Below are 72,089 nucleotides of genomic sequence, written 5' to 3'. Positions count from 1 at the left end.
TTGGACATCTACCCATTGTGAATTGCCACCGATTAGAACGATCACTGTTTTATCCTCTTTAATTGCAGACTGTATGTTCTCATATGAGGCAACATTCAAGGCTATTTTGACATACTGTTGTGCATTCTGTGAACAATCAGTCATTTTTAACTTTATATTCCATGTACACTGCTTACAATGGCATCTGCTCCTGTGTCCCAGGCACAGCAATGAAACCACGATCAACAACATTACAAATGATGATTCTCTCCATAATTGTTTTAAATGAATATGGTGGCGTTTGATTACATTGTAATTAACTTACTCAGGCAACCGAGAATCAGCAGCAGAATCGCCATCTCACCGGGGGATATTCTGGGAAGGAAAACACAGAATTAGCATTGTGGAGAGTTAATAGAAAAGGGAAAGGGAGGGAATTGTATTAGAGAGTTGGACAGTGGAATAGTGAGAATATCGAGTTATAATGGGTGAACTGTACACTCACTGCGACCCAAACACACAGAGTGAGCTGAATCTGCTTCCCTCACTGTCACCCCCACCGACAGAGGTGAATTCCACTTCCTTAAATTTTCCTAACAAACACCCATAGCTTTAGTTCAATCCTTCCCTCTTTCCTTGTTCAACTCCTCAAAAATATAAACTCGATGTATTCCTGACGTTCCTGCTCTATTCTCTGGTTCCTCCTCCAGCCCCGTTGTGTAGGCACCGTGCTAATATTCGAACACCGTTCCATTACTGAGCCCGGTAGGCGGACAGGACAAGCAGCACACGCCCCACCGAAGCAAGACCTAGAAAATGACAAATTCCTGACCTTATTATACTGGCCACATCATAGCCGAATGCTTACCAGAGTCTCCAGATAAGATGTCACTGTGCGCGATGCAGTTGTGGTCCCGTTGATTTGCTGCCTCTTCACTCTCCGGTCCAATCTGCTGTGAGTGGCATCAGTCACCGTGACAATATATCCAACGCCGCCCATCACATGGGTTTCACATCTGACCATTGGCAATGCTGCTTGGCTGATACGTTATCATTTGTCAATGAGTTACATTGTGGTAACATTTGTGCAAATTAAAGATTACTAATGAAATAAGCTGCGATAACAAAACAAGGAAACATGTCACCTGATATTTGGAGCAGTTCTTTTTCCCTTACATCATAACCTGCCTCCAGTTGCCCATCAGGAAGAGTGTAGGGGAATTGAAATTGGCACCAGGCCTGAGCATTTAATGGTCAACATTGTACAATGGTCCGGGTAAATTTTTTCATTCCTTTTTGGGATGTGGGCATTGCTGGCCAAGACAGCATTTATTGCCCATCCCTAATTGCCCCTTGAGAAGGTGGTGGTGAGGTGACTTCTTCAATCACTGCTGTGCATGTGGTGTAGGTACACCCACAGTGCTGTTTAGGAGGGAGTTTGAATATTTTGAACCAGCGACAGTGAAGGAACGGACAATGTATTTCCAAGTCAGGACGGTGCATGGCTTGGAGGAGACCTACCAGGCGGTGGTGCTCCCATCTATCTGCTGCCCTTGTTCTTCAAGATGGTAGCGGCTGTGGATATGGAAGGTGCTGTCCAAGAGCCTTGGCGAGTTGCGGGTTGGAATTTTAATAGTAACAGTTTTAGAGAGACAATGTTCACTGTAAAATCCCTACAACATTCGCAAAATGTCAGAGGCTTTTACTGATTCTGGCTGTTTGTATACAGGGTTGTTTTAAACTCAAAATCTCAAATCCCAGGGGTGCAATTGGAAGTAACACTCTCTGGATTAGTAACTCTGTGACGTACGGAATTTCCATCACACTCCCAAACCCTCCCATTGGCCATCACCTGTTCCCCAATAATCTTCATCAATCCCCATTCTCACCAAATGTACGAAATACATCAATGTCTGAATGAGGGGACGGAGTGTCCTTTGTCTATGCTTGGTCACAACACCAAGATAGATACTAAATTATCCTCATCTTCTGCTGTACCTCGATTCGAGGATGATGACTCGAGGATGATGGGCACTTCCAGTCGTGGGTGTTCATGTGGATAAACCGGCCGAATCTCCAGCCGCATAGCTTCGGAGACATTGGGCATGAAGTCCCACCAGGTAGCGGTTCGGAGAGCAGGATTTCCTTCCCTTCCTTCCCTTCTCTGCGGCCGACCTGCCTCATCATTAAGACATGGAGACTCAAAGCATGTTGCTGAATGATGGATACGATGTCTCCATTTTGGCCATTTGACAGCGAGTTCTTCCCAGTCATTAACGTCGATGCTGCCACACGTCAGGGAGAGTTTCACAGTGTTCCCCTGGACTGTTGGCCATTGGAGAGTTGAGAAACCAGGACCTGGCGGCGAGAGACACGTTTCCACCATCCTGACACTGTGTCCAGACCATCAAACTCCTATGCTAGAGTTTTGTCTGAGTTCTCGTGCAGCTAGCTTCAAGAAGGGCAGCAGCCTTTGTTAGATAGTCCTCCCAGTGAATCCGGCGGTGTCACTGCTGGTGGAAATATCTCTACCCCGCTTATCAGCATCAGAGTAAAGCTGTGAGGAAGACACAAAGAACTGGAAAGAGATATCGGCAGTTTGAGTCAGCAGGCAATATGGTGGCAGGTCGAGCATAATGTGGAGGAACGTGCGATTATCCACTTTGTCAGGAAGAATAGAAGAGCACTAACTCCCTCGCTCTCGCACTCTCTCTCACACTAACAGGCACGGCCCTGCATTACTCTTCCACTGAACCCAGTCTCCCCACGGGCCCCACTCTCCCGCATTCAATACCGCTCTCGCCCCGGCCCTGCGCACTCCCTGCCCTCAATCTATCCTCCCATCCCCGCTCTCAACGCCCCCCTACATTCCCATACCTCCCCTGAGCCCGACCCTCACCCCACTCTTCCTCCTGGCAGCCCCGCTCCCCACTCTCACATCACATAAACGAATACATGAGAATTCCAGGTTGATGAATTAAATGGAAATTCCATGATGTGAATTGAACCCCTGACCCCAGAACATTCTCCTGAGCCTCGGGATCGGTCGACCAATGACAGCCCCGCTCTGTCACCATCTCTCTCATCCGACAGCAGAGCAGGTTCACGGGGAAGGGAGTTTCGTTGAATTTTAGTCGGATTTAGTGGGCTTGCTACACTTGGACATGTTGTTACTAACATGAGAAGAGAGAAGCCATGCTAAGTTGCAAACCTTTCTCAACAAGCTCACTCCATACTAACTCCTCACTGACAAGCAACTCTATTAGAAGATCGTACCTGAATTACCCTGGACCTGAGGGATAAGTCATCACACATCAAATAGCCGATAAAAGTCAGAATCCTGTATTTTACTATTAATGTTCCTCTGCTAGGATTACATACGAACTTGCGAATTTGGAGCAGGAGTGGGCCACTCGCCCCCTCCAGCCTACTCCCCCGTTCAATAAGATCACGTTTCATCTGATTGTGACCTCAACACTACATTCCCGCTCCTAACATCAGACCCCCACCCCCCCGCACACACACACCGGCCGATATCCTCTCACCCCCTTGTTCACAGAGAATCTCTCTCGCTCGTTTATAAAAATATTCAAAGACTCTTCTTCCACCGCCTTTTGAGGAAGAGAGCCCCAAAGACTTACGGCCCCCTGAGAGAAAACATATCTCCTCATCTCTGTCTGAAATGGGCGACCCCTCATTTTAACATCGTGACCCCCCATCGTTAGAGATTCTCCCACAAAGGGGAACATCACCCCACACACCCTCCCTGTCAAGGACCGCTCAGAATCTTAAAGTTCTCAGAATCTCAAGTCGATCAAGTCGCCTCGTTCTCTTCTAAACTCCATCGGATACAAGCCTCGCCAGTCCGACCCTTCACCATAAGACAACCCGCCCGTTCCTGGTATTAGCCTGGTGAACATTCTCTGAACAGCTTCCCACACATCTACCTTCACCCTATGGAAGACGGGAGTCTGGAACATTAAAGAAAATGTGGCCGCAGAAGATGTGAGAAAGGAACCTACACTCCCGGAAAACAATGCCCCGGTCTTACATTTCTGTGCCCAACGAATGGGATAGTCGTAAGGTAATAAAAATAGGGAATGAATCTTGAAGCAATCCATTGTCTTGGGTTGAAGCCAAAATGAGCAATAAGTTGGAAGCACTAACGATAGGCCCTGGCAACATGAGTGACCACTGAGCCATTTGGAACTTCACGGCCGAAGGTGGTTCTACAACCCTCTGGTGTGTGAAACACACAAACGCCTCATGGACACGAAACAAAGGGTAACCGCTTCAGACCCTCGGGGTCAGAAAGGGGCATTTCTGTCAGGGCGGAGATGGTGGGTGTGGTGCTGAGCCGAAGGTCAGACAGAGGATACTTCCCATCAGTGTGGACCCCAGGGTGGAGATAACAACATCCCCCGAGTTCCTCATGTTAGTGTCCTCGGCACAACCACCTTCAGCTGCTCCCTCAATGATCTACCTTCCATCATAATGTCAGAAGTGGCGATGTTCGCTGATGCTTGCACAATTTGCAGCACCATTCGTGACTACTCAGACACTGAAGCAGCTCATGCCGAAATGCACCGATGCCTGGGCAATATCAAGACTTGGGCTGAAAGGTCGCAAGTTACATTTACGCCACATAAGTGTTCAATGGCATTACCATCAATGAATCCCCCACTATCTATAATCTGTGGTTTCCCATTGACAAGAAACTGAACTGGACTAGCCAGATAAATATTTTGGCGACAAGGGCAGTTCAGGGGTTGGGAATCCTGCTGCGAGTAACACTCCACCTGAGTCCCCAAAACCTGCCCAGGAAGTATAAGGCACAGAGAAAGAGTGCGGTGGGAAGAGACTCACTTGGCTGGATGCGTTGCAGCTCCCACAACACTCAGGAAGCTCGATACCGTCCAGAGAAAACAGCCCCACTTGATCGGCACCCTATCCAAAAATATTCACTCCCTGCAACACCGAAGCACTGTATACCATCTACAATATGCACTGCAGAAACTCTCAAATCTCCTTTGACAGCACCTTCCAAACCCATGGCCTCCACCATCTAGAAGGGCAAGGGCAGTGGAAAAATTGGGAATAACACCAACTGGAAGCTCCCCTCCAAGCCACTCATCATCCTGACATTGAAATGTCTCGTCCGCTCCTTCAATGTCGCTGGGTCAAAATCCTGGAACTTTATCCCTACCAGCACTATGGCTGTACCTACACCACCTGAACAACAGTGGTTCAAGAAGGACGCTCACCACCATCTTCTCATGGGGAAAATAGGCATGTGCAATAAATGCTGTTCCAGCCAGCGATTCCTACATCCCCTCCATGAATACAAATAACATATGGTGAGTGTGGCACTAGGCCCAGGGGGCAGACAGAGGAGAAAATCTGTCAGTGGGGACCCCAGGATGGTCCTGAGTCCTTTGGTAAACAGCTGTCAGCGCGGGGGGAGTGGCGTGGTGGGGCTGGGTGGGATGGTGTTGTGTTGGTTGAGTGTGTCATCCTCTTCTGAAATATTGGGAGTCAATTTGAAAGTGTGACTCCTGTACGCATTCCTCTCAACACACGTATGTTTTCCACTTTGTCTCCCCTAATTTCCTATTGGTGAAGTTTCATTTCATTGAACAAGTTGCTTGATGAGTCTTTGGCTCTATGATAAGTGCTTGATTTTGATTCTGTTAAATAAACGTCAGTATTATTCGCTAATTCAGTGTCTGAGACTCTGTCTGATGGTTCTGACTCTGTCAAACTAAGTCAGTTTGAAGGGTTAATTCAGGATCTATTGATTACCCAGTTCACTGCTGAATTAATTCAAGCCTAAGCTTAGCAAAACAAACAGCCCTTTTTAAATGTACAGTGTGAGATTAAAGTACTTTTGCTCCTATTTCTAATGTTCTTCAATGGCCGGTTCAGTGAGGTAACTCCAGGGTGCAGGGTAGATTTTAATCTCCCCCACCCCCACTATGGGGCCTTTGTCAATGCTGAGGTTGTGTGATGGAGACTGGCTCTGTGCTGAGCAGATTTGCATGCTGCACACCGTGTATCAGGTGCAAGACAAGGTCATCCTATAAATATTTGTGAGTTTACGGTGTTTCACAGCGACCGTTCACAACAGAGGTGGAGATAAGATCTCTCAGAAACCACAAATTGAGGAATACGTACAAACAGGAGCAAGGGGAACAGAGAGCTTATTTAAATATGAGAACAGGTGAAGGTAAGGCACTCCTTTAGCCTTGTTGCAGTATTCATGGGGTCTATAGCACATCTGTATTATTACAGCAGTGAACCAGATTGCACACAGAACCTTAAATATCCTCACTTAAATAAGGCACATCAATGTATTTCTTGACATTCCCAATTGACAGACTAAATGGCTTTCCACTGGCCCGTGTGTGTATTGTGTGATTCCTGACATTACTCCTTATTGTCCCAAATCCAATTTTAAGACTATATCACTCGGAAGCAGAGCACATAGTCATCTTAATACATGGGAAGCAGACCATTGATCAATATTCCAAGCGCTGCCTCAGTACTGACCCTCTGACATTGCATCACTCCCTCAGAACTGACCCTTCGATAATCCGGCAAACCCTCACTACTGATCCTCCGAGAGTTCGGTGGTCCCTTCATACCGACCCTCCAACAATTCGGTGCACCCTCAGAACTCACTCTCCAACAGAGCGTCCCTCCCACAGAAGTGACTCTCCGACAATGCGCTGCTCCCTCAGAACGGAGCCTCCGGCAGTGTGGCATTCCTTCCGTCCAGAACTTCCGACAGTGTGGCACTCCCTCATTAATGAACATCTGACAGTGCAGCACACCAAAAGTACTGATCCTCAAACAGCTCGGCACTCCCTCAGTAATGACCCGCCAAAAGTACGGCACTCCTTCAGTAACGACCCTCCAACAGTGAGTCTCAACCTCAATACTGAAACTCTAAGTGTGGCACTCCGTCAATAATGACCCCCCAGCAGTGCGGCACTCTCTCAGTACTCACCCTCCAACTGTGCAGCATTACCTCCGTACTGACACTCCGACAGTGCGGCGTTCCCACAGCAGTGACCCCCGAGAGTGCGATACTCCATCAGTACTCACCCTCCGACAGTACGGCACACCCTCATTAATGACACTCTATCTGTGAGGCATTCCGTCAGTACTGACCATCCAACAGTATGGCACTCCATCACTAATGACCCTCCAACAATGCGGAAGAACCTCAGTTCTGACAATGCAACAGTGTGGCATAACTCCAGTACTCACCCTCCAACAGTGTGGCTGTCCCTCAGTAATGACCATCCAACATTGCGGCACTCCTCAGTAATAACCATCCGACAGTGTGGCACACCCCCAGTACTGACTCTCCAAGTGTACGGCGCTCCCTCAGTTATGACCCTCCAAAAGTGCGGCGCTCCCTCAGTAATGACCCTCCAACATTGCGGCACTCCTCAGTAATAACCATCCGACAGTGTGGCACACCCCCAGTACTGACTCTCCAAGTGTACGGCGCTCCCTCAGTTATGACCCTCCAAAAGTGCGGCGCTCCCTCAGTAATGACCCTCCAACAGTGCGGCACTCCCTCAGTAATGACCATCCGACAGTGTGGCACACACCCAGTACTGACTCTCCAACAGTATGTCGCTCCCTCAGTAATGGTCCTCCAACAGTGCGGCACTCCCTCATTAATGACCCTCTAACATTGCGGCACTCCCTCTGTATTGACCCTCCAACAGTGCGGCATTCCATTAGTAATGACACTCCGACACTGTGGCACACCCCCAATACTGACCCTCAGACAATGCGGCGCTCCCTTTGCAATGACCCTCCAAAATCCAACAGTGCGGCACTCCCTCAGTACTGACCCTCCAAGACTGCGGCACATCCCCAGTACCTACACTCCGACAGTGCGACGCTACCTCCAAATGGAGCCTCAAGCAATGCGGTGCTGATATTAAGTCAATATTAGATTTACAAGAGATGGAAGAAGATTAATTAATAATTGGATTTTAATGCATAATCTATTGTTGCAATTGATTAATAATTCGACCAATTATTTATAATATATTTTTAGAAATTAATTGATAATTAAATGATTAATTTATTATTATGTTTAGAATTTTTCCATTCATAATTGAAAGTAATAATTAGGCCGCCAATTCATAATATTCTGTTCATATTAATTAGTAATCAACTGTACTGTTTCACACTACATGTTGCAATTAATTAAGGTAATTATTGAGAATATATTGTTGAAAATGATTAATAGCTATACCTATGAACTTACCAATTCGGAACAGAGTAGGCCACTCAGCCCCTCGATCTTCCTCCGCCACTCAGTAAGATCATGGCTGATATGATTGTAACTTCTACCCCACATTCCCGCCTCCCCCAATAACGTTTCAGCCCCTTGTTAATCGAGACACCATCTCACTTGGCCATAAAAATAATTAAAGACTCTGCTTCCAACACCTCTTCAGGAAGGAAGGTCCAAAGACCCACGACGCTCTGAGAGAAAATGCTTTCCCTCATTTTGTATGAATTGTGAATGTTGAGTTGTTTAAACTGCTTATTCTGATCACATAATAAACACAACCTTGAACGCAGCTACAAAATGTTGCTCCTGGTATGAAAGGGCTCTCGCAGAATAGTGACTGCGTAGATATTGACCACAAAATTATAACGGTCCAATTATCAGAGAGAGTGTTGCATCCTCAGAGGGGCAGTACTGAGGGACTGCAGCACTCTCCGAAGGTCAGTACTAAGGGAGAACCGAATTGTTGGAGGGTCAGTACAGAGGAAGCACTGCACTGTCTGAGGGTCAGCACTGATGGAGCGCCGCTCAGTCAGAAGGTCAGCATTGCTGGAGTACAGTACTGTTGGAGGGACAGTAAAAAGGGAGAGCCGCATGGTCAGCCGGTCAGTGCTGAGGGAGCGCCGAGCTGTCTGAGGGTAAGTACTGAGGATTTGCCGCAGTGTCAGAAAGGCATTACTTATGGAGTGCAGCACTATTGAAGGGTCAGTACTGAAGGCGTACAGCACTGTTGAAGATTCAGTACTGATGGTGTATTGCACTGTTGGAAGGTCAGTACTGAGGTAATGCCGCAATTTTGGAGTATCAGTCCTGAGGGTGTACCTTCATCCTTTGGAAGACCAGAGTCTGGAACATTAAAGAAAATGTTGTCATAGAAGATGTGAGAAAGGACCCTACACTCCCGGAAAACACTGACCTGGACTTATATTTCTGGGCCTAACGAATGGTGGTGTCGTTTGGTAAGAAAAATAGGGAATAAGTCTTGAAGCAATCCATTGCCTTGGGTTGAAGGCAACGTGAGAAATAAGCTGGAACCAATGTCGATAGCCCTGGCAGCAAGAGTAACCACTGAGCCATTTGGAATGACATGGGCGAAGGTGGTGTTACAACCCTCTGGTGTGTGAAACACAGAAACGTCTCGATGTGGACACCAAATCACGGGAAACTGCTTCAGAACATTGGGGTCAGAGGTGGGTTCCTGTCAGAGTGGAGATGGTGGGTGTGGCGCTGAGCCGAAGGTCAGACAGAGGAGATTTCCCGTCAGTGTGGACCCCAGGGTTGAGATGACACCGCCGCTGGAGTTCCTCAGGGTAGTGTCCTCGGCCCAACCATCTTCAGCTGCTGCATCAATGACCTCCCTTCCATCATAAGGTCAGAAGTGGGGATGTTCGCTGATGGCGCAGAATGTTCATCAACATTCGTGACTCCTCAGAAACTGAAGCAGCTCATGTCGTAATGCAGCGAGGCGTGAACAATATCCAGGTTTGGGCTGAAAAGTGGCAAGTTACATCCATGCCACATAAGTGTTCAATGGCATTACCATCAATGAATCCCCCACTCTCTATATCCTGGGGTTTCCCACTGACCAGAAACTGAACTGGACTAGCCAGATAAATACTTTGGGGACAAGGGCAGTTCAGAGGCTGGGTATCCTGCAGCGAGTACCTCTCCACCTGACTCCCCAAAGCCTGTCCAGGAAATGTAAGGCAGAAGCCAGAAGTGTGATGGGATACTGCCCACTTGGCTGGATGCGTTGCAGCTCCCATAACACTCAGGAAGCTCGAAACCATCCAGGAGAAAATAGCCCCTCTTGATCGGCACCCAATCCACAAACAGTCCTTCCCTGCATCACCATTGCAGTGTATACCATTTACAATATGCTCTGCAGAAACTCACCAAAGCTCCTTTGACAGCACCTTCCAACCCCATGGCCTCTACCATCTAGAAGGACAAGGGCAGCAGGCACATTTGAAATAACACCGACTGGAAGTTCTCCTCCAAGCCACTCATCATCCTGACATTGAAATTTCTCGTCCGCTCCTTCAATGTCGCTGGGTCAAAATCCTGGAAATTTATCCCTAACAGCACTGTGGCTGTACCTACACCATGTGGTTAACAGCGGTTCAAGAAGGACGCTCAACACCATCATCCTATGGGGCAAATAAGCATGTGCAATAAATGCTGTTCCAGCCAATAATTCCTACATCCCCTGAATGAATACAAATAACAGATGGTGAGTGTGGCACTAGGCCCAGGGGGCAGACAGAGGAGAATTTCTGTCAGTGGGGACCCCAGGAAGGTTCTGAGTCCTTCGGTAAACTGCTGTCAGCGCGGGAGGAGTGGCGAGGTGGGGAGGTGGGTGGGTGGTATGGTGTTGTAGTGGTTGAGTTTGTCATCCTCTTCTTAAAGATTGGGAGTCAATTTGAAAATGTGACTCCTGTAGGCTTTTGTTGACACATCTATTTTCCACTTTGTCTCCCCTAATTTTCTATTGGAGAAGTTTTATTTCATTGAACAAGTTGCTTGATGAGTCTTTGGCTGAATGAAAAGTGCTTGATTTTGCTTCTATTCAATGAATGTCAGTATTATTCGCTAATTCAGTGTCTGAGACTCTGCCTGATGCTTCTGTCTCTGTCGAAGTCCCAAGTTAATTGAGGATTATTCATTACCCCGTTCACTGCTGAATTAATTCAAGCCGAAGCTTATCAAAAGAAACAGCACTTTTTAAATGTACAGGGTGAGATTAAAGTCCTTTTGCTCCTTTTGCTAATATTATTCAATGGCCGGTTCAGTGAGCTATGGCGGATTTTCAGCTCCTCCCACCCTCACTATGGGGCCTTTGTCAATGCCGATGTTGTGTGATGGAGACAGGCTCTGTGCTGAGCAGATTTGAATGCTGCACACCGCGTATCAGGAGCAAGGAAAGGTCAGCCTGTAAATAATTATGAGTTTACTGTGTTTGACAGCGACTGCTCACAACAGAGGTGCAGATAAGATATCTCAGAAACCACAAATTGAGGAACATGTACAAACAGGAGCAAGGGAACGGAGAGCTGATTTAAATATGAGAACACCTGAAGGTCATGCACTTCCTTAGCCTTGTTCCAGTATTCAGGGGGTCTATAGCACATCTGTGTTATTACAACAGTGACCCAGCTTGCACCCAGAACCTTAAATATCCTCAGGTAAATAAGGCACATGAATGTATTTCTTGACATTCCCAATTGACACAGCAAATAGTTTTCCACAGTCCTGTGTGTGATTGTGTCATTCCTGAAATTATTCCTTAATGGCCCACAACTAATTTTAAGACTATATCACTTGGAAGCAGACCACACAGTAATCTCAGTACATGGGAAACAGATCATTCCTCTATATTGCAATAGCTGCCTCAGTTCTGACCCTCTGACGGTGCCTCAGTCCCTCAGAACTGACCCTCCGACAATGCGGCACTCACTCAGTAGTGACCCTCCGAGAGTGCAGCACTCCCTCCATACTGACTCTCCGACAATTCGGTGCTCCATCAGCACTCACCTTCCAAAAGAGCGTCCTTCTCTCAGAACTGACCCTCTGTCAATGCGCTGCTCCCTCAGAACTGAGCCTCCAGCAGTGTGGCACTCCTTCCATCCTTACCTTCCGACAGTGCGGCACTCCCTTATTAATGAACCTCCGACAGTGCGGCACACCACAAGTACTGACCCTCCTGCAGCACGTCGCTCATTCAATAATGACCCGCCAACAGTACGGCACGCCCTCTGTAATGACCCTCCAACAATGCGGCACAGCCTCAATACTGACCCTCTAAGTGCGGCACTCCCTAAATAATGACCGTCCAGCAGTGCGGCACTCCCTCAGTGCACACCCTCCAACAGTGCGGCGTTCACTCAAAATGGACCACCGACATTGCGACACTCCCTCGGTACTGACCGTCCGACAGTATTGCACTCCCTCATTAAAGACCCTATATCAGTGGGGTATTCCCTCAGGAACGACCATCCAACAGTGCGGCACTCCCTCAGTAATGAACCTCCAACCGTGCTGCCTCTCTGAGTAATGAACGTCCAACAGTGCGGCTCTGCCTCAGTACTGAGGCTCTGACAGCGCGGCGCTCCCTCAGTACTGAACCCCCGAAAAAGCAGCACACCCTCAGTACTGACCATCCAACAGCGCGGCACCACCCCAGTACTGAACATCCAACAGTGCGGCGCTCCCTCAGTAATGAGTCTCCAGCAGTGCGGCACTCCCTCAGTAATGTCCATCCGGCAATGCGGCGATCCTTTAGTAATGAACCTCCGACAGTGCGGCACACCCCATGTACTGACCCTCAAGCAGTGTGGCGTTCCTTTAATAATGACCCTCCAACAGAGCGGGACACCCTCAGTAATGACCCTCCGACAGTGCGGCGCTCTCTCAGTAATGATCCTTCAACAGTGAGGTACACCCCCAGTTCTTACCCTCGACAGTGCGACCCTTCCTCCGTATGGATCCTCCGGCAATGCAACACTGATATTAAGTCAATATTAGATTTACTAGAGATGGAAGAAGGTTAAGTAACAATTGGATTTTAATGCAAAATCTGTTTATTGCAATTGATTAATTATTCGACCAAAAATTTATAATATATTTTTAGAAATTAATTGATAATTAGATGTTTAATTTATTATTAATATTTAGGCTTTTCCATTCATTATTGAAAGTAATATTTAGGCCGACAATTCATAGTAATCTGTTGAAATTAATTAATAATCAAGTGTACTGTTTCACACTACATTTTGCAATTAATTAATATTTAGACCAATCATATGTAATATGCTGTTGAATTTTGTTAATAATTAGACGTATTAACTCATAATATATTGAATTAATTAATAATTTAAGGTAATTATTGAGAATATATTGTTGAAATTGATTAACAGCTATACCTAAGAATTTACCAATTCGGATCAGGATTAGGCCACTCGGCCCATCGATCCGCCTCCGCCATTCAATAAGATCATGGGTGATCTGATTGTAACATCAACCCCACATTCCAGCCTCCCGCCGATAACCTTTCACCCCCTTATTAATCCAGACTCTATCTCGCTTGGCCTTAAAAATATTCAAGGACTGTTCTTCCACCACCTTTTGATGACAAGAGGTCTAAAGACCCACGAAGCTCTGAGAGAAAATGCTTCTCCTCATCTTTGAATGAATTGCCAATGCTGAGTTGTTTAAACTGCTTATTCTGATGACATATTAAACACAACCTTATCCGCAGATACGAAATTTTGCTGCTGGTGTGAATGGGCTCTCACAAAATAGTGACCCCTTAAATATTGACCACAAAATTACAATCCTCCAATTATTAGAGGGAGTGCCGTATTCTCAGAGGGTCAGTACTGAGGGACTGCAGTACTCTCGGAAGGTCAGTACTGAGGTAAAATCGAACTGTTGTAGGGTGAGTACAGAGGAAGCACTGCATTGTCTGAGGGTCAGCACTGAAGGAGTGCCACACTGTCAGAGGGTCAGCATTGCTGGAGTACAGCACTGTTGGAGGGACTTGAATAAGGGGAGGCCGCACTGTCAGAGGATCAGTGCTGAGGGAGCACCGAGCTGTCTAACGGTCAGTACTGAGGATTTGCCGCACTCTCAGAAAAGCATTACTTATGGAGTGCAGCACTGTTGAAGGGTCAGTAGTGAAGGCGTACAGCACTGTTGGAGGGTCAGTACTGCACTGTGCGAGGGCCAGGAATGAGGTAATACTATACAATTGGAAGGTAAGTACTGAGGGAGAGCCACACTGTCAAAGAGTCAGAAATGACTCCGCCGGAATCACTGGGAGGACTGTCGAGCAAACACTCGTGTCCTTCTTGAAACTGGCAGAATGAGCATTCAGAATAAAAACTCTAGCAATGTCCACGTTAATGGACTGGACACTGTCCAGATTGTGGAAACGTGTCTCTCGCTGCCAGGTCCTGTTTTCTCAAGTCTCCAATGGGCAACGGTCCACGGAGAAACTTTGAAGCTCTCAGCGAAATGTGGCAGCATCGACGTTAATGGCTGAGAGGAGGTCGCTGCCCATTGGCAAAATTGGCGATAATATGTCCATCATTCCGCATCTCGCTTTGAGACTCAATGTCTTAATGATGAGGCAGAGCGGCCAAAGGGAAGGGAAGAAAAGGAAGCAAATCCTGCTCTCCGGATCCTACTACATGGTGGAACGTCCTGCCCCATGTGCCCGAAGCTCTGCGGCTCGAGAATCGGCCGGTTCATCCACATGAAGACCCACGGCAGGAAGTAGCGACCCTGAGGCATCATCCTCAAATGGACGGACAGCCGAAGGAGAGGAAATTTTACTCTCAGGTTCAGTGTTGTGAAGAAGCTAGGACATGGAACATCATTAAGACATTGACATAGGTGGTAACTTTGGTGTGAATGGGGATGATGAAGATTACTGGGACCAGGCAATTGGACAATGGGCTGATTTGGGAGTGAGATGTCGCACTGTTGAAGGGTCAGTACTGAAGGAGCTCCAAGCTGTCAGAGAGTCAGTACTGAGGATATGCCACAACAATGCCTGGTCTGTAGTGAGGATTTGCTGCAGTGTGGGAGGGTCATTACTGAGGGATTGCAGCACTTTCGGAGCTTCAGTACTGATGTTGTAGTGAACTGTTGGAGGCTCAGTAAAGATCTGGTGCCTTATTGTTAGAGGGTCAGTAATCAGGAAATGCTGCACTGTCGGAGGGTCAGGGCTGAGTGGGTACCGCACTTTGAGAGTGTCAGCCCTGAGATAGTCGTGGACTGTCCGAGGGTCAGTATTGAGTGAATCCTGTACTGTCAGAGGGACTGTGCTCAGGTAATATCACACCGTCAGAGTTTGAGTCCTGAGGGATTAATGCACTGTCCAGGGGTCTGCACTGAGGGAATGCCGCACTGTTGGAGTGTCAATTCTGATGGAATTTTGCGCTGTCGGAGTGTCAGCTCTGAGCGAGTACCGCACTGTCCAAGGGTAAGTAGCGAGGGAATGTCGCACTATCGGAGGTTCAGCTGTGAAGGGGAGTCGCAGAGTCGGAAGGTCAGTTCTGAGGCTGTGCTGCACTATCGGTTCGTTTAGGACTGAGGGAGTGCTGCACTATCGGAGGGTTAGTCCCGTGGGAGTGTCGATCTGCTGCAGGGTCAGTGCTGAGGGAGTGAAACACTGTCAGTGGATGAATACAGAGGTAGTGTTGTACTGTTGGAGGGTCAATACTGAGGTACAGCTGAATGTAGGAGGCTCCTTACTGAAGGAGTGCAGCACTGTTAGAGGGTCAGAACTGATGATGCACTGCGCTGTCGGAGGTTCAGTCCTGAGGGAATGCCGATCTGTCGGTTTGTCAGCAGTGAGGGAGCGCCAAACTGTTTGCGACTCACTACTGAGGATGCGCCCCACTGTTGCATGATCTGTAGTGAGGGTGTGCTGCAGTATCGGAGGCCAATAGTGAGGGAGAGCGGCACGGTTGGAAGGTCAGTACTGACGGCGTACTGCACTGTCGGAGGGTCAGTAGGGAGGGAGTGCTGCAGTTTCAGAGTGTCAATATTGAACGAGTTCCGCATTGTCGGAGGGTCAGTACAGAGGGAGTGTCCCCCTGTGAGATATTCAGTGCTGAGAGACTTCTGCACCGTCAGAGGTCCAGTATTGTGGAACTAATGTACTGCCAGAGTGTCAGTACTGAGAGAATGCCCCACTGTCAGAGGGTCAGCTCTGAGAGAGCACAGCACTGTCAGAGGGTCAGGACTGAGAGAAAGCCCCACTATCAGAGGGTCAGCACTGAGAGAGCACAGCACAGTTAGAGGGTCGTTACTGAGGGAATGCCCCACTATCAGAGGGACAGCACTGAGAGAGCACAGCACTGTCAGAGGGTCAGTACTGAGGGAATGCCACACTGTCAGAGGGTCAGTACTGAGGGAATGCCACACTGTCTGAGGGTCAGTATAGAGGAAATGCCGCTCTTGCAGAGGGTCAGCTATGAGAGAGCACTGCACTGTCAGAGGGTAAGCACTGAGTTGGAAGCCGCACTGTCTGCGGGTGAGTTCTGATGGAAAGTCACATTGTCGGATGGTAAGTCATGAAGGTGTGTTGCACTCTCGGAGGTTCAATACTGAAGGAGTGCGTAACTGTCAGAGTATGAGCACTGAGGATGTCCGCACTGTTGCAATTATAGTTGTGAGGGACGGTCGCACTGTCAGAGGTTCAGGTTTGAGGGAGTGCCGCACTGTTGGAGGGCCATTACTGAGTACGTACCGCCCTGTAGGAGGGTGAGTACTGAGGGAGTGCCACTCTGTTCGAGGGACAGCACTGTTAGATTTCCGCACTGTCAGTCGATCAGTACTGAGCGAGTGCCACACTGTCGGAGGGTCAGCAATGAGGGCGGACTGCGCTGCCGTACTATGAGTACTGAGTGAGTGCAGCACTTTCGGAGAGGCAGTGCAGTGGGAGTGCCACAATATCAGAGGGTCAGTAGTTAGGGACTGCCGCTTTTTAGGCGTGTCAATACTGGGGGAGCGCTGCACTGTCGGCGGGCCAGCACTGAGGGGGTGCTGCACTAGCAGCAATTCTAAGATGCAATAATAATATTTTGCCAATGTTATTAGATCACTGAGTGATCTGCTCCTGAGGAACATAATCTTAATATTAGATTTGGGCCATTCAAGAGTTAATATCAGGAATCACACAATCACACACTAGCCAGTTGGAAGTTGTTGGGTGTGTCAATTGGGAATGTCAAGGCATATGTTGATGGGTATGTGTTACGTAAGGTTATTAAAGTTTCTGTGTACCAGCTGGTCGCTCTCGTAGTAATACAGAGCTGCGTTAGACCCCATGCATCCTTGAACATGGCTTAGGGGTTTTATTAACTTCTCCTGTTCTCATATTTAAAACAGTTTTTGTCCCCTTTCTCCTGTTGTACACGTTCCTCAATTTGTAGTTTTTGAGATACCTTATCTTCACCGCTTTCACGAATAGTTGTTGTCAAACAGAGCAAGCTCACAAATACTTATGGGCTGACCTTTCCTTGTTCCTGATACATGGTGTAGAGCATTCAAATCTGCTCAGCACAGAACCTGTCACCATCACACAACCTCAGTATTGACAATGGCCCCATGGACTGGGTGGGGGGAATGAAAATCTACCCTGCACCCTCGAGTTAGCTCACTGAACCGGCCATTGAAGAACATTAGAAATAGGAGCAGGAGGAGATTAATCTCACCCTGTACATATAAAAAGGGCTGTTTGTTCATTTAAAAATAGACTTGAGTAAATTTAGCAGTGAACAGGTTAATTACTGCAACCTGATTTAACCCTTCAAACTGACTTAATTCCACAGAGACAGAACTATCAGGCAGAGTCTCACACACTGACTTGGCGAATAATACTGACGTTTATTGAACAGAATAAAAATTAAACAACAATGCACTTTCCAAATAATCAAAAACTTATCAATCAACTTGTTCAATGAACTCAAACTTCTCCAAGAGTTAATAAGGGGAGACACAGTGGAAAGTATGTGTCTCAACAAAACCCTACTTTCAAATGCACGCCCAGTCTGTAAGAAGCAGCTGACAATCTTAACCGCGCCCCCGCCTCCCGCACTGACAGCTGTTCACCGAAAGATACAGAACCTTCCTGAGATCCACACTGACAGGAATTCTCAACTGTCTGCACCCTGCGCCCACTGCCGCACACTCCAACTGTTTTTATATTCATTCAGGGGATGTGGGCCTCGCAGGCTGGGAAAGCACTTATTGCCCATACCCGCCCTTGAGATGGAGGTGGTGAGCTGGCATCTTGAACGGCTAGTGTCCATGTTGTTTAGATACACCCACAGTGCTATTAAGGAGGGAGTTCAAGGATTTTGACCCAGCGACAGTGAAGGAATGGCCGATATATATTCAAGTCAGGATGGTGAGTGGCTTGGAGGCGAACTTCCAGGTGGAGCTGTTCCTATGTGTCTGCTGCCCTTGTCGTTCCAAATGGCAGAGGTAATGTGTTTGGAAGTTGCTGTCGAAGGAGCCTCGTTGATTTGCTAAGTGCACCTTGTAGATAGTACACGCTCCTGATACTGTGTTTCATTGGTGGAGGGATTGAATTTTTTTTCATGTGGTGCCAAATCAAGCGAGGCTGCTTTGTCCTTGATGTTGTCGAGTGTCTTGAGTGTTGTGGGAGATGCACTGATACAAGCAAGTGGAGAGCAATCCATCACACCCTGACTTGTACTTTGTAGATGCTGGGCAGACACTGGCGCGGTCAGGGGGTGAGTTACTTGCCGCAGGATTCCCTGATTCTGATCAGCTCTTGTCGGCACTGTATTTATTTGGCAAATCCAGTTCAGTTTCTGATATTCATGCCCTTGAATGTCAAAGGGCGATGGTTAGCGTTTCGTGATGGAGAATGTAAATGCCTGGCACTTGTATGGCGCGTATATGAATTGCCACTTGTCCGCCAAAGGCTGCGTATTGTCCAGGCCTCACTTCGACTGGACATGGCCTGCTTCAGTGTCTGAGGAGTCCCGAACGATGCTGGACATTGTGCAATCTTCAGCGAACATCACCGCTTCTGACATGATGATTGAAGGAAGGTTATTGATGCAGCCGCTGAAGATGGTTGGCCCAAGGACTCTAGCCAGAGGTATTCCGGTGGCGATATCATCTCCACCTGGGAGCCACACTGACAGGAATTCTCCTCTGACTGATCCCCCGGGCCCAGTGCCACACTCTCCATTTCCACCCTGAGAGCAATCTACCCACTGTCCCCGAGGGACAGAAGTGATTTCACTTTGCTTGGTGTCCACATCGAGGCGTTTCTGTATTTCACACCCTAGAGATTTGTCACACCACCTTCGGCCATGTCGTTCCAAATGGCTCATTGGTCACTCATGCTGCCATGGCTGACGTCATTGGTCCCAGCTAATTTCTCACGTTGTCTTCAAATGCATAGAAATTCTTCCTAAAGTCTGTTTTTCATAGTTGATGCATTGTTCCTAAGTGGCCAGATCGAAAAATAATAGTACTGACCCGTGCTCTTATTTCCGATTTTTTAATGGTGTTCCATTTTAAGCATACGAGACCTTTTCAGGTCAGTATTCTTATTTATCAGTTTTTACTGTGTTTATTTTCAAGGCATGTGCCCACATCCCCCCACAACCTCATCCAGTTCTGGAGTCTCCATCCCGGATGTAATCTCGCTGCATCTACCAACGGATCTACATCAGAAACTGAGAGCTTCAATGGAATTTGTCTTTTTGTTTGAACATCAGAGCCCCAATTTGCTCCAGATCTCTGATGAATGTACAGAACTCTCATCCTGGGAACCGACCGAGTGAACATTTGCCACGCCTTATCTAAGTCAAACACATCCTACCTCTGGTTAGAGGACTGAAACCGTTTTCCTTCAGCTGAGATCACCAAAAAAATAGGAGCACGAGTCGTCCATTCGAGCCCAAGATCCTTCACCACCATTCAATACAATGGTGCCTATTAACACTGCGTCTGGACCTCCACTTTCACTGACTTAAATCTTGTAAAATTGCATTAAGACTTCCACCTCTTGTGAAGTACAAACACACCATTTATCTTCCCACTATACCCGTGAGCTAACCTGTACTGTGTCCTGTACACGGATTCCAAATTCCCTCCGAGCATCAACCTTAAAAATGGCCTCAACATTTATTAACTATTCTGTTCTTCTATTCTTCCTGTGAAAGAGGATAACCTCACATTTCTACATTACACTCGACCTGCCACCATATTACCCGATCACTCAACCTACCGCTATATCTTTCCAGATATTTGTGTGCTCCACACAGTTTTACCGTTATGCAAGTACGCAGGGTAGAGATATTTCCACCAGCAGTGACTCCGCCGGATTCACTGGGAGGACTGTCCTTCTAGAAGCTGGCTGCACGAGCATTCAGGCAAAATTTTCACAAAATAGACGTCAATCGACAGGGTGTTGTTTCCGGATGGTGGACATGTGTCTCTTGCCGCTAGTTCCTGCTTTCTCAACTCCCCAGTGGCCAACAATCCAAGGGAACACTCTGAAACCCTCCCTGAATTGAGACAGCATGGACGTTCATGACTGGCAGGAGCTCGCTGTCATTCGGACAAAATGGCGACAAGGTGTCCATCATTCTGCATCACGCTTTGAGTCTCCATGTCTTCATGTTGAGGCGGAGCGGCTGCAGGGAAGGGAAGGAAATGAAGCAAAAACTGCTCTTCGGATCCCACTACCTGGTGGGATGTAATATGCCATGTACCCGAAGGTCTGCGGTTGGAGATTCGGCCTGCTCATCCACATGAAGACCCACGGAAGGCCGGGGCCACCCCGAGGAGACATCAGCATAGAATCGAGGGACAGCCGAATCTGATGACAATTTACTATCCAGCTTATAAAGAATAACAGACGCCCGAGAGTGAGTTATAGACTGGAATCTAATCAAAGGGTTTGTGGTGGTTTATATATAGGATAAAAGTTAACCCGGAACTGCGTTACAGGCTGGAATCTAATGGAGGAGTTCAGGGTGGTTTATATATAGGTTAACAGATACCAGGGAGTGAGTTACAGGCTGCAATCTAATCGAGTGGCTCAGGGGGCTTATATATATAGAATGTCAGATTTCCGGGAGTCAAGCACAGAATGGAATCTAATCGAGGGGTTATTGGTTGTTTATACATAGAATAACTGATAACTGAGAGTGAGTTACGGACTGGAATCTAATTAAAGGGTTTGTGATGGTTTATATATAGGATAACAGATAATCTGGAAGTGAGTTATAGGCTGGAATCTAATAGAGGAGTTCAGGTTGGTTTATATATAGGATAACAGATAATCTGGAAGTGAGTTATAGGCTGGAATCTAATAGAGGAGTTCAGGTTGGTTTATAAATAGGATAACAGATAATCTGGAAGTGAGTTATAGGCTGGAATCTAATAGAGGAGTTCAGTTTGGTTTATATATAGGATAACAGATATCAGGGAGTGAATTACAGGCTGAAATGTAATTGAGGGGTTCGGGGCGGTTTATATGAAGATACCTGGAAGTGAGTTACAGACTGGATACTAATCGAGGGGTTCGGGGGTTTATATATAGAATAAAAGATAGCGGAAGTGAGTTACAGACTGAAGTCTAATCGAGGGGTTCTGGGGTTTATATACAGGATCATAGATACCCGAGATTGAGCTGAAGACTGGAATCTAATCGAGGGGTTCGGGGTGGTTTAAATATAAATCATATATATATAATATATACGTAATAACAGATGTCTGGGTGAAAGTTGCAGACTGGAATCTAATTGAGGAGTTTGGTGTGTTTTATATATGCAATAATAGTTACCTCTGAGTGAGTTATAGACTGAAATCTAATGGAGGGTTTCGGAGTGGTTTATATACATATAACCAAATACTGTAGAGTCAGTTACAGGCTTGAATTTAATTGAGGTGTTCGGTTTATATATATATCATATGTATATAAAATATATAGAATAACAGAAGCCCGGAAATGCGTTACAGGCTGGAATCTAATCGAGGTGTTTCGGATGGTTTATATATAGAATAACAGATACCAGGGAGTGAGGTAGAGTTGACTGGAATCTAATCGAGCGTTTCGTGGTGTTTTATAAATAGAATAACAGATACCCGGGAGTGAGTTGCAGACTGGAATCTAATCGAGGGGTTCGGGGTGGAGTATATATAGAATAACAGATACCCGTGAGTGAGTTGCAGACTGGAATCTAATCGAGGGGTACGGAGTGGTTTATATATGAAGCATATGTATATATTATATATAGAACAACAGATTCCTAGGTGAAAGTTACAGACTGGAAACTAATTGATGAGTACGGTGTTTTTCATATGTGCAATAACAGTTACTTGGGAGTGAGTTATAGACTGGAATCTAATTGAGGGTTTCGGGGTGGTTTATACACAGATTCAGAAATATCCGGGATTGAGTTGCAGGCTGGAGTTTCATTCAGGTGTTCGGGGTGATTTATATATAAATCATATGTACATAATATATATAGAATAACAGAGGCCCGGGAATGCGTTACAGACTGGAATCTAATCGAGGGGTTTGGGTTGGATTATATATAGAATAACAGATACCCGGAGTGAGTTGCAGACTGGAATCTAATCGAGGGGTTCGGGGTGGATTATATATAGAATAACAGATTCCCTGGAATGAGGTACTGTCTGGAATCTAATCGAGCGGTTTTTGGTGGATTATATATAAGATATTAGACATCCTGGAATTGAGTTGCAGACTGTAATTTAATCAAGGGGTATGTGATGGTTTATATTTAGAATAACAATTACCCAGGAGTGAGTTACAGACTGGAATCTAATCGAGGGGTTCGGGGTGGAGTATATATAGAATAACAGATACCCGTGAGTGAGTTGCAGACTGGAATCTAATCGAGGGGTACGGAGTGGTTTATATATGAAGCATATGTATATATTATATATAGAACAACAGATTCCTAGGTGAAAGTTACAGACTGGAAACTAATTGATGAGTACGGTGTTTTTCATATGTGCAATAACAGTTACTTGGGAGTGAGTTATAGACTGGAATCTAATTGAGGGTTTCGGGGTGGTTTATACACAGATTCAGAAATATCCGGGATTGAGTTGCAGGCTGGAGTTTCATTCAGGTGTTCGGGGTGATTTATATATAAATCATATGTACATAATATATATAGAATAACAGAGGCCCGGGAATGCGTTACAGACTGGAATCTAATCGAGGGGTTTGGGTTGGATTATATATAGAATAACAGATACCCGGAGTGAGTTGCAGACTGGAATCTAATCGAGGGGTTCGGGGTGGATTATATATAGAATAACAGATTCCCTGGAATGAGGTACTGTCTGGAATCTAATCGAGCGGTTTTTGGTGGATTATATATAAGATATTAGACATCCTGGAATTGAGTTGCAGACTGTAATTTAATCAAGGGGTATGTGATGGTTTATATTTAGAATAACAATTACCCAGGAGTGAGTTACAGACTGGAATCTAATCGGGGGTTCAGGGTGGTTTATCTATAGGATAACAGACACCCAGGTGTGAGTTACAGACTGGAAACTAATCGGGTGTTCAGGGTGGTTTATATATATAGAATAACAGATACCCGGGAGTGAGTTACAAACTGGAATCTAATCGAGGGTTTTGGGGTGGATTATATATAGAATAACAGGTACCCGGGTGTGAGTTACAGACTGGAATCTAATCGAGGGGTTCGGGGTGGTTTATATATAGAATAACAGATACCCGGGAGTGAGTTACAGACTGGAATCTAACCGAGGGGTGCAAGGGGTTTATATATAGAATAACAGATGCCCGGGTGTGAGTTACAGACTGGAATCTAATCGAGGGGTTCAGGGGGTTTATATATAGAATAACAGATACCCGGGAGTGAGTTACAGACTGGAATCTAATCGAGGGGTTTGTGGGGTTTATATATAGAATAATAGATACCCGGGAGTGAGTTACAGACTGGAATCTAATCGAGGGATTCGGGAGGGGGGTGGGGGTGGGTTTATATATATAACAGATAACCGGGAGTGAGTTACAGACTGGAATCTAATCGAGCGGTTCAGGGGGTTTATAAATAGAATAACAGATACCCGGGAGTGAGTTACAGACTGGAATCTAATCGAGGGGTTCGGGTGGGTTTATATATAAAATAACAGATAGCCGGGAGTGAGTTACAGACTGGAATCTAATCGAGGGTTTCAGGGGGTTTATATCTAGAATAATAGATACCCGGTAGTGAGTTACAGACTGGAATCAAAGCGAGGGGTTCGGGGGGGTTTATATATAGAATAACAGATACCAGGGAGTGAGTTGCAGACTGGAATCTAATCGAGCTGTTCTGGATCGTTTACATACTGAATAAGAGATACTGGGTGCGAGTTACAGTTTTCTTTTCCCTTCTGAATCTTTTCCACTCTGTCTCTTTCCCCAGTCTGTCTCTTTCCCCACTCTGTCTCTTTCCTCATCTCCCTTTCCCCCTCTCCCTTTCTCCCTCTCTCATTTCCCCCACCTCTCTTTTCACCCCTCTGTCTGTCCCCACTCTCTCTTCCCCCTCTCTTTGTCCACCCTGTCTTTTTCCCCTCTGCCTCTTTCCCCCTCTGTCTCTTCCCCCGCCTCTCTCGTACACCCACTGACTCTTTCCCCGCTGTCTCTTTACCTCCTCTCCCTTACCCCTGTCTCTTTTCCCCCAGTCTCTTTACCCCCTCCGTCTATCTCCCCCTTTATCTTTCGCCCCCTGTCTAACCCCGCCCCCCGCAAATTACTTCCCCCCTCAAGTTTCTTCCGCCGCAAGGTTCTTCCCCAGCAAATTATTCCCCCCGCAAATTATTCCGTGCCACACATTATTCCCCCTGCAAATTATTCCCCGGGTAGATTTCCCCCTGCAAAGTTTCCCCCCTGCAAACTTCCCACCCCTGCAAATTATTCCCTGGGTAGATTTCCCCCTGCAAAGTTTTCCTCCTGCAAACTTCCCACCCCTGCAAATTATTGCCCCCCACAAATTTTCCCCCTGCAAATTATTCCCCCCAAAATTTCACACCCTCCCCCGTCGCTAATTACTCCCCCTGCAAATTATCCACCACGGCAAACTTTTCCCCACGCACATCTTACCCTCAGAAATTTTCCCTCGGCAAAATTCCCTTCCCCCCCGCCAAAAAATGTCTCTCCCCGCAATTTATTCGCACTGTAAATTGGTCACCTCCAAAATCACCCCCCAGGAAAAAAAAATTTCAGCGCCAAATTTTTCCGCCTCAAGAAATTTGCCCTCCCGAAAATTCCGTCTGCAATCCCCGCTGCAAATTGCTTCCCACATTTATTCACCTGAAAATTTTGACTCCCGCAAAATTTGCCCCACCCACAAATTTTCCTCTCCGCCTATCTCCCTTCCACCTCTCTTTGCCTGACCCTGCCTCCCCTGTCTGACTAACTCCCCTCTTCTCTCACTGTATATCTCTTCCCCCCGCAAGTCCATCTCCCCTCTGTATTTTCCCTCTCCTCTCTGTCTAGTTGCCCCCGCTCTCTGTCTGAATTCTACCCCCATTTCTCTAAACCCCTCACTAACATTCTACCTCCATTTCCCACTCTGTCTAATTTTCCCTCCCTCGCTTTACCTGCCTTCTCTCTCAATCTGATTTCCCTGTACTTACCCTCTCTGTCTAATGCTGACACTCTACGCTGTCTGATTCCTCCCTGTCAAATTTCCCCCTTTCTGTCTAATTACTCCCTCAAATTCCCCCCCTCTAACTTTCTACCTCCCCCTCTATCTCTCTAATTCCCCCTCTATCTCTCTAATGTCCCTTCTGTCTTGAATTATCCTGTATCTCCAATTACACTCTCTCTGTCTAATTCCTCTTTCTCTAATTTCCTCGCTCTGTCTAATCCTCTCTCAATAATCCCCCCTTTCACTTATGCTCACTTTCCCTGTAATTATCCCATCTCTAATCATCCACTCACTCTAATCGCCCCATTTGGCTCCAAACCTCTTTCTAATTTCGCCAACAGATCTAATTAACCCTCTGCTCTAATTCTCCTTGCCTAATTTCACCGGGCTCTCTCCAATTCCCCTACCTATCTCTATTTATATTTTCTCTCTAATTGCTGCTCTCTCTCTCTAATTACCCCCTCTCTGTAATTACTCTGTCTTTTTCCCCCTGTCTAATTCCCCAACTCTCTTTCTCTATTTTCAGCTTTTTCTAATTTCCCCCTCTCCCTAATTCTCCCCATATCTAATTGCCCCTCTTTCTCTAATTAGCCCCATGTCTAAATCGCCCCCACTCTTTATCTAATTTCCCCTTTTCCTAATTTCCCCACTCTCTCCCTATTTCTCCCTCTGAGTCTAATTCACCCTCTCTAATTCCCCCTCTGTCTAATTACCTCCCAATCTCTCGAATAACACCCATGTACCTAATTCCCCCACTCTGTCTAATTTCCTCCCACTTTCACCAATTCCGCCCCATGTATCTAATTCCTTGTCTCTGTCTAATTTCCTCCCACTCTCCCAAATTATCCCCCCCATGTGTCTAATTCCCCTTCTGTCTAATTCTCCTTCCTCTGAGCAGCCCCCCTGTATTTTAATGGAATATCTATCCCGAACCCCGGAAATTACCCCCGTGCAAATGTTCACCCCCTGCAAATATTCTTCCCCATGCAAATTTTGCACCCCTGAACTGTTACCTCCCCGCAAATATGTTCCCTCCCGCAAACCACCCACCTCCAAATTTACCCCTCCCGCAAACCTCCCCCACCCGCAAATTCCACCCTCGTAAATTTCCACCTAACGCAAAATCCCCCCATGAAAAATTTCCACTCCCGCAAATTTCACCCCGCAAATTCGCATGCAAATTTTCCCCCAATGCAATTTCCGCCCCCAAAATTTTTCCAACACCGCAAATTTTCCACCCTCAAATTTATCCCCCCTACCAATTTTTCCCCTCATGTTTCCCCCATCAAAATTTCCTCCCGCAAATCTCCACCCGCCAAGATTTCCCCCACTCAAATTCACACCCCCAAGAATTCCCCCCCTGCAAATGTTTTGCCGTGCAAATTCACACCCCCGATGAATTTCACCCTCTACAAATTATCGCTCACGAGCTTTACCCCCACATATTAACCCCCCAAAGATTCCTCTGCAATCCCCAACCGAAAATTGTCCCCCAAAATGACCCACCTGCAAAGTTTGCCTCCAGCATAATTCCCCCCTCCACAACTTTTCCTCTCTCTCTGTCTATCTCCCTCCCACCTCTCGTTGTGTGACCCTGCCTCCCGTCTATGACTAACACGCCACCTCTCTCCCTAACTACCCCAACTCTCTCCTGGTCTAATTGCCCCCTCTCTCTCCTGATCTTCCCTCTCTGTTCATCTCCCTCCTCAGTCTACCTCTGCCCTCACTGCTCCATCCGCCTCCTCTCTCTGTCTATTTGCCCCCCTCTCTGTCTGACTCCCACGCCCTCTCTATAACCCTCTCTAACTCACCCTTTCTAATTAACTCATCTCTGCCTAACTCTCTCCTCTCTGTCTAATCTTCTCTCCCGCCCCTCTAATTCCACGTCTCCATCTAATTACTCCCCTCTCTATGCCTAACTCACCTCTCTGTTCAATTCCCCCCTTTCATTACAACTCCCCCCTCTCTCTCTCTTCCTGTCTATGTCTTTATCCACCCCAGTCCATCGCCGCTTCCTTTTCCCCCGCCTCTATTTCTAATTACCAACTCTCTGTCTGACTCCCACCCCCATCTGTCTAAACCCCTTCCTACCTTTCCACCTCTAATTCCCCTTTTCTGTCTAATTTCCCCTGTCTAATTATTCTCTAAAATTTCCCCCTCTCTCAAACTCCCCCTCTATGTCTCTAACTCCCTCTCTATCTCTCTCTCTCTCTAATTCCCCCTCCCTCTCTCTCTCTATAATTCAGACAGAGAGAGAGAAAAGTATGGGCAAAGAGAGAGAGTGAGAGATGGGCAGACAGAGAGAGCAAGAGATTTTGAGTGAGAGAGAGCGAGAGATGTAGAGAGAGCGGGAGAGAGATGTAGAGACAGAGCGCGAGAGATGTAGAGAGAGAGAATGCAGCTGTGACGTAGAACAAAAGAATGATCCACATAGAGAGAGAGATGTGTAGAGAGAGAAAGATGCAGAGAGGCTGAGAGACAAACGTCAGATATAGAGAAAAGTAGAGGACAAGGAGGGGGGAGATTGGAAAGAACAGAGTGACAAAGTTTCAGAGAGTGATGCAGAGAGAGTTGTAGGAAGAGATGAAAAGGGAAAGTTTTCACAATTCTGAGAGGCCGACATACAAAGGACGCGGAGAGATGGGGATTGAAAGAAAGATGTGCGGAAGCATTTAGGAACATGGAGGGAGGAGCAGAGATACAGCCAAAGGAACAGCTGGAAGGATTGAACTCGATGGGATCATATTGGGCTCTCTGCAGCACCGTGTCTCAACCTTGATACCCCTGGGTAAAACCACCATTCCCCAACCAGCAACCCCCCACCCCCCCACCCCCCCACCCTGCCCCCGCCCCTACGCCGACACTGAACCCAATCGTGAAAATTCCGCATGTCCTTTCTCCGGGTGTAAGAATGAGTGACAAAGACACGGATACATTTTTATTATTGTTTTTCTCTCCGGTTATAGCTCTTGTCCGAGGATTCCTCGCGGCAAATCGATTCTCTCTCTGCATCTTCCGAGTTGCAGCTGCCAAATCCATTCTCCTTGGGGTGTGGGGGGGGGGGGGGGGGGGGGGGGTGGGGCGGGGAGAGCGTGGGGGGGGGTGGGTGGGGAGAGAGAGAGAGAAAAAGAAATTGATTAAAATAAAGCAGAGATTATTGAAACATAAAAAACACAGCAAGATCCACGGGCTCTTCTCACTCACATCCACAATCTCGGAGGGGCGGTGGAGTGGGTTTAGAGGCATCATTTAAAAAAAACATCCCCTTTTATTCAACAGAGAAATGTGAACAGATTTGAAATAAGATGAAGACGTAAATGTTTCGTGACCAGCCCTCTCCCTCTGTGGTTAACCTGCCAGATCCAGCTGCTTTACTGCCTGATTGTACACAACACACAAACATTGATCATTCCCCTCTCACCGTCCCTCTCCCATTCACTGTCCCCACCCCCTCTACCTGCTCACTCCAAGCCTGTTGCTGTTTGCACACTAAATATTCACATTGCACTTTCCACTTCTAACACTGTCACCTCTCCCTCTCCCTTTCTCGCTCTGTTTCTCTCCCCCTCCCTCTGTACCTCTCTGACCCACCCCACCCCTGCTCACCTTTCCATATCTCTCTCTCCCGCTTGATAATCTGTCGCTATCGCTGTTCTTTTTACCTTCCTCAGGATCGAACTAGATTGAAAGTCACTCTGAAAAGCTTCTGTCTGACCATTTTAAATAACGATGCACTGTGTTTTTTTTTTATATTTATCGATGATTTACTGAGAGAAATGGCGAGGGGTTGGATATGTGAACAATCCTCAATCAGCCCATCAGTAAACTGAACTCGGGGAGGGTAACCAGGGTTGAAGTGCAGGACAGACTGCAGGCCAGGCAAGCACTGCAAGTTCCCACAAGCAAGGTGATGTTAGCCAGGTATCCTTCCCCCCTCCTCAAGTCCAGAAAAGGCTAATCTACCTCCTTTAAAGTGGGGTCGCGTGGGATGGGGGTGGGTTGGAACTGATTGTTTTGCAAAACCATCTGCAGAAGCCTTACGATGATCACAGGTTCTGTGCGTGTATATTTTTTCTGTGTATACATGCGCTGCTCATGGAGCATCTGCACACAGTATTTCACAGTTCATGATGAATTAATGTGATGATATGAGGACACTCAATAGTTGTGGGTTTGTGTATTGTCCCCACAGGAAGGCACTGAGTTGCTGGGTCATATCCAGGGACAGCTCATTCCTACTCGGAGTCAGACAGGATGGCAGCTGGGGAAAGGGCAGTTCCGCTTCAGCGGCAAATATTTAACAAACCGAAAGCGTCCTAAAATTAGAAATATTTAACCACCTGTGTAACTCACCTCCTGATTCAGCAAAGCAAAAATATTTTTGCCGCACAAATGACAGGCAATGCCCTGGTAATCAGAGCTGGTTGGATTAATCTAGCTGCGGCCAAAGGAGGGATTGATTAATAATTGTTCAGAGTAACTTCACCTGATTTTGGACACAACACTTTTATTTTAGTATGTCAGGTAATGACCATCTCCAACAAGAGAGAATCTAACCATCGCCCTCTTGACGTTCAATGGCATTACCATCACTGAATACCACACTATCAGCATCCTGCGGGTTACCATTGAGCAGAAACTGGACCGGAATAGCCATATAAATACTGTGACTACAAGAGCCGGTCAGAGGCTGGGAATCCTGCGCTGAGTAACTCAGCTCCTGACTTCACAAAGCCTTTCCACCATCTTCCAGGCAGGATCCTGATGGAATAATTCCCATTTCCCTGGATAACTGCAGCTCCAATAACACTCAAGAAGCTTGAAACCAACCAGGATAAAGCACCACAATTGTTCGGCACCCCACTCACAAATATTCACTCCCTCCACCACCGATGCACAGTGGCAGCAGTGCGTACCATCTACAAGATGTACTGCAGCTACTCATCAAGGCTCCTTCTACAGCAACCCCCAAACCCGCGACTACTACTATCGAGAAGGGGAAGGGCACAAGGCACATGGTAACCTGTAGGTTCCCTTCCAAGCCACTCACCGTCCTGACTTGGAAGTATGTCGGCCGTTCCTTCACTGTCGCCGGGTCAAAATCCTGGAACTCCCTCCCTAACAGGACGGTGGGTGTACCTACACCACAGGGACTGCAGCGGTTCAAGAAAGCGCCTCATGACCGCCTTCTCAAGGGCAACCAGCGAATGGCAAATTACGCTGCCCTAGCCACTGAGCCCATCGCACTCAATTCAACAAAAGACATCGGTGGGAGGGATTCAGAAAGATAGCATGGGAGGAAAATGTAGAAAGAGAGCGAAGAAATAGGAAACGCACATAATGAAACAGAGTAAGTGAACGTGACCAAACAAGACAAATTAATGGAGAAGCACGTAGGGAAAGAGGGAGAAATCAAGGGTGGAGAAAGGCAGAGGGAGAGACAGAAAGAGAGAGAGAGAAAGAGAGAGGGGAGGAGAGAGAGGGAAAAGAAGGAAGGAGGAATCAATAGAGGTTGAAAGCGGGGGTGAGACAGAGTTAGATGGAGAGAAAGAGAGAGAGGGCAGAGGGACGTGACAGGAAATGCGAAGAAAATGTAAGGGAGACTGTTCAATCACACCTTTCAGAGCCGCAGGATATCCCAGGGTTTCCTCAGAGAGTGAAATAACGTTGACATTTCCCACTGTTGTGAAGAGGGGAGCATGAAAGTCAATTTGTGTACAGCAAGATCCCACAAGCATCAGTGGCATAATGGCTGGAGAACCTGGTTTGTTGATAGTGGGACGAGGGTTAAACATTGGGACATTCAGACTTTAATTTCTGTAATTCCGGCTCTGGTACATTCTGTGGATCCATTGCTTTCTGACTCATGTGAATGAAACTGGCTGCGTCGATCACCGCCTCTTGTCCGTGTCTCATTTCTCACTCGGATCGCTTTGTCACAATATTGACAGGGAGGCGAGGTCAGAAAATGGCAGGGTCACATTGACATCTTACAACTCCAATGTTGCCATGCGTGTAGAATATGGCAGGGTCTCATTGGCATCTTGTAGCTCCTGAATTGTCGTGCTATCAGAATCAGAACTTCAGAGCCAATGCCTAATGTTCGCCACCCATATTCCTGGGTTTGTCAAACCCCATTTACAGGAGCGTGGTACCAGGCTTGAGAGCATAGAGGCATACAATAGGTATGGGCCTGCACTGGGAGTGCTCATTATTGACTCCACACTCTGTGATGTCAGAAGGCACGAGGGCAAACAGGGGAATGAGAAACTTCTGCTGATTTCCACCTACCTCTCTCCGAATCAGATCAATTCTAAACAGCACATGGAAGAAGCACTGAGCGTATCAAGGGCACAGAATGTTCTCTGCTTTGGGAACTGCATGTCCATCACCAAGAGCGGCTCAGGGTCACCGTTACAGACCCAGGTGGCCGAGCCCTGAAAGGCAGAATAGGCCTGAGGCAGGTGAACCAACAAGAGGAGAAATTCTATTTGGCCTCATGACCACCAATCTACCTGCTGCAGATGCATCTGTCTCTTATGTTGTTGCTAAGAATGACCACCGCACAGTCCTTCTGACAACAGACCTCTGTCTTCACACTGAGGACACATTCCATTGTGTTGTGTGACACGCATTGCTTTCAATGGGATAGATTCACAACAGGTCACACGGCTCAAATCTCAACATCCATGAGGGGCTGTGGGCCATCAGCAGCAGAGTTTAATTCAGAAACAATCTGCAGACAATGGCCCGGCATACTCTTCATCCTACCACGACCATTGCCTTTCAAACAAGGGAACAGTAATGGTTCTCGGCCAATGGAATGAGATCTTCTGATTTTTCTACAACAATCTAGCCTTAAAATGAGCCCGTTCCTTACAACTATCAACCTCAGTCTACCCTTCTAGCCAATTGGCATTCAGTTTTGCCATCTGTTGAATGATAATGCTGGACTCTCCTGTGCCCAAAAGAAAAATGTTTCCCAATTACAAACTCAGCTTCAGAGGGCAGGAGACGATGTAAAGACCAGCAGCCGGCACAGCTGAGGATCTAACCCTGTGGGCCGTCACCCCATTCAGGCATTGCTCTATTTGCTCAGGCTTAAGTTACCAATGGCTGTTCATAACAATTGAGAAATTTAAGATCTTAATTCCTACGCACTTTCAGAATGTTGTTAAGTTGACCTATAATTGGTAACTCTTTCAATGACAATGTGCTGTAACCTAACTTTAAGGAGAAAAGGCAGCACAGAATGGAACTGAGGATGTAATTGGTAATACAATTATGTCCTTGGGCTGCGGAGAGTCTAGCGTTATCATTCACCAGAAGCCAAAAATGAATGCTGATTGGCTAGAATGGTGGACTGAGGGCAAGAATTGTAAGGAACGTGCACAAGTTAAGGCTAAATTGCTGTAGCAAAGACAGATGCTCTCGCCCCATTGGTCGAGAATGGTTAAATTGGAGTACCAGCTAAGGTTGGTATGTTGTAGCGAAGCACTCTTACCATTGGTTGAGAATCGCAAAGATTTGCAAAGGGCAGGTAAAAGATTCTGCCTTTCCATTCAAGATAACATATAGCCTAAAGAATTTTATAAATGATACACATAAAAGACGTAGAATTAGAAACATAATGGAATTGGAGTAAATAATGGGACTTTAGCTTGGCAAATCCCCAGGGTCATTTCGTTTCAATCCCAGCAATTGAAGGAAACAGCTGAGATATAGCGGACGTCTGGTCTATAATATCCTGCAGTTCCTTTCATCTGAGAATTACTCCTTGAGGCTGGGTAATTCTAAAAACCACTTTGCTGTTTAAGAATGGGATGAGAGAGAGAGAGAGAGAGAGAGAGAGATGGAGACGAAGCAATTGCCGACAAGTTACCCTAAGGTGAGTTGTCAGGCGTGGAAGGAATGCAGGATATGTTTATCAGAAATGATAGCTGGGCTACAAATGAAAATAGACTGGAGAGATTACACAAATAATGCTTGTACCCGCTGGAATTTGGAACATTCCAGAGTGGTTGGGTTGAAGGATTCAAGTTGTTAAGGGGAACAGATAAGGTTATACAGAGAAACTATGTTCACCGATGGAGGAGACACAGGCTATGGGACAGGGTCTAAAAGGTCTAGTCAGACTGTTCAGTACAATATTTAGAGAACACCGCTATACACAAGGAGCGATACACATCGGTAACTCCCTCCTTTCAACAGCAACAGATACGAGATCAAGTGTTAATATTTATCTGTAAAATGGATAAGTTCCTGTGGCCCAAGGGTATTAAGCTCCCCGGGCAATGATGCCCACAGGGATTCAGATCACACATTTCCCATAACCTTGTGGAATGCCAGCATGTGCATTTTGCACACAGGCGGCCGGGAGGCAGGTTAGACTCTGTGCTGGGCCGAATCGTTCCTGCCAGATCCTGGCGCCCATGTTCAAGGCTGTCAGATGGCACGGCAACTGGTGGCCGGTCAGTTCCGCTATTGAGGCAAATGTTTAACAGGCTTATAAGCAGCCCGAGACCAGCACTACGTGTTGCAAGGATGGCCAGAATGGTGTCCGAAATTGTTGCAGGGTGAACTCCCACAAGTATTCCGCCCCCTTCCATATCCTTCGCCTATCCATTTGTTGAATGTGTGCCGCAATTGCGAGGCCAACATGTATTGGCCATCCCTAACTGCCCATGAGAAATTGCTGGCGATCTGTTTCCCTGTACCGCTGCAGCCTATGTGTTGCCTGAACACCCACAGTGCAGGCGGAGAGTGAGATTTGCTGCGGGACATGAGGTTACAGGTTGCCTATGAGCGCAATCCTGCCTCTGCGGCAGGTGGCCCACAGTGCCTCACAGATGCCCGCTTTTGCGCTGCTGGACACACTTGGGACTGACACACAAAACGATGGAAGGTGCCCTCAGAGTGAAGAATGTACTTTGCCGCTACAAAGACTTTGTGCCGGTCCCTCCTGCCGATACCCATCATGGACAAACTCATCTGCTCAAGGGTAGATTAGTGAGGACAGGGGCCAAGCAAGTTTCCCTCCTCTTGTTGCTTCTCTCACCGCCTGGTACTGCAAGATGGAAATGAAACAAAATGGAAGGTTTTGATCGGCGCAGGCTTGGAGGGCCGAAGGACCTATTCCTGTGCTTTACTTGTCTTTATTCTTCTTCTTTGGTTTCGCTGCTGCCTGGTCACGGGGGCTTAGAAAGGCAGGTCCTCTCTCAGAAACCCACGCAAAAGCTAGAAACAGCAGGTTTGATTTGGATGCTGTTGGAGTTCAGCACCTTTTGACGATAGTTGCCAGGCAGGAACAGTCCAGAGGTGGGCTGATTGTCAGCCCAAGCTAAAGAAGGCCCCATGTAATCCAAGGGAGTGGTACAGTTGCAAGTCCCAAGCAGGCTTTCGAGCTAACGGACGGACAGGGACCTTCCTTTCCTTCCAGACTGTCTGAAATATCCTTCAACACTCAGCCAAGTCAGCCAGCAGTGTTTCTGCAGAGTCACTGTTACTTCTAGTTATTGAAGACCCCTCACACCCAGAGCACAGCCGGTGCTATCTTTGCTAATCCAGCTGAGGTTACACTTGGACAAACGTGACCCCAGTTTGAAACCCAACTTGATAGAAACAAACGTTCGTTTCTTTGTTTAGATACGTGGAGGAGGCTACCGAAGATTCACTGAAGTCAGATGAGGAACTTTTGACTAGAGAACAAAACATTTATTAAAGAAGAAAAGTTGGATCATGTTACAATATTTCTTCATCCACAACTATACCTTCACAGAAATACACAGGTTTGTATGGATATCACAAGTTACAAAAGCTATCTTACACTCCAATGCTCACAGTAAGTAAAAAGTCCAATAGGCACCATGCAATCCGATACACAACACTCTGAAATAACGTGACAGCTGCCACCTCAACCAGGTGCAATGGATAGTTCCTCAACTCCGCCCAGTCCCTTGTCACAGCGTGAGCCAGCTAGTCTCACTGAACCCCATCTTTCACGCGAGGGCTTGCAAACTCCATTCCACACCTTGGAATCCTCTCCTAAAACAATACTTTCACCCAGACGCTTTAAAACGTCAGAATGTCCCAATATTCCGTCAATATTCAAGTGACTTCATTGATTTAACTTCGGGGAGAAATTTAGCCCTTGTCAAGCTACCCTTGAGGAATACTAATTGGATAACCTGTTTGCGATTTTTAGTGGAGGGAAACATTTTTCCCAGGGCCAATCTTCATCCAGTTCTGGGCGCAGACTATTTTCCAGGCTGGGACATCTGGTGGTCAGTAGCAAGAGTGGAAATTGCAGTCGCACAATCCAAAACTTTTAACTCCTACTTAGACACAACGGTGGTGCTTGAGGACTGAAGAATTACAAATGTAACACGCGTGTTCAAAGCAGAGTACGGACATAATGCTAGCAACTACTGGTCAGTAAGATTTACTTCTAAAGTGGTGAATCTTCTAGAAAACGTAGAGTTCACGTGAATAATTGTGAGGTTATTGAGGGAAGACAGAATTCATGTATTAAAGGAAAATCGTGTTTAACTAACTTGCAGGAGTTTTTTCTTTTAGGAAGATCTAACAAGAAGGTTGATCAGGGCAATAAGGTAAAAGCAAAACTCTGGAGATGCTGGGAACCCGAATCAAAAACAGAAAAGCTGGAAAATACTCGGCAGACCTGACAACATCTGTGGAGAGAGAAACAGAGTTGACGTTTCGATCCGTGTGGCTCTGAAGCTGTTAAGAAGATTCATACGGACTCGAAATGTTAACTTTGTTTCTCTCTTCACAGATGTTCACAGATCTGCTGAGTTATTTCCAGCATATGCTGTTGTTGTGTTGGTGAGGGAAACGCTGTTCGTGTGTTGTACATTGGTTACAAAAAGACACTTGATGCAATGCTGAACAACAACACTGTGAGAAAAGGTATTGTTCATGGAATATGAGGGCAACTGTGAACAAGGATGCAACATAGGCTGATTTGGGGGAAACAATAATTTTTCTCTTCATCAGGCAGGGAGAAGGTTTGATTTAGTGCAAAATTGCAAGACCTACTGGTTGCAGCCTTTTTCTAATAAACAGATTAATGACATGCATCTCGGTGCACAGGATACAATTTTGTAATAGCACAGGTCACGAAATTTGGAAGCATTTTGAACTGTGAGAAAGATATTGCAGAGTCTCAAAACGACATAGTTAATTCCGTGGAATGGGCAGAGAGGAGACAATAATGATCAATGCGCAGAAATGTGAAGCGACTCATTTGGTAAGAGGAACATGCAGAGCCGATATAAATAATAAAGGTAGAACTCTCAAGAGGATGCAGGAGCAGAGGGACCCGGGCGTGTCCGTGACTGAGTAATTGAAGAGGGCAGAACAGGTTGAGAGATGGTTAATGCAACCTATTGTGTCCAGGGCTTCATTAATATGGACAAGTAGTACAAGAGATAAGAGCTTAGTTTGAGCTTATACAAGAAATTAGTTCGGCCTTAGCTGCAGCATTGGGTCCAGTTCTTTGTCACTGGTATCATAGTTAGGGTTCGAGTCCCAGCACGGCAGAGATGGTTGCATTTGTAGCCAATAAAATGTGGGATAAAAATTGGTCTAAAGAGGGCCATGAAAACATTGTCAGTTATATTTTTAAAAAAAAACTTGTTTCACTAATTTCCTTGAGAGAAGGAAAGTTGCTGGTGTAAAATGCATGTGACTCCAGACCCACAGTAACCTGGCTGCCTTTACAAGGCCCATCTGGAATCACCTTCTCAATGGCAACTACCGTGGGTAATAATTGATTTAACAAATAATATACAGGCCTAAAGTTCTCCTGAATGCACCTTAAGAATTCTATTCCTTCCCTTCTTTTCACACTAAAACTCCTCCCGTTACGATTGGGGTAGTTAAAATCCCCTGCTATTATATCTGCATTCCCTGGCGTTTGTCAGAGATTTTCCTATACATTGGCCATTCTATCTCCCCCTGGCTATATTCGGGTAGATGTTACACTCCCAGTAGTGCGGCTGTTATAGATATATAGTTCTATTTCTGAACTCAATCGATGTGGCGTTAGATGTTAATCTTTCTATCCCTCCTCACAGCTGTAATTACTTCTAAAACCAAAATTACAACGCCGTTCCTTTTTTCCCCCTCTCCATTAAATCTGAAGCCCCATTTGCGAGGATTGTTGAGCTCCCACCAGTCCTGTCCCTCTTTAAGCTATATTTCTGTAATAACTATGATACAATACTGCAACGTTTGTATCTGTGAACTCAGTTCATCCTCTTCATTTACTCTACTCCTTATATTGAATTTTAGGTCCCTGGACACTGACAAAATCGCGTTGATGTTTTGAATATTTGGTTTTCCCTGCCATCCAGCCTCACTCACTGATTTTCTGCCTTCCATTACCATTTCTGGCTTTTCCCCATCTGAATCTACCCTCAGGCTCTCAAGCAGCAGCAAAACTAGTTTAAACTCTTCACAGCAGCACTAGTAAACATCCTGAATGTACACATTGTCCCGCTACATCAGTTAAATCATTCCTGCCAGTGGTGCAGGACATTACCAGGGATGTTAATGGAGGAGTCCGGGAAATTGGATGTAAGGTGTGTTTATGTGAGTATTAGTATTTTGGAACTACAATGTGTCAATGTGGCTCTGCCATTTTCTGACCTGCCCTCCCAGTCAATATGGTGACACACCAACCGAATGAGAAATGAGACACTGACAAGAGACAGTTATGAATGCAGCAAGGTTTATTCAAAAAAACTCAGAAAGCAGTGGGGCAGGGGCCAGAATCCGTGCGGTCTCCACAATCAAACGAAGCCTCAATTAAAGTTAGATTCGACGACATTGGGGATAAGGTTACATATATCCACCATGTTGTAGATCATTTAACGATGCAGCAGTAATGGTTGGGTCCACACAATATAAGTTTCGACTGAGTCTGGCCTGGCGGGCAAGGGGCGTTTCGACATCTTCCACAAAAGCGCTTGCATCCCATGATGAAGGATGAAAGGTTCATAAGGATATTGCATTAGCCTATTGTTCTGGGTGGGGCATAGAATATCTGCATATTAACAAGCCGCGTATGTCAGCATTTCACTCACGCAATGGTGATCAGGAGCATATATTGCATAGAAGTACTTTTCTCACTACGGTAAAACCAGCTTCACCTTAAATAAATCAACGGTTCTTATCCCAACCCCCACTCTATGTGATCCCACGCTCCACATTCTCATCACTCTCTGGGTAAAGATTCTTTTTCTGAACACTCTATTGGATTTATCAGTGACAAACTTATACTGATGAACCCTCGATTTGGGCAGCCAATAACAATTGGAAACATCTTGCGACACCCACACAATCAAAACCTTCTATGGAATGTACAACAACAGCAACTTATATTTAAATAGCGCCATTATCATACTTAAAGCTTCCCCAAGTGCCTCACAGCCGTCTGCTCAATCCATTGTCGCCATCGGCCGACAGGGGGAGACACTGGGACGGATGACAAGGTATTCCCACGAAGTCATGGAGCGAAGTCCGGAGGTAAGGAATGTCTGGTAGAGGATTTCAGTAACAGATGAACTGAGGCCGGTAGGCACGCGGTTTGTTAAGAAGGTTGAATAGTTTGGTCATATGGGTGACATAGATTATGTGGCATGAATCACATCTTGCAATCAAATATGGCACGAAGTTAGTGAAAGGTTTCACTTTGGATATTCGCCTAGGGCGATTTTGGTGTGGGGGCTGAAACCATCCCGATATTTAATTGGAGCAAATATTTCCACATCCGGTATTGGATGGTCTATAAGCAATCTGGTTATTGAGAGGCAGTGGAGGAGTTGACAGGTGTTAGTGGTGAGGTAGGGCTTTGCGCTGTACTTGTGAATAATAATAACACTGCGTTTTCGCCTAATGGCTCCGAGGGGCTCCACTCATTGAGGTGGGGGAAGTAACGAAATTGAAGGACAGGGAAAAGCGGGAGATATGGGATAATTCAAAATAATGCAGTTAAATATTTTTTTGCAATTATACAGCAGAGAGTTTGTTGGGTCTTTTTCTTGAAAAGATGTTCAGTGTACAGAAACAAAGTGGGTAGAGGGAGGTATGGTGAAGATCAACAAAGATCCAACTCTATGTTGGAGGAGCCCCGAGGTGCAGAATATCTCCGCCTGTTCCTATCAATAGTTCATGGGTTGTATCCTGAGAGACATACTAACCTGTCAATTACGGAGGGTCATATAAGTAACCAAAAGTAAACGGTTGTATCAGCACCAAGACACCAAATGCCAAGAGCAGACTTTTCAGCATTTTCTGCCGTGTTCCTCCGAGTCACAATGAGATGATTGGAAGATGGAAGCTCTTTATATGGCCTCAGAAAGCTTCGTGTCGTTAATTATAACACAAACACACAAACTGGGGATTGGCTACCTCTTGGATATATTACCAGGGCCCGTGAACGGTGACAAAGAGTGACTGTAATCAACGATTTAACCAGATGCCAAAGCTGGTTTTTGAGTGATATCCATGAATAAGGCCGAATAATGATTAACCTTGGGACGTATTAGATAAACTAAAAATGTGTAAAATGATATACTTGTCATCTTCCAAATTAGTTCATTTTCCAATTATCTTTATTGTGTTTTTACTGGTTCCCTAACCTCCCACTCTCTGAGACAGCCCACAGCGTCTGTGGGCAGAATACTTGTCTGGGACATTTATTTCTCCGTCTGACATAACTGAAGAAGATGGCCTGGTCATTACCTCCTCAGTAGGAGCTTTCTGTACACCGATTGGCTATCACAATTTCTACATTACATCATTGGTGACACTTTAAAATTTGCTGGGGAAATCTTTGGGAATTTCTGACGCTCCGATTGATGGTATAGAAATGCAATAATTTTCCTACTTCTCTTGGCACCTCTCCATCTACCTGCGTCCTAATACTCTGCTCCCTGCCTCTCTAAGATTATGTTAAGTGTATCTTTCTTTATCTCGCTCTGCTCCTCTAACTCATCATTTGCTTCTCCTTCATCCATCCCCTAGGCCATCTTCCTCTCATGCTGTCTCTCCATTAAATATTTCTAAATCTAAGCCGTTGGTGAATGGTTAAATATTTCCCTCTGATACGGAACTGTCCCTGTCACCAGTCGCCATCCTGTCTGACACTCGTTAGCTAATAGAAAGGAATGAGCTGTATCTTAATATGAAGCAGCAGCTCACTGTCTGCCTGTGGAGAGCACACAGTCTCTTGGCTAGTGAGAGTTCAAATCCCATGACCATAATTTATTATAAAACTTTGCATTATTGTGGGTTTGATGTTGCCTGGGACGATGTATTCAGATGCAGCTTTTAATATTGTTTCAGAAGCTATATGTCTTCCCTTATCCAGAGCCAGATGCCTCGATTTCGTAAGGTGCATACTCGTTTTCCAATCCCTCCTCAGCCGGGCCCCTCTTTGTCTCCCATTTCCTCCACACCACAATTATCCGAAATCTCTGTGCCAATCCAGGCCTAGCCCTGTGATCATCTCCCGATGTCCATCGCTCAGCCATTGGTTGCTGTGCCTTCAGCTGCCTGCGGAACCCTAAAACCTCGAATTCCCTCTCCACCTCTCCTCTCCTCCAAAACTACGCTCCTTACACACCCCAAAGCATTGGGCAAATGTTTTCATCAACTGCCATTCTGACTTTTCACAATGTTCCTGTGAAGCACTTTTGGACTCTACACTAGGCTATCAACGACATATAAATATACGTTTTTGTTGTTAAGTCTAAGGAAGGTTCTGATATGATCCATCTTGGAAATGTGTTTCTGTTGTTTGTCTAGGCGGCCAAACCTAATGGCCATCAATGCAACAGATTCACTGATGAATCCAGAAAGCAACTTAGTCAAGAGGAACGATGTCTTACGGCAGCTGTACATGGGACTCTCTGAGAACACACCTGGAATATTGTTGCGCAGTTTATTCCCCCGCAGCTAAGAAAGGATATATATTGTCACAGAGGGAATTGCAGCGAAGGTTCACCGGAATGATGACTGGGGTGGCAGGATTGTCGTTTGAGCTAAGAATGGGTGGACTCGGCCTGTATTCAGTGGAGATTAGAAGAATGAGGTGTGATCTGGTTGAAGGGTATACAATTCTGAGAGATTTGGGCGGATTGGTGCGGGGGTGTGAGGGGGCACGGGGTGGATTTCCCCCTCCCCCTGGAATGGGGCGTCTGGAACCTCCGGCCCCAATCTGAGGATACGGGGTCGGGAAATTCAGGAATGAGATGATGGGGAAATTCTTTCACTCAGGTGGTTCTGAACCTGTGATAATCTCGACAACAGGATGCTGTGGGGGGCATGCCACTGAATATAGCTAAGTAGGAAATAGATAGATTTATACACACTAATGGCGTCCATGGGGATGGGGAGAGATAGAGGTAGTATGACGTTGCAATATAGGATCTGCCATGATCATTTTGAATGGAGAAGCAGAGGCTGAAAGGGCCGAATGGTCCACTCCTGCTGCTGTTATTTTCAAGTTTTTACATTTAGTGCGAAAATTAATTGAAAATTTGAAACTCGTCACCACAGGAAACAGATGCTTTGAAGAGTGTAGATTTATTCAAGGGGAAGCCAGATAAACACCTGATGGAGGAAAATAACAACAGCACCGTTCGAATCTCCCTCGGGTGAGAGTAACATTGACAGACTCGGCCTGTTTAGTCCCTGCTCTTCTCCCTACATTCCAGCACGCAGAATTATAGACTAATGAAATATTTCTTGCTGGGTTTCAGATAACACGATCCGATGTAGCAGCTATGGTAAGACCTGACAAACCGATTCCGCAGACTTGACGAGGCCCAGATCCGTCTCTGTGCTTTGTGGGCTAATAGTGTTACAAAGATAAATGACCTACAATAGGAGTGAAACATGAGACATCGCCTGAGGCTCCAACCGAGTCTCAACTTAATCGGGGATGTGTAGGAAGATGTAGAAGATGTAGAAGAATCCGATGGCCTCGAAACGTTGACCATGTCTTTCTCCCCACAGAGGCTGTCAGGCCCGCTGAGGTTTTCCAGCAGTTTTTGTTTTTGTGAAAAATGTCCCGATTGTCTCAGCCAGCGGACATCTTTGACATTTGGGCTTCACACTTGGGCGAGAGCCTCTTAGTTGTGTGGAACAAGCCATGCAAGATTCGGGCTACATATAAAGCTGAAATCGAATAGTTTATCTTACCTTTAAGCCCAGTGTATTCTAAAGAGGTTATGGAGCGGCGTGCAAAATCCAGGCCCAAATTTGCAGTCAGGACTTTATTTGCAGAACGATGCGTCTTCAGGCGGCAATGATTTGAGGCGTTGCTGAGAGAAATTGGGGTTTCTTGGCGAAACTTGGCTTTTAATTGGCCGAGCGAAGAGACTGAATGCGAGTTTGCTTTTTATTCGATTTGATTTGTTTTGACCTCAATGAAGTGTTCACATACCATATGGAATGTACACATTCAGGAATGGCGTGAAAGGAGGGGAAGTGCGGTTGAATGAGTAGCTCTTGATATAAGTTTTTATTTTTGCTCCCTATTGCACTTAATTGAAATTTGCCTTCAAATGTTCTTTCCTTTCTGAGGTTGCTAGTTTGGAGCTCAACGAAACGCATTGTGTTCATTTCAGTTGGCGCTCTCGCCGTCACATACTTGATGCTTCAACAGCATCGGGTACAGGGGGCCTTTAGCTGTGATCCTCCTCGGAACTTGTTGCCGTCAGCTAGCCCTGGATCCACAATTGTGGGCGGGCTGTGAAGTATGACGTCCTCATCGGTTATCACAATATCTGGTATGACTTGTGCCGATGTCGTTTTTAAGGCACATGGTTTTATTAAAGTGCCCTGGATACAGATGGTGATGCAAAGAACAAAGGACAAAGAACAAGGAAAAGTACAGGGCAGGAACAGGCCTTTCGGCCCTCCAAGCCTGCGCCGATCATATTGTCCGTCAACTAAAACATTTTGCACTTCCGGTGTCCGTATCGCTCTATCCCATCCTATTCATGTATTTGTCAAGCTGCGTCTTAAACACCACTATCGTACCTGCTTCCACCACCTCCTCTGGCAGCGAATTCCAGACACTCACTACCCTCTGCGTAAAAAACTTGCCTCGCACATCTTCTCTATAGTTTTCTCCTCTCACCTTAAATCTATGTCCCCTAGTAATTGACTCTTCCACACTGGGCAAAAAGCTTCTGACTATCTACTCTGTCCATGCCACTCATAATTTTGTAAAGTTCTATCAAGTCGCCCCTCAATCTCCGTCGCTCTAGTGAGAACAATCCGAGTTTTGCCAACCTCTCCTCATAGCTAGTAATCTCCAGACCAGGCAGCATCCAGGTACGGCTCCTCTGCATCCTCTCCAACGCCTCCATATCCTTCTGGTAATGAGACGACCAGAATTGAACGCCCCTATTCCAAGCGTTATATTGGGTAATTGGACAAGCAATGGGCGATGAGATCAGGGAAGCAGAGGCTACATGAGGGAAGCATGTTTTGATACAGACGTTTATGGGACAATTGGAAAGGCTAACCAGAAGGCTGTTCTCATTTCAGGCTGAATGTTAACTGCCTAAAGAGGTGTGTAAATGCGGTGAGGAGAGCCTGATTACAGCATCAGAAGCAACCAGGCCCGAGCAAAGTAGAATAATGACCGGTCTGAAGAAGGGTCCGATGGATTTGAAACGTTGACCACGTCTTTCCCTCGACAGCGGCTGTCAGGCCTGCTGGGAATTTCCGGCAGTTTATGTTGTTGTGAAAAATGTCGGATTATCTCGCCCAGCGGACATCTTTAATATCCGGGCTTCACAATTGGGATAGAGCCTCTAAGATGGATCGAGCAAATCATGCATGACTCGGGCTACATGCAAAGCTGAAACCAAATAGTTTATCTCACATTTCAGCCCAGTATATTTTAAAGAGACTGCAGAGCGGCGCTCATAACATAGACACATTTTGGCAGTCAGAGTTTTACTTGCAGGAGGCTGAGTTATCAGGCGGCAAGGATTTGAGGCGATGCTGAGAGCAATAGGAGATTCTTGGCGAGACTTTATTTTTAAACTTAACTATCTTGGCCTAGTGAAGAGACTGCATGCGAGATTGTTTTTTCTTTCGAGCTGAATTTCTATGTCCCCAAGGGAAGTGATCACATACCTTAAGCTAAGTACAAATTCAGGGATGGCGCGAAAGGAGGGGAAGTGCGATTGCATGAGTAGCTCTTTGATACAAGTTTTTATTTTTCCTATTTATTGCACGTAATGGAAATTTGCGGCTTTCGAAGGATCTTTCTTTTCTGAGTTTACCAGTTTACAGCTCACCGAAACGCATTGCGTTCATTTCAGTTGGCGCTCTGTCCATCACAGCCTTACTTAGGGATTCAACAGAATCGAGTGCCCCGAACTGGAGCTGTGATCCTGCCTGGAACTTGTTACCGTCAGTTAGCCCTGGATCCTCAATTGTGGCCGGGTTGTGAAGTAAGTCGGCCTGATCGGTTATCACAAAGTCTTGAATGACTTGTACCGATGTCGTTTCTAAAACACGTTGTTTTATTAAAGTGCCCTGGATACACATGGGGATGCGTTATATTGGGTAAACGCTGCGACGTCTAGAGGATGGAAGGGGGGGAATGGCCGTTACCCACAGGTGATTTCGAGAACCTGACGTATACAGAAAGTTTGCTCCAGGTGTATATTTGCAAACCTGCCCTCTGTCCGTATTGCTGAGTCGGTGCCCTGTCGGTCGATCAGCATGCGGAAATGAAAACGATTTGCGAATCAAAAACGTGATCACGGCCTCCACCGCGCCCAATTCGAGGAAGGACTTGTCACCCCTTGGGAGACAGCGAGATTACAATTTGCCCTGGGATTTCCATGTTAAAGCAGCAGTTCGCCAGTTTGCCTGAACAATTTAGACATTTAACTTCCAAAGGATTAAACGGGAAGCATCATCCCGTTTATCACAAAGTCTGGTATAATTTGCGCCGATGTCGGTTCTAAAGCATGTAGTTTTAGTAACGTGCCCTGGATACACATGGGGAAACGTTTAATTGGTTAAACACTGCGAAGTCTAGAGGTCGAAGGGGGGAAAGGGCCGTTACCCACAGGTGATTTCGATAACGTGACCTTTCCAGAAACTTTGCTCCTGGTATCTATTTGCTAACCTGCCTTCTGTCCGAATCGCTGAGTCATTGGCCTGCAGGTCGATCACCATGGGGAGCTGAAAACCCATTTGCGAATCAAAAGCGTGATCACGGCCTCCACCACGCGCAAATCGAACAAGGCCTTGCTCCAGCATTCTGAGCAAATATGTCCCATTTTAGTACAATGGAAACACTTAAGCCTTGTAGTTTCACTCCACCATCCGTATCTTTCTTCCTTATCTGTGAAGTTTTTAGATACATGAGGAGAATAGGCCAGACTGTCTTTGTGGAATTACTGGGATCTTCCATACACAGTATATAGAGGTTTTAGCCCTTGTTCCTTTCAGGCTACTGTCTATTTTGCTGCACTCTCCTCACAGAAAACCTGGTAAGCTGATCAGGAGCCAGTTAAAACGATGTTTCCAGGCATCACCATCGGTTTAGGGCTCCTTTAATGCACCATCCTGTCATTGATGGCACACAATGTTGCAGGACTGCAGCATTGTATGTGTCTCTCATCATGTTCCAGTGGGTATGTCTTTCACACTACAGCCATTGTCATGTTAATTCCCAGTCCAATAGAAAAAAAAGATATGTTCCATAAAATTGTCCAGCAGAAATTAAATGATATGTTTTTTTACCGTTAAAAACGTGTAATTGAAAATGTCTGTTGATGACCATGAAAACATTGTCAATTGTCGTAAAAGCCTATTCTTACCTGGTCTGGCCTGCTTATAACTGCAGTTCCACATCAATTTGGTGGGATCGTAAATGCCCTCTGAAATGGCCCAGCAAGCCATTCAGTTCTCTAGGGCATTTCGGGCAGGGCAATAAATGGTGGCCTGGCCAGTGATGCCCCCATCCCATGAAAAAGTAATAACATTTTCCTTGTTTCGTTTCCTTAGCTCCTTTCATTAAAATTTGCATGTGTGCTGCCACAATGTACATCATTGATGGATGATAATGTTTCAGCAAACCAGCACAACCAATAGTCTCAAGTGAATCTAATGTGATGGGCGGTGTTGGATGTGTTGCCACAGATACTGAAAACATTCACATCAGATTGTGCCTGAGAGTGAAGAGGAAGCAGGTGATCTCGGCTCAGTCTCATTAAGGGGCACCTCGTTGGGAGTTCTTGGTAAGCAGTTTACTATGAATGGGCCTTGAGAATAAGATGAGGAATGTTTCACTTGCTGGGTATTGTCCTGATAGGGTGTGTCCTGTTTATCTTGTCCTGCTGCAGAGATTAGTAATGAAGCTGTAATAGAATATTTAGAAGGGGGTCCGTAGAGCAGGGCTGGTGAAGGATATAGAGAAGAGAGTCGGCAGGTCGTAAATGCATAGAATGTAAATCATTGGGAGTTTGGGAGTTGAAGAAGGGAAGGGGAAGGATTGAGGTCAAGGAATTGATGTTTATGAAGAAATTTTAAGGAAGTGGAGATCACATCTGTCTACAGATGTCTCAAATTTGAGGATCGGGGTGTGGAGATGTGTGCATGGTAGATCTCACGTCTAATTGTTGAGTTCCCAGTAAAGAAGGGGGGAGGGATCAGTCTGTCTGTTGGAGTCCCAGTGAGGGAGGGAGGTAGAGGGATCTCTGTCTGAGGGATCTTACCTTCACCCACTATAAATCGATATACACAGTATTCCACTGACCCACTACCTTATTATGATTCCATCCCACTCCCTATTCTTTTAAACTGCTGATACTAATTCCGTGTTTCATTTCCCAGAATGTCACCTGTTGAGATGAGGACTCTGCTGCTGATTCTCGGTTTCCTGTGTAAGTTATTTGCATTTCAGTGATTCTCTACTCTGTTTATTCAACATGTGTATGGGGGGAAAACACGCACATCCCATAGCCCATCCCATTTGCGACGTTAATCAGGGCGTTTTCATTGTTATACCTGGGCCCGAAGAATAGGGAGCATTGTTACCAGTGTACACGGAATGTACAATTACAAAGAGGCATTGTTTAGTTCAATGAATGGACAATATTCTGTCAGATAAGTTTCCATCTTGCCAACTGGCAGCTCATTTAATTTGGATGTAAAAAAGGGTAGAACAGGGAACTTTGTAATTGTTAAAAAATCAACAAGTGTGGAGTCCAATTAGACTTGTGAATCCAGGCCCATGTCACGAACAGACTCATAAAATAACCCAAAGTCTGGTATCCTGCCCTGAGTATCTGCGGGGAAGGAGAGCAAGTTATTCGGTGTGAATCATTGTTAATGATGCAAGTGCGCTGACATTTATAGGAAATTTCCCATCATTGCATTTCTACATCACTTCCATTCAGATGTATTGAGTTTTGTTTTTGCTGAAATCGTAAGATTTTGATTTGTACATTTGAATGATCAGTTACAGGTTTTTGTGTGTTTATATTATGCCTGACCATTGAATTATGTTTCCATTAAGATCCAGTAGTTAACTGTATATCTCATAATTTCACAATTTCAATCAGCTCATTTACTATTCAGATTGTCTAATACAGGCTTTTTAAATGAGGGGCCACATTTCATTTTTTTTTTCACTGAAGCGGCCGAGAAATAAATCCAAGAAGGATACAATTTGACACAACATTAAACAAGCTTTTTTTAAATGTTAAGCTATGAAGAAAATAAAATCTGCAGAGCAAAAATAAAGAAATGTCACAGCAATAAATTGCTGATTTTCAAAAATGAATATTAAATAAAGTGACCATTAGAGTGCAGGAATGTGAGTGTCTGTGAGTCTAGCACACTCCCAGTCTCAGTATGCTTACTCACTCACCTCACCCACACACACTGTGTGAGTGCTTTTGACTATGTGTTAGTGACTGAAGGTGTGGATGATTGAGAAAATGAGAAGTGGAGTGAGTCAAAAACAGACAAACACGCAGGCACACACACACACACAAACACACACACACACACACACACACACACACACAGTTCCTCAATCTCTCTTATGCACTGACTCACTTACTTTCTCCCTTTTTCTCTTACACACACAAAAACACACACAGAGAAACACAGTAACTCATTCTATCTCTCACACACACAGTATATCACTCTCTCCCACACACACAATCATTCATTCTCTCTAGCGCACACAATCACACACACTCTATCAAATACACATACACAAACTCTCATACACACAAACATGCACTCTCACGCACACACACTCACCGCCTCTAGCACATAAATACAATCCTTCTCCCTCAAACACACACTCTCTCACACAGAAAATCCCTCGCTCACTTCATCACAAACACACACTCACTTTTGCTATCTCTCACAGACATACTCACTCTCACTCACTATCTCCCTCTCACACACTCATGCATTCTTTCTCTCACACGTACCTTAAATCTTTATCTGACTCTATCTTTCACGCAGGTTGATATTCTTGCTACCTCTCTGACAAACACACAATAATTTTCCCTCTTCCCCCAATCACACACATACTCAGTATTTCTCACACACGCTTACTCATCCCTCACTCACACATGATCACCCCTCTCTCATTCACCTTCTCACTGACACACTCAGCTACACTCTCTCTCACACAATCTCAATCATGCATTCTCTAAACACACACATGCAAAGTCACTATATCCCTGACTCACAAACAATTATGCTTTCTCTCCCTCTCTCACTCACACATACACTCACTCACCCTCTCTCTTTCACACATATACACTCACCAGTCTCTCAAACAATCACCCACTCCCTCACTCACATACAAACACTCTCTCATAGTCACTCACTTTCTCACTTTCACACACAATCCCTCACCCTCTTACACACACACCGTCACTCATTGTCTCAGATACACCAATGGATTCTATACTGCACACACTAACTCACTTTCTCTATCACACGCACTCACCCTCTCCCCCTCCCTCACGCTCTATTAAACTCGCACAGTCTCTCCCACTTACAGACTCACTCACTCCCTCCCTCACACACACTGTCGCAATCACACCACACTCCTTGTCTCACTCACACACTCCCTCACATAATCTCTCTCTCTCTCTCTCTCTGTCTCTCTCTCCCTGACACACAAACTCTCTGTCTCTCTAACACACACTCACTCGCTTGCTCACACACATCAACTTAATTTATCTTTGGCACACAATCGCCCTCTCACTCAAACACACTGGCTTTCCCATACACGCTCACTCATTCTCTCTTTCACGTACATTCTCACTCACTCATCTCTATCGCACTAAATCTCTCTCTCTCAGTCAATCACTCACTCTCTTACACAAACTCACTCAGAATTTATCTCTCACACATATATTCACTCATACTCTCTCTCTCACTCTCTCATACATGTACACTCACTCATTCACTCTATCTCATACACATTCATAATCAGCATCTAACAGTCTCACAATTGTTCTTACACAGTTTCGCTCTCTCTCTCTCCCTCTCTCTCGCTCTCTCCCTCCCCCGCTCACACAAACAACTAGACAAGCACACACACTCACTCGCGAACCCTCTCAGACATACTGCTCCACAGGCAAACTCTGTTTCTCAATCACACCGATTCACTCAGTCTCTCTCTCTCTTACACACTAATCTGCCTCTCACCCTCTCTCTCACACACACACAGTTACAGACACACACACAGCTCTTACCCCCTCGCATCCACAATTACTTCCTGTCACTCACACAGGTCCTTTCTCTCAGAGGCAAATACAGTCCCATTCCCTATCAAACAGAAACACTCTCCCACCCACTATTTCACACACACACACACACACACACACACACAGACCATCTCTCTTCCTCTCTTTCTAGCAGTCACACGTCCGCTCCCTCATGGACGCACAATCATTCTCACACACACACTCAGTCAACACTCACCCATAGCCTTTCCCTCACACACGCACTCCCTCTATCACTGACAAACATATTCACTTACAGTATCATTCACCAACCCTCTCCCCCTCTCTCATAAACTCTTCCTTTAAAACACTCACTCTCTCACTCAGGCACACGTACTCACTCTATCACATACACTCAGTCACTCCCTCACTCCCACACACTCTCTCACATATGTCCTCTCACTCACATAAAAACTCACACGCACATAACTTTGATTCTCTGTCACACACATTCACTCACTCTCTCACTCATACACAATTTCTCTCACACACACTCGCTCTCTCACACTCACTTTCACTGTCACTCTCTCAAACACACGCTCTCACACGAACACAATCTCTTTCACGCACACTCCCTCTCTGACACTGACTCACTGTCACTCCCTCTCTCGCGCACACTCTTTCTCTCGCACCAGCACACTTTCACTCACTCGCTCAAACACATATGGTCACACACACACTTCTTGCTCTCTCACACAAACAGACATTGTCTTCCTCACAAACAGTCTCTCACTCACGCACAAACACTCTCTCACACATTGACGCCATAACATACCTTACCACACACGCTCCCAATCACACTCTCGCTCATACACGGGCAAACTCACATACTCACTCACGCACACAATCTCAGTCACCATATCTCACACAAAAATCATTCACTCTCTTTCTCTCACACACTCACAGAAAATCACACTTACTCTCAGTCTTTCTTTCTCTGATCCACTTTCTCACTCTCACACACTCTCAGAAACATTTCCTCTCCCTCAATCACGCCGTCCCTCACACAGACAGACACAAATTCACTCACTCTCACATCACACACCCCACATCCTGGCACCCGGACTCCCACCCCCAAACCCGGTGAGTCAGTCTCTCACAGCCACTTCTGACATCTAGTCTCTCACCATCAACCCCAGGCACCCAGTCTCACACCTGCAAATCTGGCACTCAGTCTCTCAGCTCCATCCCGTGCAAACCAGTCTCTCACCATCAATCCCGGACTCGCATTCTCTCTCCTATCATCCCTGGCAACCAGTCTGTCACGCCCTAAACTTGGTTCCCAGACCCTTGTCCCCAATGCCTACTACACAGTTTATCGCACGCCACATCTCTCACACAATCTATCATACCAAACCCTGGGCGCAGATCATCCCGGCCTCAATGCCTGGCACACAGTCTCCTACCTCTAAACCTTGGCACCCAGGCTCTCACTGACAATTCCTAGCATCCAGTGTCTCAGCCCCACAGCTTATTACCCACTTTATGACCCTCAAACACTGGCACCCAATCTATCTGCCCTAACCACTGGCACGCAGCCCCCCACCCCCAAACCCTGACACACACTCTCCTATCCCCAAACCCTGGTACCAAGCCTCCCACTGCAATACAATGGCGCTAATCTCCCCTCCCTATTCCCTGGCACCTAGGCTCCCACTCACAGCCGCTGGCAACCAGTCTCTCACCACCAATCGCTGGCACACATTCTCAAACCACCAAATCCAGGGACCCAGTATCTCACCCCAATGCCCTAGGCCCCAGTCTCCCACCCTCAGCCAGTGGCATAAGACTCTTATTCAAAAACCCTAGCACCGAGGCTCGCACCCCCAATATCTGGTTCCCAATCTCTCATCCCCAAACCCTGGCACTCGGTCTAACACACCCACAATCCATGGAAAACTATTTATCAACCGCAACCACTGGCACACGGACTCACTTCCCCAAAATCTGACACCGAGTCTCACAGCCCCAACCCCTGCTACACAGTCTATCATCCCCCACATCCTGGCACCCGGACCCTCAACCCCAGCCTCACACACCCAGTCTCTCACCCCCAACCACTGACAGCCAGCCTGTGACGCCCAAAACATGGCACCAGGGATCCGGCCCCCAATTCCTCCTACACAATCTCTCACACGCCATCCCTTGCACACAATCTAACACTCACAACCACTGGCACCAAGTCCCTCTCCCGAAACCAAGTGAGCCAAATATTGTGAACCGCAACTCCTGGGACACATTCTCCAATGCCTGGCACCTAGATATTCACCCACAATCCCTATCACCCAGTCTCACAGCCCCACAATGTTTTGTCCAGTCTATCACCCTCAACCACTGGCACCCAGTCTTTTCACCCCCAACCACTGGCGGCCAGTCTCCCACCCTCAAATCCTGACCCCCTGTCTCCCAGGCCCAACCCCTGGTGCCAGGCCTCCAATTCCAAAATATTGGCTCAACGTATCCCAACATCTAACCTCGTACCCAGTCTCCCACCCCAACCCATGGCACCTAGTCGCTCACCCACAAACCCTTGCACACAATGTCACGCTTAAAACCTCTTGCAAACTGTCTATCACGTCCAACACCGGGCACCTCGTTACTCACCACCAACCGGTGGCACCCACTCCCAAACTCCCAAACCGAGGTACCCAGTCTCTCGCATACAACTCCTGGCACGGAGTCTCTCACCCATGACATCCTGGCACCCAGCCTTGCACACCCAGCACATGGGACCCAGTCTCTCAGCCCCAAACACTGGCAGCCACTCTCTCACCCACAAAACCTGTCACCAATCCTCTTGCACACAACCACTAGCACCGAGGCTCTCGCCCCAAATATCGGGCTCCCAGTCTACCACCTACTAACCTTGGTATATTTTCTCCCACCACCCAACCCATGGCACCCTGTCTCACCCATGACGCCTGGTATCAACTCTCTTGTTCACCACCCCTAGTACCAAGGCTCTCACATCCAACCTCTGGCTCACAGCCTCTCACCCTCGACCGCTGACACGCAGTCTCTCAAACCCCAGATCCTGGAACCCAGGCTCCCACACCCCAAATCGGACACCCAGTCTCTCACGACCAACCTCTGACAACCAGTCTCTCAGCATCAAGCTGAGGTTCCTCGTCTCTCACCTCCAACACCTGCAACCCACCCTCTCAGCCTCAGCCACTGGCAGCCAGACTCACACCCACAACTCGGGGCACACAGTCTCTCACCCCCATCCCCTGACACCAATTCTCTCACCATGAAACCCTAGTACCCAGTATGTCACCCCAACCCCTGGCACCCAGTGTTCCACGCCGAAAACTTGGCACCCGGTCCCTCGCCCCCAATGTCTATTAAAAAGTCTCTCACAAGCCACCCCTGGCATCCAATCTATCATCCCAAACCATGGGCACCAAGTCTCCCATCATCAACCCCTCACACCCAGTACCCCACCTCCAATCCCTAGCTCCCAAGCTCTCAGCCCCACACCGTTTCAACCAGTATGTCACTCTCAAGCATTGGTGCACAGTCTATCAGCCCTAACCACCGTCACGCAGCCTCACTCTGCCATACACTGACAATCACTCACCCAACCTCAAACCCTGGCACCCAGCTGCCCACTCCAAATCAATGGCCCCAAGAAACGTCTTTAGCCAGAGAGTGCTGAATCTTTGGAATCCATTGCCACAGAAGACTGTGGAGGCCACGTCATTGAGTGTAGTTAAGACCGAGATAGATAGGTTCTTGATTGGTAAGGGGATCAAATGTTACGGGGAGAAGGAAGGAGAATAGGTTTGAGAAACCTATCAGCCATGATTGAATGGCAGAGAAGACTCTATGGGCCGAATGGCATAATTTCTGCTCCTATATCTTATGGTCATATGGTCTTAAGTCATCCACCCCCATAACCTGGCACCAACTCTCCCACCTAGAACCCCTGGCACCCAGTCTCTAACCCACAACTCCTGGCGACGAATCTCTCATCCAAAATCCCTGCAACACTTTCTCCGATCACCAATTCATGGCACCCAGTTTCTGACCTCAAACCGCTGGCACCCAGCCTCACACCCACAACCTCAGGCACCCAAACTCTCACCTTCATCCCCTGGCAGACAGTCTCTCACAACTCACATCCTGGCTCCCAGACACACACCCCCAACCCCAGGCACCAGTCTTTCACCCCCAAATACTGGCAGCCAGTCTCTAAACCCGAAACCCAGGCACCGGGTCTCTCAACCTCATCTCCTGGCATTCAGACTATCATCCCGATCCCCAGACGCTTAGTCCCTCACCTTTAACCCCTGGCACCCAGTTTGTCACGCCCAAAACTTGGCACCCGGGCTTTCACTCCTATCTCCTCCTACACAGAATATCACACGCCACCCCTGGCACCCAATCTATCTCACAGAAGCACTGGCACTCAGTTTCACATGACAAAATATGAGCACTTAGTCTCCAAAACACAACTCCTGGCAACTATTCTCCAACCTCAGAACCCTGGCATCAGACACCCACCCCCAATCCCAGGCACCCTGTCCCCCAACCTCACAGCGCTCAACCCAGTGTCTCACCCTCAATTTATAGCATCCAGTCTCTCAGCTCCACACCATATTGCAATTCTGTCACCCTCAACCAAAGGCACACAATCTATCAACCCCAGCCACTGGCACCCAATATCACACCACCAGAACCAGACACACAGTCTCCCAGCCCAACCCCTGCTACCCAGCCACTCTCCCACAACCCAGCACACCCAGTCTCTCATCCACAAACCCTGGCACCAATTATCATGCTCACACCCCTAGGCACTGAGTCTCACCCGCAATCTCTGGATCCCATTCTCCCACCCTGGAGCCTTTTCCGGTCTCACAAACCCAAAAACACTGGTACTCTGCCTCCCACCACCAAGCAATGGCAGGCTTTTTCCCACCCCTGGTCCAGAATGGAAAGGAATGAGGCTGCTCTGTATGACCCTGGGATATTGAAAGGGATGCATGGTGGAGGGGCAGATGTGAACCATACTCCAGGATAGAGAGGTATGTGATGGCTTTCTATTTCCTGGAGAGCAGGATAGAGATGCATGTGGGGCCAGTTCTGATCCGCAGATCTGGATAGATATACAGGAGAAATTCGGATCTCACCCGAGACCCAGGATAAAGATACAGCGGGGGGCGGATTTGATCCCCAGTCCAGGAGGGAAAAGCATGGGGGTTGGATCTCACCCGCGGGATAGAGAGGCGTGGGGGACCGGATAAGAATTTAGGACGGGTATAAATATGGATGGGGAGGCGGATTTGCACCCATGGACCTGGATGGAGAGGCATGGGTGGCCGAATCTGATCTCCAGTCCAGGCTAGAGAGGCCGGGGTTCAGACCTTTCCCGCAGACCAGTGAAGGGTTGCTTGGGTTGGCTGAACCTGCCGCTGGGACCATGATGTTAAAGCATGGGGAGTCCAGAACTGACGCCCAGAGCAGGATAAAGAGGCATCAGGTTGCTGGATCTGTCCCAGGAAACATGGCAGAGAGACAAGTGGAACAGAGTCTGAAACCAAGGCCAAGGTATAGAAGCATAAGGGGCCGGACATGGCACTTAGACAATCATAGGTAGACACGGATTGTCGGATCTGACCAGGGGGCCAGGGAAGGAGTCATGGGGGGCCAGATCTGACCTGAGGGTCAAGGTAGAGATCCATGGGGGGGACAGATAGATAGGCAGAACCCCAAATCTGAACAAATGTGCTCTTACTCCTAACCCAGGTTAGAGAGGCGTGGGGATTCACAATAAAACATTTTCCCAGGGTAGAAAGAGCTGGGCGTCTGGATCGGCACCGCGAACCAAGGTAGAGAGGGATGGGGTGCTTGAAATGATTCAGGGACATTGATGGAAAAGCGTGGAAGACCAGATCTGACTCCAGAACAAGGTTAGGGATGTATGGAGAATTCCGCTCTGAAACAGGGACCGGGATAGAGAGGCATGGGGGCCCTATCTGACTAGGAGACAGGGCAGTGAGGCATGGGGGCCCTGGTCTGACCGGGAGACAGGGCAGTGAGGCATGGGGGACCTATCTTACCGGGAGACAGGGCGGTGAGGCATGGGCCATTTCTGATGGGGAGACAGGGCAGTGAGTCATGGGGGCACGGATCTGACCGGGAGACAGGGCAGTGAGGCATGGGGGCCCGGGTACAACCGGGAGACATGGCAGTGAGGTCCGAGGGCCCTATCATACCGGGAGACAGGGCAGTGAGGCATGGGGGCCCTATCTGACAGGGAGACAGGGCAGTGAGGCATGAGGGCCCTATCTGACCAGGAGACAGGATAGTGAGGCATGGGTGCCCGGATATGACCGGGAGACAGGATAGTGAGGCATGGGGGCCCGGATCTGACCGGGAGACAGGGCACTGAGACATGGGGGCCCTATCTGACAGGGAGACAGGGCAGTGAGGCATGGGGGCCCTATCTTACCAGGAAACATGATAGTGAGGCATGGGGCCCCGGATCTGACCGGGAGACCGGATTGTGAGGCATGGGGGCCCTGATCTGACCGGGAGACAGGATAGTGAGACATGGGGGCCGGGACGTGACCTGGAGACCGGATAGTGAGGCATGGGCCCGGATCTAACTGGGAGACAGGATAGTGAGGCATGGGGGCCCTATCTGACCGGGAGACATAATAGAGAGGCATGGGGGCCCGGATCTAACTGGGAGACAGGATAGAAAGGCATGGCGTCCCTGATCTGACCGGGAGACAGGGCAGTGAGGCATGGGGGCCCTATCTGACGGGGATACAGGGCAGTGAGGCATGGGGGCCCTATCTGAAGGGGAGACAGGGCAGTGAGGGATGGGGGCCGGGGTCTAACCGGGAGACAGGGCAGTGAGATATGGGGGCCCGGATCTGACCGCGAGACAGGGAAGTGAGGCTTGGGGGCCCTAGCTGACCGTGAGACAGGGCAGTGAGGCATGGGCGCCCGGAACTGACGGGGAGATAGGTTAGTGAGGCATGCGGGCCAGGACGTGACTGGGAGAGAGGATAGTGAGGCATGGGGGCCCGGATGTGACGGGGAGACAGGATAGAGAGGCATGGGGGCCCGGATCTGCCCGGGAGACAGGATAGTGAGACATGAGGGTATGGATCTGTCCGGGAGACAGGATTGTGAGGCTTGGGGGCCCGGATGTGACCGGGAGACAGGATTGTGAGGCATGGGGGCCCAGAACTGACCCGGAGACAGGATAGTTAGTCATGGGTCCCGGATCTAACTGGGAGAAAGGATAGTGAGGCATGGGGGCCCGGATCTGACTAGGAGACAGGATAGTGAGGCATGGGTCCCGGATCTAACTGGGAGACAGGATATTGAGGCATGGGTCCCGGATCTAACTGGGAGACAAGATAGTGAGGCATGGGTCCCGGATCGAGCTGGGAGACAGGATAGAGAAGCATGTGGGCCCGGAACTAACCAGGGGACAGGCTAGTGAGGCAGGGGGCCCCGGGTCTGTCTGGAAGACCGGATAGTGATGCATGGGGGGCCGGATCTGACCTGGAGACAGGATAGAGAGGCATGGGGGCCCGGATCTCTCCAGGAAACAGGATAGTGAGGCTAGGGGGACCGGATGTGACCGGGAGATAGGATAGTGAGGCATGGGGGCCCGGATCTGATCGGAAGACAGGATAGAGAGGCATGGGGGGCCGGATCTGTCCGGGAGACAGGATAGAGAGGCATCGGGGCCCGGATCTGATTGGGAGACAGGATAGAGAGGCATGGGGGGCCGGATCGGACCGGGAGACAGGATAGAGAGGCATGGGGGCCCGGATGTGACCGGGAGACAGGATAGAGAGGCACGGGGGGCCCGGATCTGAACCAGGCTCCAGGATGTAGAGGCAATAATGATCGGATATGACCCGGGACCAGGATAGCGACGCATAGGTGCGGTATCTGACACTGGGACAAGTATAGAGAGGCCTGGGGGGGCCGCATCTGACACCGGGACATGGATACAGAAGAATTGGTGCAGGATCTCACCCTGGGGCAAGGATAAAGAGGCATGTGGGGCCGTATCTGCCGCCGGGACAAGGATAAAGGTGCACGTTGGGCCGGATCTGAATCTCAGTCGAGGGCAGAGGGGCATTGATGATCGTTTCTGATCCGGGTCAAGAATAGGGAGGCATGGAAATCCGGGTATGACCCTCTTTATAGACCAGGGAGGGTGGACAGGGCTGGTCCTGACCACGGGAAACAGGACAGAGGGAGTGGTGTTGGAAGTTGTGAAATGGGCTCTGGAGTTGGCTGACGTCGTGGGGTTGGGTGTGGGGGATGCGGGTCTGCAAAGCCCTGCAGGACTTGAACAGCAAACTAAGGAGTCCACTGGATAATAAAATTGAAACGCAGCCCAAACTTCCATGGGTGACGGGATTAACAAAATGCCTGTTTCAAAACTGCAGCTTCTCTGCTGGGACGAAGTGAATCTGAGATCACTGCTGCTTTCTGTTAAATGGGGGCTGGGGACGGCCTGTGAGCCGTGAGTTAGAGGGGGAGGCCGAACTCGGAGACAGAGGGAAAACTGCTTTCGAGAAGGAAGAAAGATTCCAGTGTTAAATGGGTGGAATTCCTGCATGTTGGAGAGTGTGAGAATAAGGTTACTGTCTCTTCAGAGGATACCAATCTCTGTGTAATAATCACAATACTTTTTAATAACATTAAACACCTGTCTGTCACACAGTCACAGACTCTGCAGTGACTGACCCGTGTGTAAATCACACAGTCCTGGACCAGCCCTGGAGGAGCACGGATTGTACTGAGACCGGGTGCACGGGTCCGAAATGTGATGACAAACTCAACCACGGATGGTACAGATTCAAAAGGTAACAAAAGGAGCCAATTTATGGTGAACTAGGGGCTTTGGGTTGGGAATCAACTGTATAAATGATAAAAACATCAGAGGAGGAACATAAAGTGAGAGTGGCCTGATCCGTCATGCAGAACAATGATGGAAGGAAAGGATACAGGGAATGGGGCAGAGCCAGAGAGAGAGATACAGGGAAAATACAGTCAGATCCTAATGGAGTGGAATATAGAACGGGAAAAAAGGGAGACAACATTGGATAGATGGGGATATATATACAAGACAGATAGTAAAGGGGGATAACGCTAGATGTAGCGCGATTCAGAAAATTAACAGAGTGTAAAGGGAGATAAACCTGTACAGAGGGGGTAATAAGACAGGCACTTAGTCTGAAAGGGAATAACACTGAATATAGAGGATGTGTAAGTGTGCTGTGGTTGTAAAGAGAAGTTAGGGGTGACGAAGAACTGGACCAGGGTTACGCGAAGTGATTGTTCACTTCCGATTTCTGAACCTGGAGATGAAGTTGCGTTTGGCGGTGACATCAGACTGTGTAAATGGCGGCGGATGATTCATTGAAGGTGGACAATGCTGGGATGGAATGTCAAAGGGTGCGCTGAGGTTAAATGTGGGATGAAGGGGAAGATGTGAGGGCTGTAGTGGGGGCAATAGGATGGACGTGATCGATGTCCATGTCTAAGCAGTAAGAGGGTGGGGAGTCAGGGTGCAGGGAGTCAGCTGAGGGAGCAGAAAGCTATGTCAGAAATAATGCCGTGGGCGGTTGCAGTCCAGGAGCTGACACACATAATCATAGTGGAACGATGTCCTTCAGCATATCAAGTCTACACCGACATATGAGGAAAACCTGACCTACATACCTAATCCCATTTAACAGCACTTGGCCCACAGCCTTGAATGTTATGATTTCCAATTGCTCATCCAGGAAATTTTCCAAATAGGAGAGGCAGTCCGGCTCCACCACCCTCCCAGGCATTGCAGTCCAGACTGTCACAATCCATTGTGTAAAAAACTTTTTCCTCACATTCCCCCTAAACCTCCCGCCTCTCACCTTGTCCTTATATCCCCTCGTGACTGACCCTTGAACTAAGGGCAACAGCTGCTCCCTATCCACTGTTTCCACGCCCCTCATAATCTTGTACACATCGATCAGGTCGCCCCGCTGTCTTCTCTGCTCCATTGAAAACAACCCAAGTCTATCCAACCCATTTTCATAACTTAATTTTTTCATCACAGGAAACATCTTGGTGAATTCCCTCTGCTCCCCAACAATTTTAATCAAATTCTTCCTGTAATCTGGCGTCCAGAACTGCACACACTACTCCAGCTGTGGCCTCACCATGACACCTCCAACATGATCTCCCTACTTTTGTAATCTATGCCTCGATTAATAAAGGGATGTGTACCATATGCCTTTTTCACCACCTCACTAACATGCCCCTCCTACTTCAGAGATCTATGGACACACACGGCAATGTCCCATTTTACGTCAGAACTTCCTAGTGTCATGTCAAGTTACTTCTTAAAGTGTATCACCTCTCACTTTTGAAGCTTAAATTTTATCTTCCACTTATCAGCCCACTTCACCATCCCGTCTATATCTTCCTGTAGCCCAAGACATTCAACCTCACTGTTAGTCACCCGGCAAATCTTTGTGTTATCCGCAAACTTAATATTCCCAATACCACCACACCCACCGCAGCCCCCCGCCCCCCACCCCCCAAACCCACATAGTCATCTATGTATTTTATATAAATAACGAATAATAGTGAACCTAGCACAGATTCCTTTGGGACGCCACTGGACACTGGCATCCAGTGACTAAATCATCCTTCTTTCATCACGCTGTTTTTCCTCCAACTAAGCCAAATTTGAATCCACCTTATCAAATAACCATGCATATCATGTGCCTTTGCCTTCATTATAAATTTCCCATATGGGACCTTGCCAAAGACTTTGCTGAAATACATATAAGATATATCACCAGCACTATCCTCATCTAACCACCTGGTCACCTCCTCAAAAAATTCAATCAAATTCGTCAGTCATGACCACCCTCTGACAAAGCCATGCTGACTATCCCTTGTCAAACCTTGCCTCTCCAATTTAAGATAGATTGTTTCCTTCAGAATTTTCTGCAATAATTTCACTACCACTGACGTTAGGCTCACTGACCTGTAGTCCCCTGGCTTATCTCTACAACGCTTCTTAAATACCGGAAACCCACTGGCTATTCTCCAGTCCGCTAGCACCTCTCCCATACCCAGAGCGGAATAAAAAAATTGGTTCAGAGCCCATGTGATCTCCTCCCTTGCCTCCCTCAGCAGTCTGCGACACCAATCATCCGGACCTGAGATTTTTCCAGTTCCAAGCCTGCCAAATCCTCCAATAACTTGTCACACCCTCTCTGAATTTGCTCAAGAACCTCGCAGTCTCTCTCCCCGAGTTCCATACCTTCCTCCTCATTCTCTGTGATTGTCGTTTCAGTTCTGGTGGATGGAAGATTCCGGAGACTGTCGTCAAAGTGACACACTGCTCCACACATGGCACAGGCTAGTTAAATGGTAATTTCAGAATTTCTAATATTAGATTTACATTCACTGTCCAGCATTGTTCGCGTCTGTTACGTTCATAAATATTGATATTCCTCATTTCAGGTCCACATCCCACCGTGGGACAGAAGCAAGTAACCAGGACAGTTTGTGTGAACTGGGGTGGAAATCACTGCAACTGGGTCCATGAGATCAATGTTAGAAACTGCAGCAGCTACTTCGTTTATGAGTTGGATTCGTTATTCGGTTGCTCTGCTTATTGTACAGTTAAAATGTCATTTCTAAATGATTCAGAAGGTTTGTTCAGGAAGTCCCATGTCACCAATACAACTAAGAAATTCACAAGGCCTCTATCCTTTGCGTAAGGTAACGAGGAATAATAGATCTGACACACAATGAACGTTTTACAGAACTATGGTGATTTGCACCAATCACTGTTGTCTGGTCTACCAGACACTCCACTCCAATTAGGGCGATGCGGTTGAGGAAGGATCTGAATGTGGAGCTGGGCAACAGCCGCTCCCTCAGTGGGACAGACTGCTAATGAAGAGTAGTGTTGTTGGTCTAGGATCTGATGAAGGTGTCTCTGACATTCACCACCACGAAACAGGCGGCACGTTTCGGCACAATCCATATGTTACTCTTTCTTCATTGCTGATCCAAATACAGCCCAAACTCAGGGAAAGCCGGAACAGTCGAGTGCCAAGCCGGCTGACCGTTCATCATCGGCTTCAGCAGCTTATATAACCTCAGGTATCCATCAGAGGGCAACGATTCAAAACAAGATCTTCACCTATTGAGAGCTCAGTTCAGCAGTAGCATCCACTGAGGGACTGCGGTTGAGAAACTGAGGGAGTAGATTGGAGTGACTGAGGGGAGAGGGTTGCAGTTAGTGAGGGCAGTGGGATGTAGTGACTGAGGTGAGTGGGATGCATTGACTGAGGGGAGTGGGATATAGCGAATGACGTGTGTGGGATGTAGTAACCGAGGGGAGTGGGATGTAGTGACCGAGGGGAGTGGGATGTAGTGACAGAGCAGAGTGAGATGTAGTGGCCGTGGGGAGTGGGATGCAGTGACATAGGGGAGGTGGCTGCAGTGACTGAGGGGAGAGGGATGCGATAACTGAAGTCTGTGTGATTTCGTGAGTGAGGAGATTGGAATTCAGTAGACAACCAGTGTCTTTATTAATGACTGGATTGATTGGCATGTCGTTTAGTGTAGTGTTCAGTGATTGGCGACAGTTGTGTTCCTGTTTTAGAGGGTGGGATGTCTTCATTTACAGCAGTCTGTAGTGATATAAATAATATGTATTGGTTAAATACAAGTTCAATACAGACTGCCATGTGTAAGGGGCGCAGCTGATTTTACCTATATATCTATTTTTTTTTTCAAATATAACACAAGTTCCAACGCACCTTATGTTCTGATGTTCGCAGAATGCACACAGTCCATTTAAACCTTTGGCACACTGTGGTCAGACATCTTACATTCTAAAAGCAAGAGACATATATCACTTCACCAGATGTTATGTGTCCATCATCAGCTGCTACCCGACGCTTGTCACACCGGGAGCCATCCAGTCTCACCACACTCTGTCTTTCACACGAGGGTTACCAATCTCCACTCACCAATGCCTCGCATTGGAACCTTCTCCCAAACTGACACTTTATCTCAGATGCCATCTGCAAGGCGCCACCTCCAGGGTTTCGAACTCTCCAACGGATGTTCTTCTTCCCTGAAGTGCCACGTGCATCTAAATTATCCTGCATGCAATCTTCTCTCACCGACTCAGCGGACAACAATACCAATGCTTCATATGTACTAGCAAAGGGTTAGCGACCGTCAACTGTATTTTCAGACCTTTTTGCCTCTTGGAAGCCGTTCTCTCTTTAAATCTGGTTTCAACAGAGTTTCTTTCTTTAATACTGAAGCCTGGAGCCTTTCTCTCTATCCCGCCCCATCAACTTCATTAACAGAACCTTTTCCAGGTCCCTGCCGTTCCTTTGACTAGAAGATCTGCTGGCGAGTGTCTACTGCTCCACAACCCTGGATTTTGCGGCCGTTTCTTTAGCTTGCGGCTCGTTATCAGCCCACCTTGCTCCGGTCCCTATGGAAGGTACTTTCAACCAGTTTTACACTGGGACTAGCTATCCGCCGCATTTAGGTGGTTTCTGTTTGGCAAATCTCTTCCAAGCCAGCTGAACTCCAACAGTTTCCAAAAAAACTTCTGCCTTTCTTCCTCTGTGTGCGCCTAGGGGAGGGACCTGCCTCTCTGCGTCCTTATTCCTAGGCAACAGCACCATTTTGTCTACACTTGTGTTTGCTCAGCTTATCAAGTCGTAAACCCACATTAGGCATGCAAGCACCTTTTTAAAAGTGAATCTGGAACTAATTTTGACCTTTCTTAACGCACGGATCAGTCAAAACAAATCAAGCTTAAATTGCGAAGCCTAAACTCATTCTTAACAATTAAAAATACGATTATAAGTTACTTAAGCTATCTCTATTTCCAAACATGTGAAACGTTCACTGAAGCTTCTTGACAAAAAAAGGTGAAATTCCTAGGTGTCCCCACTCTTTGCTCCCTCATCTCCCTCTTCAGTTAGTACAAATTCAAAACCTGCCCCAACTCAGGAACCCGAAGAAAAATCGACCAGTGAATCCATTGATATGTTGCCCTCTAATTCAGTGAACTGTTCAAGCTCAGGAGTCTGCACGGTGTGGTTGATTCTAACTGATTCTTGACTTAATTTGATACCAGGAGGATTGAGTCAAAAAGGATTATTCCACATCTAACAAAGGGGATGTGAAATAGCGCCCGAGGACAGTGCTATGCAACGTTTCATTTAACTGGAGTGTGGTGACTGAGGGGGGTTGGGTGTAGTTACTGACAGGAGTGGGATGGAGAGACTGAGTGCAGTGGGGTGTAGTCACTGAGAGGATTGGGGTGTAGCGAATGGTCTGAGGTGGATTCAGTGACTGAGGGGAGTGGGTTGTAGTGGCTGAAGGGAGTTCGATACAGTGAGTGAGGTTTCTGGCAATCATTGAGTGAGTGGAGTGGAATGTGCTAAATGAGGGGGTGGGATGCAATGACTGAGGGCAGTGGGAGGCAGTGAGTGAGGGGAGTAGGATGCTGTGACTGAGGCGAGTAGAATGCAGTGACTGATGGGAGTAGAATGCAGTGTCTGAGCGCAGCGGGATATTGTGAGTGAGGGGAGCGGGATGCATTGTCTGACGGGATTGGGATGTTAAGTCTGTGATATTTCGCACTGAGCGAATTTGTGAAGTTGATTGTATTGATTGAAGCTGTAGCCTTTAGTTACTCAATTTACAGTTTACAGCGACAGATGGAAATTCATTTGATGGGTAATGTTGTTAGAAGTCGACACAATGTGATGTTCTCTAGACACTTGTGCCTAACAAGGTTGAGCTTCTTAAGGTGATCCCCATTTTCCATCATTTCCCTCCACTTGTATTCCCGATCCTGGGGTATCGACACCTCAGCAACCAGAGGAACCATCGACAAGAGAATCCACTGAGAAACCATCCTCTATCTCCGCCGTGTCTCCAGACTCAGGTATCTGCTCTGTGAGGTTTATTCTAAACTGATTCTTCACGCAACGTGACTACAAAATTACTCAGACCCAATGATTTACCCTGTACCTTTCTGGTCGTGCTGGGGGGAAATATTTTGTTATGGTTGTAGAATGTGATGATGCCGGGAATTGGTTAACAGTGACTGAGGGCAGTGGGATGCAGTAACTGAGGTGAGTGGGATTCAGTTACTGAGGGGAGTGGGGTTTATGACTGATGGGAATGGGATGTAGTGACTGAGAGGAGTGGGATGCAGTGACTGAGGTGAGTGGGGTGCAGTGAGTGAGGGGAGTTGATGTAGTGACTGAGGGGATTGGGATGCAGTGACTGAGGGGAGTGGAATGCAGTGACTGAGGGGAGTGAGATGCAGTGACTGATACGAGTGGGATGTCGTGACTGAGTGGAGTGCGGTGCGTTGACTTAAGTGAGTGGAATGCATGGACTGAGCTGAGTGGGATGTAGTGACTGAGGGGAGTGCAATGCAGTGACTGAGTGGATTGGGGTGCAGAGGCTGAGGAGTGTGAGTTTCAAGGACTGAAGGTTGTGCGATGTAGTGAGTGAGGGGAAATTAATTCAGTAGCTAACGTTTGTGTTTGTTAATGGCTAGAGAGTTTGGGGTGCTGTGTACAGGGAAGTGGGATAAAGTGATTTTCAACAGTTAGCTGTCCTGTTTGAGAGCCTGGGATTTCTCCAGTTACAGCACAGACTGCAGTGATAGAAATGAAGTGTATTTGATCAATACAAGTGAAATGCTGACTGCTGAGTGTTAGGATCCTAGCTGTGGTTACCCGTAGAAAATCCTGCTGAACCCAGCCTTATAGAACGTATCGTTCAATGTGTTTATTTTTATTAGATACGTGGTGAGTAGCTACTGAATGGAGTCGCATGATACTGCTGCTGATGTTTTATGAAAAGTAAAAAATATGTATTAAACAGGAAATTATATTACCATCCTACTTCACCCACAAGTGTAACTTTTACAGATATATTTTTCAGGATAACACAAGTAACAAAGGTGTCTCATACTTTTAATGTTCACAATAAGCACATAGTACATGTAAATGTATGGCAACCTGTGGTCAGACATACCACAACCTGAAACCAAATGAAACATAAACAGGTGCTATGGATCTCTCGTCAAGTCCTCCCAGACACTTGTCACTCCGGGAGCCAACTATTCTCAATACACTCTGTATTTCACACGAGGAATTCCAATCTCCAATGCGTCACATTGAAATCTTCTCTCAAACTTATGCTTTTTCTCAGATGTCTTCTGCAAGGCCATGTTTTTGAACTCTCCTTGTGATACTCCTCTTCCTTTGGTCGCCACATGCCCCCCAGCTGCCTTCCATGCACTCTCTCTCTCTCGCCGACTCAGCTGACAACAATACCATTGCTTAACATGACATGGCAAAAAGTTAAAGTCTTTCAGTGGTATTTCTAGGCATTCTAGCTGACCTCGCTTTAACTCTGATTTCTGCACCTTTTTTCCCTTTAAAACTGAATCTTTGAGTCTCTCTATGAAAATAATTAACAGGACCTTTTCCAGGTTCCTGACTTTCCTTTGACTAACAGATCTGCTTGAGAATTTCTACTGCTCCACTACCTTGGATTTTGCAGTGTTTCATTAGCCAGGGAATTACTTTCTTCCCCCTCTGCCCCAGTCTTTGTGGCAACTACTTTCAACTAACTCCACATAGGGGCTAGTGATCTTTGCCATTTAGGTGGCTTCTGTTCGGCAAATGTGGTCCAAGCTAGCTGAACACCAACAGTTTCCAAAAAGACTGCTGTCTTTCTTCTTTATTTCTGCGCTTGTGGGAGGGACTTGTCGGTCTGTACCCCTGTTGCTAGGCAACAACAATATTTTGTTTAATCTTGTGTTTGCTAATCTTAAGTCGTAAATTCTCATTAGCAATTCAAGCACCTTTTATAAAGTGAATCTTAAAACTTATTTTGACCTTCCTTAACACACAGATACAGAAATAGGTAAAAAAAACATAGACATTAAATCATGGCCAACAACGACAAATAAAAATAATTCTGAAATTTGCAGGTGCCACCAGTCTTCACTCCCTCATCTCCCTCTTACTTTATTGAAGGTTCAGAGGCTTCCCCAAATAAGGAACCCGGAGAACAATCAACAAGTGAAACAATTGATATTTCGCCCTCCTATACAGCGAAGTGTTCAAGCGCAGTTATCTGCACGGTGGAGTTGATTCTAAACTGATTCATCACATAATTTGACTCCAGCGGGGTTCAGTTCAAGTGATTTATTCCACTTCTCAGAGAGGGGATATGAATACGTGCCTCAGGACAATGATATCTAATGTTTCATTTAACTTGTTTGTGGTGACTGAGGGGGTTAGATGTAACATGTCAGGAGAGTGGGATGCAGTGAATGAGGGGTGTGGGATGTAATGACTTCGGGGAGTGAGATCCAGTGATTGATGTGAGTGGGATGCAGTGACTGAATGGAGTGGGATGCAGTGACTGAGGGGAGTGGGGTGGAGTGACTGAGGGTAGTGGCGTGCCGTGAGTTTGTGGAGTGGGAGTTGTGATTGAAGGGAATGAAACGCAGTGACTGAGGGGAGTGGGATGGAGTGACTGAGGGTAGTGGGGGTGCATCGAGTTTGTGGAGTGGGGAGTTCTGACTGAGCAGTGACGGAGCATGGTGACATTGGTGAGTTTGAAATTGCCTAAAAGGATCTGAAATATCTGCTATTAGTTTGGAGGTGATATTATATATAAACTCTTCACACAATATGATCGCTGAAATCTGATGCTGAAAGGTGCAGGATGTACTGACAGAGGGGTGTGGGATGTAGTGAGTAGGGGGAGTGTTATGCTGTGACTGAGGGGAATGTAGTGTAGAAACTGAGGGGATTGGCTTTCAGTGAGTAAGGGGAGAGAGATGTTGTGACTGAAGGGTGAGGGATGTAACGACTGAGTGAGTGGGATGTAGCGACTAAGTCTTTGGGATGGGAGGTAGTGACTTAGGGGAGAGGGAAGTAGTGACTGAGGCCTGGCATATTAACTTTCATTTTTTCCTTTCTTTATTTTACCGTCTTGACTCTTGCAATCTACTCTAACTTACAATTTGCTTTATGCAGCTTTTGACTCTTTAATTCTGAAGCATGTCGCATTGTTCTCTTCCTCTCACTCTTAGCTTCATTAACAGAACCTGCTTGAGACTTTCTTCTTTTCCACTCCCCTTAATTTTGTGCTCTTATCTTCAAGTTGAGCGTGGTTATCTGTTCCCTTTGCACCAGTCTCTCTGGCAGCTACCTTCAAACAGTTTTAGCTTGAGGCTTGTTACCTGCCCCTTTTTCGTTGCCTTCACTTTGGCAATGTTTTTGAAAGCTAGTTGAAGTCCAACAGCATCCCAAATAAGCAGTTCGCTTGCTTCTTCCATGTGTGTGTATAGGAGACACCAGCCAGACTGGACACCTGTTGCTAGGCAAAAGCAGCATTTTTTTACAACTCTTGTGTTTTCTTTAGTTCTTATGTCGCAAACTCCCATTTGTAATGCAAGCACCTTTTTAAAGAGAAACAAAAAGTCAATATGGCCTTTCTTATCACACAAATACAGATATACAAATCAAACTAAAACTTTAAAACAAACAGTCCTAGCACCTACAAGAACCATTATAAGCTCCCTTAACAATCTCCATTCCCGAAAATGTGTGACGATCACTGAAGCTTCATGTCAATCAGGTGAAATTACCAGTTATCTCCACTAATCGCTTCCTCATCTCCCTCTTCCTTTATTATAGATTCCGTGACTTCACCAACAAAGAAGCCCGAGAAAGAATCGATGAAAGAATTTGTTGGAATTTCACCCTCTATTTCTCCGAAGTCTTCAAGCTCAGGTATCTGCCCAGTGGGGTCATTCCGAAAGGAATTATTCACTTAATTTGACTCCAGGATTATTCACTCCAATACATTACTCAATCTATTCCAGAGCGAATGTGTAATAGTGTCAGAGGACAATGCATGTAATGTTACGTTAAACAAGAAGTTGGTGACGGAGGGGAGTGGGCTGTACTGGCTGAGGGGACTGGGATTCAGTGACAGAGGGAAATGGGATGCAGTGATTGAGTGGGTTGGTATGTGCTGATTGAGCAGAGTCTGAAGCAGCGACTGAGGCGAATGGATTGTAGTGGCTGAGGGGAGAGGGATATAGTGACTGAGGGGAATGGGACGCAGTGATTCAGGGGATTGGTATGTAGTGACTGAGCGGAGTGTGATGCAGCGACTGAGGGGACTGGTACGTAGTGGATCCGAGTTTGGACGCACTGAGTGAGGGGAGTGGGATGGCATTTCAATGTGAGATGGGATGCAGTAACTACAGGGTTGAGCTGGAGTGAGTGAGGGAGGAGGGTTGTTGTGAATGGGATGTGGGATTTAGTGGCTAAGTTGAGTGGAATAAAGTGATTGAAAGGAGTATGGTTTAATGACAGGAGGGACCGCGAGGCCTTGACTGAGGGGACTTGGTGTTAGTTACTGGGGTACAACCAGGAAAGAAAGAGCACAGTGGCCTTGGCAGGTTTCAAATTTTCCATTTGGTGACGCCAATCATCCCTAAATATTACTACCAATTAAGTGGACTCCTGAGGTCATATGCACACGTAAATCGCCCATGTCTCCTTACTTCACTGCAGGCCCAGGGACAACGACAACTCCGGAATCTGAGGAGCAATCCACTCTAAAATCCACTCTCCACGAATCTAGTAGTCCAAAAGGATCTGATATATCAGGTATCAGTTTTGTGGAGGTTACCCGCAGAAAACCTTCAGAAAAAATGACCACTGAAATCTGGTACAGAAGTGTGCAGGATGTACTTGCTGAGGGGAGAGGGATGTAATGACTGAGGGGAGTGGGATGTTGTTACTGAGGGGAGTAGGAGGTAGCGAATGACGGGAGGTGGAACTCATTGATTGAGGCGAGCGGGCGATGTGACTGACGCCAGTGGGATGTAGAGACTGAGGTCTGTGTGAATCCGTGACTAAGGGGAGTGGGAAGGAGTGAATTAGAGTAGTTGAATGTAGTGACTGAGGGGATCGGGAAGCACTGATGGAGGTCATATTGATGTTGTAACTGAGGGGAATTGGAGGTAGCACATGAGGGGAGGGGCATGCAGTGACTGTGAGGAGTGAGATGCAGTGACTTAGGGGAATGGGACATGGTGACTGAGGGGAGTGGGATGTAGTGACTGAGGGAAGTGGTATGCAGTGAATGAGGGGAATGGGAAGCAGTGACTGAAGAGTCTTCGGTTAAGTGATTGGGATACAGCCAATAGTGACGGAGCAGAGTGATTTTGGAATGCGTCAGGCTGTATAATAATGAGGTGAATCATTATCTAAACTGTCCTACAAATTAAATGATCTCTTGAGGTGATACACGCACATCAATATTCCATGTTTCCTTCCTTCACTGCAGATCCAGGGACAATGCTAACTCCAGAATCTGAGGAGCAGACGACTCGAAAATCCGCTCTCCCTGAATCAACTAGTCCCAAAGAATGTGAAACATCAGGTATCTGTTTGGAGGACATATACCACAGAAAATCGTCACACAACCTGACCACTGAAAACTGGAGCTGAAGGGTGCCGGGTGTCCTGACTGAGGGATGCAGGATGTAGTGAGTGGAGGGAGCGGGATATTGTGACTGAGGGGATTGAGGCCAAGTAACTGAGGGCAGTGGGATTCAGTGAGTGATGGATTGGAATGTCGTGGTTGAGGGTTCTGGGAGGCAGTGAATGAAAGGAGTGGGATGTAGTGACTGGGAGGTGTGGTGCACAGTGACTGAGGTGATTGGGATGTACTGAATGAGGCGTGTGGGAATCAGTGACTGACAGAAGTGGGATGTAGTGGCTGAGGGGTGTCGGATGCAGAACTGAGGGGAGAGGGATTTACTGACTGAGGGGAGTGAAAAGCCTGACTCCCGGGAGTGGCACCAGTGACTGAGGGGGGGCAGATGCAGTGACTGAGGGGTGTGGACGGATGTGAATGAGGGGAATGGAATGTAATGATTGAGGCGAATGGGACCCAGTGACTGAGGGGAGTGGGATGGCATGGCTGAGGGGATGGGATGTAGAATTGAGGGTATTGAGTAGCATTTACTGCGGGTAGTAGGACGAAATGAATGAGTGGAGTGGGAAGTAGTGCCTGAGTCGAGAGGGATGCAGCAACTGAGGGGAGTCGGATGCCGGGGCTGAGCTGAGTGGGGTTTATGACTGAGGGAAATGGGACATCTTGAGTGAGGGGAGGTGGATGTTGTGACCGAGGGGTGTGACATTTTATACTGAGGGCACTGGAATGTAGTTACTGAGGGGAGTGAGACACAGTCACTGACGATAATGGGATGCACTGAATGAGGGGAGGGATTTGTGCTGAATGAGGGGAGTGGGAGGTAGCGACTCAAGTGAGGGGATGTAGAGATTGAGGCGAGTAGCACACATTCACTGAGGGCAGTGGGGGGACGTGGTTGGGGTGAGCGGGATGAATGACTGAGGGGAGTGGATTGCAGTGATTGAGGGCAGTGGGATGCAGCGACTGAGGGGCTTGGAATATAGCGGTTGAGTAAAGTGGGGTTTACCCAATGAGGGGAGGGGGATGTTTTGAATGAGCGGAGTGAAAGACAGTAACTGAGGGCAGCGGGACGCAATGACTGACGGTAGTGGGACGCAGTGACTGAGGATAGTGGGACGCAGTGACTGAGGGGAGTGGGATGCTATGACTGCCGGGATTGGGATGCAG

Source organism: Cetorhinus maximus, unplaced genomic scaffold (genome assembly GCF_964194155.1).
Source record: "Cetorhinus maximus unplaced genomic scaffold, sCetMax3.hap1.1 HAP1_SCAFFOLD_544, whole genome shotgun sequence".
Taxonomy (NCBI): Eukaryota; Metazoa; Chordata; class Chondrichthyes; order Lamniformes; family Cetorhinidae; genus Cetorhinus; species Cetorhinus maximus.
Note: the sequence above shows the minus strand (reverse complement) of the source record.